The sequence below is a fragment of the Thalassophryne amazonica genome, chromosome 23 (genome assembly GCF_902500255.1).
Source record: "Thalassophryne amazonica chromosome 23, fThaAma1.1, whole genome shotgun sequence".
Lineage (NCBI taxonomy): Eukaryota > Metazoa > Chordata > Actinopteri > Batrachoidiformes > Batrachoididae > Thalassophryne > Thalassophryne amazonica.
In genome coordinates, this window is record NC_047125.1 from 1,152,183 (window position 1) to 1,224,271 (window position 72,089).

At 38.9% G+C, this 72,089-nt stretch overlaps 2 long non-coding RNA genes across 2 annotated transcripts; one reads left to right on the forward strand and one right to left on the reverse strand.

The window, feature by feature from the left end:
* Nucleotides 1-35,462: 35,462 nt before the first annotated feature.
* Nucleotides 35,463-48,123, reverse strand: LOC117504913. The gene is made up of 4 exons (XR_004558972.1): nt 48,047-48,123; nt 47,018-47,107; nt 38,374-38,512; nt 35,463-35,514 (listed from the first exon to the last, which is right to left on the reverse strand). It is a non-coding gene; the product is annotated as an uncharacterized LOC117504913 (long non-coding RNA).
* A 6,626-nt stretch (nt 48,124-54,749) lies between these two features.
* On the forward strand, nt 54,750-55,178 carry LOC117504864. The gene is made up of 2 exons (XR_004558916.1): nt 54,750-54,828; nt 54,997-55,178. It is a non-coding gene; the product is annotated as an uncharacterized LOC117504864 (long non-coding RNA).
* The last annotated feature ends 16,911 nt before the right edge of the window (nt 55,179-72,089 follow it).

A 72,089-nucleotide genomic window follows, 5' to 3' on the forward strand; every position in this document is an offset into this window, starting at 1 on the left:
TGTGACTGTTTTTACGATTTCTTCTTCAGAGCTCTTTAAGTACTGTCCAATACTTATTATCAATGCTCTGTAGGCCTGGTTGATTTCAGTGAGACCCATACCGCCTTCTCTGCGAGGGAGATATATTCTGTCCATGCACTGATTTCTGTATGTGATTTTGTGGAGGGTGAGCATTTTCCTGGTTTTTGTGTCCAATTTATTAAGCTCACATTGTGGCCAGTTCACTATTCCAAACCCATAGGTCACCACTGGTATTGCAAACTGGTTTATGGCTGTGATCTTATTTTTTGGTGTCAGCTGTGTTTTGCAGATCTTTTTTAAGTGGTTTAGGTATTCTTTTGTTGTTCTTGTTCTCATTTTCTTGTGCTCAATTGAATTACTTTGTTCAATTCCCAAGTATTTGTATGTGGAGTCCTGTATGAATTACCATGTGTGTTTTCAGGTTGCCCTTTTGTCCAAATGTTTTACTGCACTCAGAACAGACAAATGCTTTTTGCCCTGTATGAATTATCATGTGTCTGTTCAGGGAGCTTTTTAGTCCAAATCTTTTACCACACTCAGAACAGACAAATGGTTTTTGCCTTGTATGAATTCTCATGTGTGTGTTCAGGATGCCCTTGTGTCCAAATCTTTTACCACACTCAGAACAGACAAATAGTTTTTGCCCTGTATGAATTATCAAGTGTTCGTTCAGGTGGCTCTTTAGTCCAAATCTTTTACCACACTCAGAACAAACAAATGGTTTTTGACCTGTATGAATTATCATGTGTTCATTCAGGCGGTTCTTTAGTCCAAATCTTTTACCACACTCAGAACAGACAAATGGTTTTTGCCCGGTATGAAATCTCATGTGTCTGTTCAGGTTGCTCTTTAGTCCAAATCTTTGACCACACTCACAACAGACAAATGCTTTTTGTCCTGTATGAATTATCATGTGTGTTTTCAGGTGGCCCTTTTCTCTAAATCTTTGACCACACTCAGAACAGACAAATGCTTTTTGTCCTGTATGAATTATCATGTGTCTGTTCAGGTGGCTCTTTAATCCAAATCTTCGACCACACTCAGAACAGTCAAATGGTTTTTGTCCTGTATGAATTATCATGTGTCTGTTCAGAATGTACTTTGTTCTAAATCTTTGACCACACTCAGAACAGTCAAATGTTTTTTGTCCTGTCTGAATTCTAATTTGTTTGTTCAGAGTGCCCTTCTGTTTCTGTCTTTCACTCTGATCAGAACAGCTAAATGGTTTTCTGCTTGCTTGTCTCTCCTTTTGTTGCTCTGAGTTGTTCATGTGACCAGATGCTTTTTTATATTTAGAGTCTTTAAATTGTTTTTCATCAGTGTTCCCCGAAGGAACAATACTGGTATTTTCTCGACAGTTAAAACTTAACTGAAGTTCTCTGGTCTGTTTCCAGTCATCACTGTCATCAGTCTCAGTTCCAGAACTGTCTGAACTCCTGCCACTGGTATCTGGTTGTAAATGACTGTTTGGATCTGAGTTGCTGGCTGGTTGTGGTCCTCCATCGTCCTCTCCATCAGCTCCTGCTGTCAGTGTTCTGTGTACAGATGAGCTGCTGGCTACAGGCTCAGCCTCTGTGCTCTCATCACTTCGGCTTTGATGAAGCTGTGATGACTCTGGTTTTTCATCATCATTTTCACTCTTCACAGGGACGGCAGTGAAACCAAACTTGGTGAGATCTGCCTCCTCCAGCTGCTGAAGCTGCTCTCCCTGCTGACTTATCCACAGCTTCTCTTCTTCTTCTTTAATGTCCTCCTGGTCAACACTCAGATTCCATTCCTGGTGTTCAGGGAGAGTTTCTTCTTTAATCACCAACAACGGCTGCATGTCTGCAAAGAAACAAATTAACAATAAATGTTAGAACAAACACTCACTAAAATAAAGTATCAGTGGTGAGTTTGACCTGATGACAGTAAGTTATTGCACTGATGTAACTGATTAAGTGGAAATGTACATCAGCATTTGTTTTACATTTCTGAAATTGTAATTCACGTCCTTGTCTTCCACAACTGACTACTGCAGTGTTCAAGGTTCAAAGTAAAGCTGCACTACAGAAACGGTTGATTACAGACCCACTGCAGGGTCTGTAATCAACGTAGAGAACTGATCAAACACCCTCAAAAACAACGGCCGCTCTGAAGGACTGATAAGGGAATCGTTAAGCAAAAAGGCTATCGATGTTGGTGGATCGAATCATTTCTTAATGATGCCCAAAAAGAACCGGTTCCCGATACCCAACCCTAATCAGTTCTAAGTAGAGATGGGTATCGGGAATTAGTTGACTCAGAGCTCAGCTGAAATGATCATTTTCCCAACAAACACCCTCAAAAACAACAGCCGCTAAATGGGTAGATAGGTATTGGTTCCCGATACCTATCCCTCAGTTGACTCAGTAGAGGTCAGCTCCAGGATGTCTCCATATCTGAAGATCAACATAAGTTAATTTAGAATATGTGTGCCAAATTTTATGCTTTTATCACAAACTGAACAATTGTTGTGGAAATTTTAGCTAAGCTAAATGTTCTTCATGTTCTTCATGCATGTTCTTCAATTTGAAAATATTTTGATTTGTATGGTGCCAAATCACAACCAAGTTGCCTCAAGGTACGTCACACAAGTAAGGTCTAACTTCATTAACCCCCAGAGCAAGAACACAGTCGTATTCTTAAAGTACAGTCTTTCAAGAGCTAGCTCCATATTCTAATACGAGCGAAGTGCCGTGCAGCAGCACAAAGCTCACTCTTATGGTAGACAGAGGCACAAATCAGAAATGGCACAAAAAATCTGCTCCTTTAACTAACTATTGACCCCTGTACAAACTGAAATTGACCTTGGTCACCATTTTTGCAGTTTTTACCCCATAACTCCAGAACATTCTGTCAAAGATCTTTCAAGCTATACCTTTTTGGAATCATTATGATCAGACAAATAATGTAATGTAGTTTTTAACATGATTGGAGCATTTTTAAATTTTGACCTCTGTGTAATTCTTCACTGACCCCTTAGGTGGCTACAGCTACCACCCTGTGATGGTTATCATACATTTTTGTGTAGGCCATGGTACAATGAGGCTGGATTCTAAGTGTCGTTGTGGTACCAATGTGTATCAGTGGTACCAATCAGGTCAAAATTGATGACTGGGTCCTTGACTACTTCTGGATGGAGCTGCACCTCAAACGGTAACCAGATAATTCATAGACACGGACCATTCATAGACACCCCCACCCCAAAAAAGGCCATTGATAGACACAAAGTGCAAAATTCAAAGACAAAAAAAAAAAGGACCATTCATAGACAGATTTACTGAAAGAAGTCAAGTCATATAATGTATTCATTTGTTAGTATTTTGATTGTGTATAGACATATTTATAACCTAATCATATATTGTCTCTTCAAATTACAAAAATAGTTGACTTTACTGCCACTATCTCCCCTCTGTATCATATATTAGTGTGTGTATATATGTATAATGTGTGTACAGTTCCAGTGTTTGCAAAATACTTGTCTACAGTTATATCAGAATATTCTACAACCCCTGGCAAAAATTATGGAATCACCGGCCTCGGAGGATGTTTAATTTTGTAGGAAAAAAAGCAGATCACAGACATGACACAAAACTAAAGTCATTTCAAATGGCAACTTTCTGGCTTTAAGAAACACTATAAGAAATCAGGAAAAAAAAATTGTGGCAGTCAGTAACGGTTACTTTTTTAGACCAAGCAGAGGGAAAAAAAATATGGACTCACTCAATTCTGAGGCTGAACGAGACTGTTCATCCCACTGTACTTATCACTTGCCTTTGAAAGTTTCTCCATCTCAAAGTCACCTTATAATGATGACACTATTGAATATTTAAAAAATAAAAAATTCTTCCAAAATATGCAAAAAGACATTTTTCCAAACTGAGTGCAGTCATACAACCAGAGGGAGCTCAATGTGTGATGTGAGTTTGGTTGCACTACAAGCTTCAAATAAAATGTTAGAGATTTTATTCAAATTTATATCATTGTACATCTTTCCAGTGTAAGTGTTGTAGTACAACAAGAGGTAGTTCAATGATGTGTGATGTGAGTTTGGTGACACTACAAGTGATAAATTAAAAAGTTAGAGTTTTTATCCAAATTTATTGGAATTTAATAAATTCAAAATTATATTATATATTTATTTATATTTATATATTATATTGTGTGGGGTGAACAGGTGTCTTTATGCAGCTAACAACCTCAAATAGGTGCTTCTAATTTGGAATAATAAGTGGAGTGGAGGTGGACTTTTTAGAGGTGGACAAACAGGTCTTTGAGGGCCAGAATTTTTGCTGATTGGCAGGTGTTGAAATACTTATTTGCAGCAGTAACATGCAAATAAATTATTTTAAAAATTATTAAAATTATACATTGTGAATTCCAGATTTTTTTTTTTTTTTTTAGATTATGTCTCAGTGGACATGCACCTAAGATGAAAATTTCAGACCCCTCCATGATTTCTAAGTGGGAGAACTTGCAAAATCGCAGGGCGTTCAAATACTTATTTTCCTCACTGTATATACACATACATATATATATATATATATATATATACATATATATATACATATATATATATATATATATACACATATATATATATATATACACATATATATATATATATACACATATATATATATATATACATATATATATATATATACACATATATATATATATATACATATATATATATATATACATATATATATATACACATATATATATATATACACATATATATATATATATATATATAAAATATGACAATATGACAACTGTGATCGATAACTTATTAGAATGTATAACTATTGAAATATGTGAAGAAAAAAGCAAAAATGTATTAGTCAGCTGTATATATAGAGCACCAGGATCTAGTATTGAAACATTCACTGACTGTATGGGAAAAATGTTCTCAAAAACTAATCAAAAAACTGTGTTCATTTGTGGTGACTTAAATATTGATCTGCTCAATCCAAATAAGCATAAAATAACAGATGAATATATCAATATAATGTACAGTATGAGTTTATATCCAAAAATCACCAGGCCAAGCAGAATTACATCCCATAGTGCTACCTTAATTGATAATATATTCAGCAATGATATTGAGAATAACACTGTGAGTGGATTATTAATCAATGACATTAGTGTATTGTATTTATTTATTGTATGGCCTTGCCTTACAATATAAAGCGCCTTGGGGCAACTGTTTGTTGTGATTTGGCGCTATATAAAAAAAAAATTGATTGATTGATTGATTAGTGATCATCTACCAGTTTTCATCGTTTATAGTAGAAACGATCAGCGGAATCAGCCAGAGGAGAAAATAAAATACAGGCGAGTGCGGACAGAGGAAAACATGAACACACTAAAGAAGGATTTACAGGAGCAAAACTGGGAAAAGGTATACAGTGAAAGTGATGTTGATAGTGCATATGAAACTTTTTTTACAAATATTTACATCATTATATGATAAAAATTGTCCAATTAAACAAGACTACAGAAAACAAAAAAATCCAAGCTCGACCATGGATGACGAAAGGGTTACGAAATGCATGTAATAAGAAAAATACACTGTATAGAGAATTCATAAAACTAAAGAGGCAGAAAATAGATATAAGAAATACAAAAATAGATTAATATTATACGGGTATGTAGGAAGGAATATTATAGCAACATATTATATAATAACAAAAACAATATTAAAGGAATATGGGATATATTAAATAGCATTATCAAAAATGGTAATAAAAAACAGAGTTACCCTCAGTATTTCATTGATAATAATGTCAAGAAGGAAAATAAGGATGAGGTAGTCAACGGTTTTAATAATTTTTTTGTAAATATTGGACCAAGCTTGGCAGAAAAAATTCCCGATTCCCAACCTGAGGATTGGGATAATAATCTCATAGAAAGAAATCCCTGTTCAATGTTCCTCACAGCAGTGGATGGAAAAGAAATTATAGACATTGTGAATAATTGTAAATATAAAACATCTACCGATTTAAATGAAATTGATATGGTGGTGGTAAAACAGGTCATTGAATGGTTTGTAGAACCATTAACATACATCTGTAACTTATCATTTCAAACCGGTAAATTTCCCAATCAAATGAAAATAGTTAAGGTTGTGCCGCTGTATAAGACTGGGGATAGACACCACTTCACAAATTATAGACCTGTTTCTTTGCTTCCGCAATTTTCCAAATTATTAGAAAGTTATTCAATAATAGATTAGACAAATTCATAAATAAACATAAATTACTTACTGATAGTCAATATGGATTCAGAGCACATAGTTCAACATCACTTGCATTAATAGAATCAGTTGAGGAGATTACAAACGCCATAGACCACAAATTACATTCAGTTGGAATATTTATAGACCTTAAAAAGGCTTTTGATACAATCAATCATGACATATTAATCAATAAACTTGAACAGTATGGGATTAGGGGGTTGGTGTTGCACTGGGTGAGAAGCTACTTAAGTAACAGAAAACAGTTTGTGAAGTTGGGGGAATATACATCATCATGCTTGGACAATGCTTGTGGCGTCCCACAGGGGTCAGTATTGAGTCCAAAACTGTTTCTAATTTATATAAATGACATTGTCAATGTTTCCAAAATATTAAAATTAGTATTATTTGCAGATGACACAAGCATTTTTTGTTCAGGGGGGGATTTGCAGGAGTTAAGGAGGAGCATCAGTATAGAAATGGGAAAACTGAAAATATGGTTTGACAGAAACAAATTATCATTAAACTTAAGTAAAACAAAATACATGTTATTTGGCTATTGTAATACAGACATACAGGTTCAGTTACAAGTCGAGGGGGTAGATATTGAAAGGGTACATGAAAATAAGTTTCTGGGGGTGATGAACGTAAAAAAAATAAAAATAAAATCAAAGTTTGTGCTGAATGAAGTCATTTTGTGGACAGTCTAAGGCACACCTGTGCACACAGAGATACGTGTTGGTTTACGTGTTGGCATCAGAATTTTGGCTCTCTGTTGGGACTGTTTACACAGAGACTGCTACCTGCTGCTTTGGACTTAACAGTCTTTTTCAAGACTTTTTTACTTTTTACTTTTTTTTTTTTTTTACTTTTTTACTGTGCTCCAACGCCTAAGGAAGACCTCTAACGGTCAAAACATCGCGACGGAGCACTTTTATCAGCTAACTTTCATCAGCGTTGGCAAGCTAACTAGCTTGCTAACGCTTTCGTTTTTATTTATTTATTTATTTATTTTTTCTGTTTTAGCACTGTTGTCGTGCGTTATCTGTGCTGCTCCACAGCGTGTTTAGTTGATTTTTATTTTATTTTAGCACCGTTGTCGTGCGTTCGCTGCTGAATCACCTTTAAATTATTTACACATTATTCACTTCGTGTGTTTTTAGGAATCCGCTAGGTTGCGTAGCTACTAGCTCTTAGCCGATTTAGCATGGCGGCTTCTCCTGTCTCTCCCGCACTTTTCTGCTCTGGGTGTGAAATGTTTAGTTATTCCTCGGCCTCCTTTAGCAGTAACGGTACTTGTAATAAGTGCAGCTTATTCGTAGCTTTGGAGGCCAGGCTGGGCGAATTGGAGACTCGGCTCCGCACCGTGGAAAATTCTACAGCTAGCCAGGCCCCTGTAGTCGGTGCGGACCAAGGTAGCTTAGCTGCCGCTAGTTCCCCCCTGGCAGATCCCGAGCAGCCGGGAAAGCAGGCCGACTGGGTGACTGTGAGGAGGAAGCGTAGCCCTAAACAGAAGCCCCGTGTACACCGCCAACCCGTTCACATCTCTAACCGTTTTTCCCCACTCGACGATACACTCGCCGAGGATCAAACTCTGGTTATTGGCGACTCTGTTTTGAGAAATGTGAAGTTAGCGACACCAGCAACCATTGTCAATTGTCTTCCGGGGGCCAGAGCAGGCGACATCGAAGGACATTTGAAATTGCTGGCTAAGGCTAAGCGTAAATTTGGTAAGATTGTAATTCACGTCGGCAGTAATGACACTCGGTTACGCCAATCGGAGGTCACTAAAATTAACATTAAATCGGTGTGTAACTTTGCAAAAACAATGTCGGACTCTGTTGTTTTCTCTGGGCCCCTCCCCAATCGGACCGGGAGTGACATGTTTAGCCGCATGTTCTCCTTGAATTGCTGGCTGTCTGAGTGGTGTCCAAAAAATGAGGTGGGCTTCATTGATAATTGGCAAAGCTTCTGGGGAAAACCTGGTCTTGTTAGGAGAGACGGCATCCATCCCACTTTAGATGGAGCAGCTCTCATTTCTAGAAATCTGGCCAATTTTCTTGGATCCTCCAAACTGTGACTGTCCAGCGTTGGGACCAGGAGGAAGAGCTGTGGTCTTATACACCTCTCTGCAGCTTCTCTCCCCCTGCCATCCCCTCATTACCCCATCCCCGTAGAGACGGTGCCTGCTCCCAGACCACCAATAACCAGCAAAAATCTATTTAAGCATAAAAATTCAAAAAGAAAAAATAATATAGCACCTTCAATTGCACCACAGACTAAAACAGTTAAATGTGGTCTATTAAACATTAGGTCTCTCTCTTCTAAGTCCTGTGGTAAATGATATAATAATTGATCAACGTATTGATTTATTCTGCCTAACAGAAACCTGGTTACAGCAGGATGAATATGTTAGTTTAAATGAGTCAACACCCCCGAGTCACACTAACTGTCAGAATGCTCGTAGCACGGGCCGTGGCGGAGGATTAGCAGCAATCTTCCATTCCAGCTTATTAATTAATCAAAAACCTAGACAGAGCTTTAATTCATTTGAAAGCTTGACTCTTAGTCTTGTCCATCCAAATTGGAAGTCCCAAAAACCAGTTTTATTTGTTATTATCTATCGTCCACCTGGTCGTTACTGTGAGTTTCTCTGTGAATTTTCAGACCTTTTGTCTGACTTAGTGCTTAGCTCAGATAAGATAATTATAGTGGGCGATTTTAATATCCACACAGATGCTGAGAATGACAGCCTCAACACTGCATTTAATCTATTATTAGACTCTATCGGCTTTGCTCAAAAAGTAAATGAGTCCACCCACCACTTTAATCATATCTTAGATCTTGTTCTGACTTATGGTATGGAAATAGAAGACTTAACAGTATTCCCTGAAAACTCCCTGCTGTCTGATCATTTTTTAATAACATTTACATTTACCCTGATGGACTACCCTGCAGTGGGGAATAAGTTTCATTACACTAGAAGTCTTTCAGAAAGCGCTGTAACTAGGTTTAAGGATATGATTCCTTCGTTATGTTCTCTAATGTCATATACCAACACAGAGCAGAGTAGCTACCTAAACTCTGTAAGGGAGTTAGAGTATCTCGTCAATAGTTTTACATCCTCTTTGAAGACAACTTTGGATGCTGTAGCTCCTCTGAAAAAGAGAGCTTTAAATCAGAAGTGTCTGACTCCGTGGTATAACTCACAAACTCGTAGCTTAAAGCAGATAACCCGTAAGTTGGAGAGGAAATGGCGTCTCACTAATTTAGAAGATCTTCACTTAGCCCGGAAAAAGAGTCTGTTGCTCTATAAAAAAAGCCCTCCGTAAAGCTAGGACATCTTTCTACTCATCACTAATTGAAGAAAATAAGTATAACCTCAGGTTTCTTTTCAGCACTGTAGCTAGGCTGACAAAGAGTCAGAGCTCTATTGAGCTGAGTATTCCATTAACTTTAACTAGTAATGACTTCATGACTTTCTTTGCTAACAAAATTTTGACTATTAGAGAAAAAATTACTCATAACCATCCCAAAGATGTATCGTTATCTTTGGCTGCTTTCAGTGATGCCGGTATTTGGTTAGACTCTTTCTCTCCGGTTGTTCTGTCTGAGTTATTTTCATTGGTTGCTTCGTCCAAACCATCGGCATGTTTATTGGACCCCATTCCTGCCAGGCTGCTCAAGGAAGTCCTACCATTATTTAATGCTTCAATCTTAAATATGATCAATCTATCTTTGTTAGTTGGTTATGTACCACAGGCCTTTAAGGTGGCAGTAATTAAACCATTACTTAAAAAGCCATCACTTGACCCAGCTATCTTAGCTAATTATAGGCCAATTTCCAACCTTCCTTTTCTCTCAAAGATTCTTGAGAGGGTAGTTGTAAAACAGCTAACTGATCACCTGCAGAGGAATGGTCTATTTGAAGAGTTTCAGTCAGGTTTTAGAATTCATCATAGTACAGAAACAGCATTAGTGAAGGTTACAAATGATCTTCTTATGGCTTCGGACAGTGGACTTATCTCTGTGCTTGTTCTGTTGGACCTCAGTGCTGCTTTTGATACTGTTGACCATAAAATTTTATTACAGAGATTAGAGCATGTCATAGGTATTAAAGGCACTGCGCTGCGGTGGTTTGAATCATATTTGTCTAATAGATTACAGTTTGTTCATGTAAATGGGGAATCTTCTTCACAGACTAAAGTTAATTATGGAGTTCCACAAGGTTCTGTGCTAGGACCAATTTTATTCACTTTATACATGCTTCCCTTAGGCAGTATTATTAGACGGTATTGCTTAAATTTTCATTGTTACGCAGATGATACCCAGCTTTATCTATCCATGAAGCCAGAGGATACACACCAATTAGCTAAACTGCAGGATTGTCTTACAGACATAAAGACATGGATGACCTCTAATTTCCTGCTTTTAAACTCAGATAAAACTGAAGTTATTGTACTTGGCCCCACAAATCTTAGAAGCATGGTGTCTAACCAGATCGTTACTCTGGATGGCATTTCCCTGATCTCTAGTAATACTGTGAGAAATCTTGGAGTCATTTTTGATCAGGATATGTCATTCAAAGCGCATATTAAACAAATATGTAGGACTGCCTTTTTGCATTTACGCAATATCTCTAAAATCAGAAAGGTCTTGTCTCAGAGTGATGCTGAAAAACTAATTCATGCATTTATTTCCTCTAGGCTGGACTATTGTAATTCATTATTATCACGTTGTCCTAAAAGTTCCCTAAAAAGCCTTCAGTTGGTTCAGAATGCTGCAGCTAGAGTACTGACGGGGACTAGCAGGAGAGAGCATATCTCACCCGTGTTGGCCTCTCTTCATTGGCTTCCTGTTAATTCTAGAATAGAATTTAAAATTCTTCTTCTTACTTATAAGGTTTTGAATAATCAGGTCCCATCTTATCTTAGGGACCTCGTAGTACCATATTACCCCATTAGAGCGCTTCGTTCTCAGACTGCGGGCTTACTTGTAGTTCCTAGGGTTTGTAAGAGTAGAATGGGAGGCAGAGCCTTCAGCTTTCAGGCTCCTCTCCTGTGGAACCAGCTCCCAATTCAGATCAGGGAGACAGATACCCTCTCTACTTTTAAGATTAGGCTTAAAACTTTCCTTTTCGCTAAGGCTTATAGTTAGGGCTGGATCGGGTGACCCTGGACCATCCCTTGGTTATGCTGCTTTAGACGTAGATTGTGGGGGGGTTCCCATGATGCACTGTTTCTTTCTCTTTTTGCTCCGTATGCATCACTCTGCATTTAATCATTAGTGATCGATCTCTGCCCCCCTTCACGGCATGTCTTTTTCCTGTTTTTTTCCCTCAGCCCCAACCAGTCTCAGCAGAAGACTGCCCCTCCCTGAGCCTGGTTCTGCTGGAGGTTTCTTCCTGTTAAAAGGGAGTTTTTCCTTCCCACTGTTGCCAAGTGCTTGCTCATAGGGGGTCGTTTTGACCGTTGGGGTTTTTCATAATTATTGTATGGCCTTGCCTTGCAATATGGAGCGCCTTGGGGCAACTGTTTGTTGTGATTTGGCGCTATATAAGAAAAAAGTTGATTGATTGATTGATTGATTGATAATAGATGATAAGATAAACTGGAAGACTCATATAAAACATATACAAAATAAACTGTCAAGAAGCATTTCAGTTCTAAACAAAGTGAAACATATTCTGGACCACAACTCACTCCGCATTCTTTATTGCTCACTGGTTTTACCATATTTACAGTACTGTGCAGAGGTATGGGGTAATACTTATAAAGGTACAACACAATCACTATCAGTAATGCAGAAAAGAGCTATAAGAATTATTCATAATACTGCCTATAGAGATCATACAAATCCACTATTTTTACAATCCAAATTCTTAAAATTCACAGACTTGGTTCATTTTCAAACAGTACAAATCGTGTATAAAGCAATAAACAATTTACTTCCAGCAAATATTAAAAATATGTTTTTTAACAGATCAGGGGATTGCAGTCTGAGGCGGAAATTTAATTTAAAGCATCAGTGGGCACGAACAACATTAAAAGGTTTCTGTATTTCTGTCTGTGGGGTGAGGATGTGGAACAGATTGGGAGTGGGGCTCAAGCAATGTCCAAGCATGAACCAGTTCAAACAGCGGTACAAAAATATGTTTTTTTCTAGGTATAGGGAGGAGGAAGGGTAATGAGGGTTAGGGTGTTTTTGTTTTTTGCTTCGGCTTGTAAATATATAGTATTTTGTATGTAAGTAGGTATGTGTAGGTGTATATTTATGTTTGTATATATATATATATATATATATATATATATATATTTATTGATATCGGTTTAGGTGTGTAGGAATCTATGTGTATATGTGGCAAAGGGTATCACTGGTTGTGGGGAAGAAGGGGTAGGGATAAATAAGCTGATGCTTCACCCTACCCCTTTTCGGACATGTTGGGTACACAGTAGGAACTTTTTTGTTGTTGTCTTCACTGATCTATCTTGTAATTGTTGTTGTATCAAATGTTCGAACTAAACAGTTTTCATTCATTCATTCATTCATATATAAAAACAAAGATGCAAACTTATAGTGTTGCCCGAATATGAAAGCTGCTGACAATTTGGGCTCGCTCGTAGTCAGACCTGTTCACTTTCTTCAACTCTCTGGAGCACTTTCTAACAGATGGTCTGGTTTAGAAATGCGGAGATTAATCGATACGAATCGGTATCTAGACACAAACATGCGCGATGTGAATGTATCAATTCATTCAGTGTGCATCAATTCAATTGTTGCCTGAAATCATGATGCATCACTCGCTGCGTGCTTGCATCGATTTTTTTTTCCCGAGGAACATTGTGTCACTGACGAAAGCCTGAAAGCACATTTCTACTGCAACAAATCCATTTCAAAATGGAGACCCGCGAGAACAGGAGCAAGCAACATTTTTTCACGCACCTAAAACAGAGAAATCAAATGGTGCATCAAAAGAAAACCACACTGGCCTTTGCAGACATACAGCGGGACACACTGCTGCCTCGTAGCATCAGATCTTAAAGTTCAGAGTCCGTTGTATGCTCCCCGCTCCCCAAAAAATTGCCAGTACTCACAAACGTACTTAAACATTCCTCGTTTATTGTTTCAGCATATTAAACAGACAGCGAGACAGAGACAGGCAGGGAGGGAGAGCACTTCATGTATCGTTTTGAGAATGGAGCGTATTTCTGAAAATGAATAAAAGTACTTCAGTTAGTCATATTTGGAGTCAATCGCATCGTATCACAACAAATCGCATTGTATCGCATTATGAGGAATGGAATCTCCGTCAAATACATATTAAATCACTTTGAATCGTATCGGATCATATCATCTGTATCGTCATGTATTGCAAGATGTATTGCTGATGTGCCGCTGGTAGTGTATCGAGATGCGTATTGAATAGTTGTCAGTGATGAGATTCACATCCCGAGTCTGGTTGTTAGCTGGTTAAATTTTCAATTTGTGTGTTTTTGTCCGATGCTGGTGAGATATTTACGTTCATGAGTATGCTCATGTCTGACTTGCTTTTAGCTTTCTGGTTTGTAACGAATCCTATACACAATCCGGACCGATTGTCATGCTAACAGTCTGATATGTAAAAATATCAGACAATCACCGTAAGCGTAGCCAGATAATAATGGATTTTATTCAATGTTGATTTGAATTAATATTAGAGTGATAAACTGTGGGAGCAAAGACATTTATTCTTCATCTGCCAAAGTGTTGGATCAAAATAAACCAAAACTCTTCATTCCAGAATACACAAATCACTGCTACCAGAATCCTTTCAGTTACCTTTGTTCATTTCTCAATTCAAAGTCCCTGCTGATCTTGGACAAAGGGAGTCAAAACATCAAGGGTGGTGACGTCACTTTCCTTCAGTAAGAAATTATCCAGAGATTTTACAGAATATGGAGGAATTTTACATGTATCTTTCATCAAAATCCTCCTCATCCTCATCCATCAAGTATTCACAGAATCACTGGAGGAATACTCAATGAGGAAAATATTTGACCATTACAACAAGATGTTATAAAGTATCAGTAACACAAACAAAGCTGAGTGAACAAACTTGTTCTGTAGAAGAGATTTGGAGGATTAAAACCAGCATCCAGCCCTTTACCTCTTTTGTTCTCTTCTTTTAAATGACTCATTTCTTCTTCCTGGTCTGTGATCATTCCTTCATCAGCAGGTGTTCGCTGTAGTTTCAACATGTCCCTCAGTTGCTGGACTTCAGACATGTTTTCAGAAAGACTTTAAAACACACAAAAGCAAGAGAGTCAACGACCAAGTGGAGGAAAGACTAAAAACAGTCCAGCTGCTGCTCTGCTGCCCAGGCTGACCGATCACAAGTGTGAGACAACACCGAAATGTCCCTGTGCTGGGACAGATGTCCTAAAGCAGAAGACACCAACCATGATCCCAGAGATCACCTGACATGCACGTTTTCCTTACATATGTGTTGCAACCAGCTAATTAGAGTGAGTGAGAGAGATGATATTAATGTTCATAAGATGTGTGTGTGAATAAAACTAATACAATGTTAAGATAAAATGAAGTGTTCTGAACTAACACGGTCAGTGATCAGGAAGAGAAAAGCAGACAATGAGACACTGAACCCATTTTGTGACAAAGTAATGAGACAATTGCTAAATTTTGCGGCAAGAAATTTATAACATTCATTTTTACTGAAAACTTTGTAATTAGTTTTCATTTGGACATATTTTTATATGCTCTAGGTTTGTTAAAAATAACTGAAAGGCTTGGTTTGGACTGGGCCATATGGCAAAAAATGTATCACTTTTTGTTTTTACCCCATATTGATGAATTTTGATCTTAACTGTGATGCATATTTGGTCCAAAGTCTGAAGAAACCATGTCAGATTGAAAAAAATCAATGCTAGATGAAAAGAATGTTAAGTTGTAGTAAATACACTCTCAAAGCATTTCGTAATTTAACAATGATTTTGGTCCCAGTGTCAGAGATGATGAAAAACACTCTGAAGCTCTGATCTTGTGCCAAACATCAGGGAGAGTCCCCCTGATATAGAGTTGACAGAGATAGATGTTCATACAGTACAGTAACATTAAACAGCGCAGTAACATTCAGAAGCAGAGAAAAATCCTACAGCAATAAAATGCAGCAACCAATCACATCTAGTGCTCACACTGAGCAATGACAAAGACAACTAATGATGTCATGTAGCCTAGCAGTGGGTGACATAGCCTCAAACTTAGCCATTAGACTCTATAACTCCTCCCCCTGACACTCATTAACATAACAGTTGTCCCCTCCCTGTCTCACTGTGTCTCATCAGTCCTTCTTTTTATGATCCTCAAATGTCCAATAATGTGTGCAGCTGCTCACATGTCCAAGAACTCTTCTACTCTCAGAATGTGCAATAAATCATTTGTATGTGTGATATTATCAACACTATCAGGAGCCATAATTCACCCTCAGTGTTAAAGAGGTTTTTAAAGTTGTCTTGTCCGGAAAGATCTTCAATTTTATTTTCTTCTAATATGGTTATTGTGGGCAACGTGGGGGTCAGTGTGCTCAAAGTTCAGCAGTTTGGAGTCATGATGTTGATTCATGACCTTCAGATTTTATGAATTGTGTACATAGTTCCACTTTTGTGTGTATAAAATGAGGAAAAACTGTAATAAATAGTATCGATTGATTGGCTTCATCAGTCCTTCACCAAGCTGAACTGTCCTTCATTTATCATCAGTTTGTCTTATTTATTTTTGCTGATATTTGGTGTTCAGTCTATAATCAGAACTCCAACACAAACTAACAGTTATCATTTGGATGTGGTGGAGTTGCTCTGAAATAAAGTTTAGTGGACAAACCTGCTCTGGATCAGAGAACTTCAGGCTTGAAAACAGCTTCCAGCACGTTGATTAGTTTCTTCTCTTCTTTAAATCCACTCGTTTCTTCTTGCTGCTCTGCGATCTGTTTGTTTCTACCAACTCAAATATCTCAGCATTAGCAGCAGTTAGCCGCTGTTTAAACAACCTTCTCAGCTCTTCCACCTTTTCACACTAACTTCACCTTTTCTTCTTCTTCCGGTTTACTGTCAACTTTGTGCTTCTGGAGCTCTTCAAAAAACATATTCGAGGATCACAGAGTGAAGTTTGATCTGTTCAGAGAAGTTTCCAGCGTCTCCAGCTAACTAGCTTTAGCCTCGGACGACAACAGGAAACAGTTCTTCTTCGTTGGAGTCTAATGACGGTGACGAACTTATCGTTGCAGTACCGCAACCTACTGGACTGGAGTATGGACAGTGACTGGCAGAGACGAAAGAAAAAGAATGAAACAAGCTATATTCGCTCCATAATTCCTGCAGTTCAAAGATGTTGAACTGTTGTGTTCTTCAGTGTGTTCTTCACTCTGCTGTCATTGTCAGAGTGCAGCAGATAATCAATAAATGACTGTGACTTTGCTCCTGTGAGCAGTTTTCCTGCCAGTCAAACAAACTGAAGGCTGTGTGTGAGTTTGTTCCTCCATTATGTTAAGACACAGTATTCCAGTGCTTTTATGATGCAACATCAACAGGTTATGGACCCAGGAAGGAGTTTGGAAGCTGATGGAACAGGTTATGTTTCCATGGAGATGAGATAAACTATGAGTTATGGGAAACTAAGTTTCTCGCACACAGCTTCATTTCAAAAATTAATGTTGATAAAAAAAAAAATGATGACATTTCCAGATATGTAAAATCAATTTTTAAAAGTCAAAATAAATAAATAAATAAAATAAAATAATTATAGTAGAACCACCATTAAATTGTCCAATCGTGGCACAGGTTAGTCCAGATATTTTATGAGACGCCAAAATTTCTGTCTACAAAACAGGTACCACAGAACAAGAATAAAAGTCTTCAGTGTCAGTGGATGGATCCATATAATGAAATATATCCTCTGCATTTAACCATCTTAATTCCAGTGAGACACAATCCAACCAGGAGGAGCCGTGTGCAGCCACAGTCCAGAGCACAGGGACCAACTCCAGATGTGGAGATGTTGGAGTGCCCAGAGGAAAGTCAGACACCAGGAGAACAGTGGGAATTCTGGAGTCTGTAGGGGCCCTTAACAAAAGTTCACAGTGGGGCCTCCAACAAGGGTTCATCACCATGATGTTGTAGGTGTGGCCCTGGACTTGTTCTCACCGTCACTGTGAGGCCTTTACCCGAGTTCTGTATGACTTTACCACCTGAATCATTTTAATAATCTTTAATAATCTTCTCCTATTTATTTAAAGTGACTGGAGACCAAAAACATTCCAAATTATGATTTTATTTAAAGTAAAAATATTCACAATACAATGATCAGTGTTGTTGTGTTTAAATATCTATAGGTATACAGTTACCATTTACATTAACTGTTAAGATCTTATAGTTTTCTTTACTATTTGGACTTGTTTAATTGGTATTCCAGTGCAAACTATATATATTTATTTAAATTAATTATTAAAGACAGGAGGCAGAGCTGGAGGTGGCAGAGCTGAAGATGTTGAGATTCTCTTTGGGAGTGACAAGAATGGACAAGATTAGGAATGAACATATCAGAGGGACAGCTCAGGTGGGACGGTTTGGAGACAAAGTCAGAGAGGCGAGATTGAGATGGTTTGGACATGTGCAGAGGAGGGACCCAGGGTATATAGGGAGAAGGATGCTGAGGATGGAGCCACCAGGCAGGAGGAGAAGAGGGAGACCAAAGAGGAGGTTCATGGATGTGCTGAGAGAGGACATGCAGGTGGTTGGTGTGACAGAGGAAGATACAGAGGACAGGGTGAGATGGCAACGATTGATCTGCTGTGGTGACCCCTAACGGGAACAGCCGAAAGACAAAGAAGATTAAGGTCCTACTGTCTTATTTACAAGTTGTACATGTTCATTCAAGCCCCTCTATTTTGTCACGTGATAGTTTCACAAAGACCACAAAGGAAATAATCGTTTGTTTATTGTTATCCGTATATCATTGATATATTCACCTCTGTATGTTTATATTCATTTTACAAAATAAACTCAATCAATCAATCAATAAGTCCACAAACACACTGAAAGCAACACATTACTTGTGCTGCAACAATGAAAAGCATGTCCACGCTTTTCAATTTGACAATTCTCAGGAATATGTACCGTTTAACTCCGCGCGCGCGCGCGCTGCTGTCAACACGAGGAAAGTCCGTGATCGGTGAAACTACAGCATTTAATCGGCGCAGCTGCAGAATCACTTCCTGAATTTGTGTCAAAATAAAAGCTCTGTAGATTTTCATACACGGTGTAGTCTTATACTAGGTTTCCGTTTTGTTTCCGTTTGATCACACAACGGTGGCTTACGTCCAGCACAATGATTTGACATAAGCAACAGAGGCAATGACAATTAGAGAAGCACACAGGCTGGCCAATCAGATTGCAGGAAGAGCAGGCGGGCCGCTCCCGCCCCTGTGAATGGACTGACTCCTCGGTGCCTGGACTTCTCTCCGTTCTTCTACTGACTACAAGGTTGGAATCGTTTCTTTTACCTTAATTAACTGTGCATTACTTTTGTTAGTCTTTAAATGCAACAGCTACGGACTTTAGCTCATTCATTTTCTGCTGTGTGAGTCCTAGCAGTGGTTAGCTTCTCGTTAGCACTTAGCATGTGCTAGCTGTCGCTCATCGCTTGTTCTTTTCTTGGTGCTCAACACTTTAAAATAACTTGTGTGATGTTGTCAGACAGGGTGGCCCTCTGAGAGAGCCGTGTCCGTAAGGTAGAGCAGCTTCTGAGTTCAGAGGCGTTAGATATCACGGACACTCCAGACCAGCTTAGTGTCTGGTCGGCTAGCGGGCCTGTTAGCATTAGTTTAGCTCCGCCGTCTAAAGACGAAGCTTTCATCCCTGAGCTTCGTCCTTCGAGGCCGCGGGGAACTTCTACCCCGATCTCCAGGCCAGAACGCCGTGCGATAGTGAGAGGGGATTCCATTTGAGTTATATAATAATGTAAAAACAATACACTAAAATACAGGGTAACGCATATAAAGCTTGTAGGGATGGGTATTGATAAGATTTTATTGATATCTTTATCGATTCCGCTTATCGATCCGATTCTTTATCGACACCTCCTGTTAATAACCATGACCAACCATGACGCCGCCTGCTGTGTTGGTGGATTTTGGGAACTCTGAAGTGGAATGCGAGGAAGAGGAGCGACTGACCACACATTTTGGCTCTCTGTTGGGACTGTTTACACAGAGACTGCTACCTGCTGCTTTGGACTTGAATTAAGTCTTTTTCAAGACTTTTTTACCTTTTTTTTTTTACTTTTTTACTGTGCTCCAACGCCTAAGGAAGACCTCTAACGGTCGAAACATCGCGACGGAGCACTTTTATCAGCTAACTTTCATCAGCGTTGGCAAGCTAACTAGCTTGCTAACGCTTTCGTTTTTATTTTTTTTTATTTTATTTTATTTTTTTCTCTTTTAGCACTGTTGTCATGCGTTGTCTGTGCTGCTCCACAGCGTGTTTGGTTGATTTTTGTTTTGTTTTAGCACCGTTGTGGTGCGTTCGCTGTTGTCGTGCGTTGCCTGTGCTGCTTCATGGCCTGTTTGGTGGCTTGATTGGGGCACTCCTTCTGCTGAATCACCTATAAATTATTTACACATTATTCACTTCGTGTGTTTTTAGGAATCCGCTAGGTTGCGTAGCTACTAGCTCTTAGCCGATTTAGCATGGCGGCTTCTCCTGTCTCACCCGCACTTTTCTGCTCTGGTTGTGAAATGTTTAGTTATTCCTCGGCCTCCTTTAGCAGTAACGGTACTTGTAATAAGTGCAGCTTATTCGTAGCTTTGGAGGCCAGGCTGGGCGAATTGGAGACTCGGCTCCGCACCGTGGAAAATTCTACAGCTAGCCAGGCCCCTGTAGTCGGTGCGGACCAAGGTAGCTTAGCCGCCGCTAGTTCCCCCCTGGCAGATCCCGGGCAGTTGGGAAAGCAGGCTGACTGGGTGACTGTGAGGAGGAAGCGTAGCCCTAAACAGAAGCCCCGTGTACACCGTCAACCCGTTCACATCTCTAACCGTTTTTCCCCACTCGACGATACACTCGCCGAGGATCAAACTCTGGTTATTGGCGACTCTGTTTTGAGAAATGTGAAGTTAGCGACACCAGCAACCATTGTCAATTGTCTTCCGGGGGCCAGAGCAGGCGACATCGAAGGACATTTGAAATTGCTGGCTAAGGCTAAGCGTAAAATTGGTAAGATTGTAATTCACGTCGGCAGTAATGACACTCGGTTACGCCAATCGGAGGTCACTAAAATTAATATTAAATCGGTGTGTAACTTTGCAAAAACAATGTCGGACTCTGTTGTTTTCTCTGGGCCCCTCCCCAATCGGACCGGGAGTGACATGTTTAGCCGCATGTTCTCCTTGAATTGCTGGCTGTCTGAGTGGTGTCCAAAAAATGAGGTGGGCTTCATTGATAATTGGCAAAGCTTCTGGGGAAAACCTGGTCTTGTTAGGAGAGACGGCATCCATCCCACTTTAGATGGAGCAGCTCTCATTTCTAGAAATCTGGCCAATTTTCTTGGATCCTCCAAACTGTGACTGTCCAGCGTTGGGACCAGGAGGCAGAGCTGTGGTCTTATACACCTCTCTGCAGCTTCTCTCCCCCTGCCATCCCCTCGTTGCCCCATCCCTGTAGAGACGGTGCCTGCTCCCAGACCACCAATAACCAGCAAAAATCTATTTAAGCATAAAAATTCAAAAAGAAAAAATAATATAGCACCTTCAATTGCACCACAGACTAAAACAGTTAAATGTGGTCTATTAAACATTAGGTCTCTCTCTTCTAAGTCCCTGTTGGTAAATGATATAATAATTGATCAACGTATTGATTTATTCTGCCTAACAGAAACCTGGTTACAGCAGGATGAATATGTTAGTTTAAATGAGTCAACACCCCCGAGTCACACTAACTGTCAGAATGCTCGTAGCACGGGCCAGTGGCGGAGGATTAGCAGCAATCTTCCATTCCAGCTTATTAATTAATCAAAAACCTAGACAGAGCTTTAATTCATTTGAAAGCTTGTCTCTTAGTCTTGTCCATCCAAATTGGAAGTCCCAAAAACCAGTTTTATTTGTTATTATCTATCGTCCACCTGGTCGTTACTGTGAGTTTCTCTGTGAATTTTCAGACCTTTTGTCTTAGTGCTTAGCTCAGATAAGATAATTATAGTGGGCGATTTTAATATCCACACAGATGCTGAGAATGACAGCCTCAACACTGCATTTAATCTATTATTAGACTCTATCGGCTTTGCTCAAAAAGTAAATGAGTCCACCCACCACTTTAATCATATCTTAGATCTTGTTCTGACTTATGGTATGGAAATAGAAGACTTAACAGTATTCCCTGAAAACTCCCTTCTGTCTGATCATTTTTTAATAACATTTACATTTACTCTGATGGACTACCCTGCAGTGGGGAATAAGTTTCATTACACTAGAAGTCTTTCAGAAAGCGCTGTAACTAGGTTTAAGGATATGATTCCTTCATTATGTTCTCTAATGTCATATACCAACACAGAGCAGAGTAGCTACCTAAACTCTGTAAGGGAGATAGAGTATCTCGTCAATAGTTTTACATCCTCTTTGAAGACAACTTTGGATGCTGTAGCTCCTCTGAAAAAGAGAGCTTTAAATCAGAAGTGTCTGACTCTGTGGTATAACTCACAAACTCGTAGCTTAAAGCAGATAACCCGTAAGTTGGAGAGGAAATGGCGTCTCACTAATTTAGAAGATCTTCACTTAGCCTGGAAAAAGAGTTTGTTGCTCTATAAAAAAGCCCTCCGTAAAGCTAGGACATCTTTCTACTCATCACTAATTGAAGAAAATAAGAATAACCTCAGGTTTCTTTTCAGCACTGTAGCTAAGCTGACAAAGAGTCAGAGCTCTATTGAGCTGAGTATTCCATTAACTTTAACTAGTAATGACTTCATGACTTTCTTTGCTAACAAAATTTTGACTATTAGAGAAAAAATTACTCATAACCATCCCAAAGATGTATCGTTATCTTTGGCTGCTTTCAGTGATGCCGGTATTTGGTTAGACTCTTTCTCTCCGGTTGTTCTGTCTGAGTTATTTTCATTGGTTGCTTCGTCCAAACCATCGGCATGTTTATTGGACCCCATTCCTGCCAGGCTGCTCAAGGAAGTCCTACCATTATTTAATGCTTCAATCTTAAATATGATCAATCTATCTTTGTTAGTTGGTTATGTACCACAGGCCTTTAAGGTGGCAGTAATTAAACCATTACTTAAAAAGCCATCACTTGACCCAGCTATCTTAGCTAATTATAGGCCAATTTCCAACCTTCCTTTTCTCTCAAAGATTCTTGAGAGGGTAGTTGTAAAACAGCTAACTGATCACCTGCAGAGGAATGGTCTATTTGAAGAGTTTCAGTCAGTTTTTAGAATTCATCATAGTACAGAAACAGCATTAGTGAAGGTTACAAATGATCTTCTTATGGCTTCGGACAGTGGACTTATCTCTGTGCTTGTTCTGTTGGACCTCAGTGCTGCTTTTGAGACTGTTGACAATAAAATTTTATTACAGAGATTAGAGCATGTCATAGGTATTAAAGGCACTGCGCTGCGGTGGTTTGAATCATATTTGTCTAATAGATTACAGTTTGTTCATGTAAATGGGGAATCTTCTTCACGGACTAAAGTTAATTATGGAGTTCCACAAGGTTCTGTGCTAGGACCAATTTTATTCACTTTATACATGCTTCCCTTAGGCAGTATTATTAGACGGTATTGCTTAAATTTTCATTGTTACGCAGATGATACCCAGCTTTATCTATCCATGAAGCCAGAGGATACACACCAATTAGCTAAACTGCAGGATTGTCTTACAGACATAAAGACATGGATGACCTCTAATTTCCTGCTTTTAAACTCAGATAAAACTGAAGTTATTGTACTTGGCCCCACAAATCTTAGAAGCATGGTGTCTAACCAGATCGTTACTCTGGATGGCATTTCCCTGATCTCTAGTAATACTGTGAGAAATCTTGGAGTCATTTTTGATCAGGATATGTCATTCAAAGCGCATATTAAACAAATATGTAGGACTGCCTTTTTGCATTTACGCAATATCTCTAAAATCAGAAAGGTCTTGTCTCAGAGTGATGCTGAAAAACTAATTCATGCATTTATTTCCTCTAGGCTGGACTATTGTAATTCATTATTATCAGGTTGTCCTAAAAGTTCCCTAAAAAGCCTTCAGTTGGTTCAAAATGCTGCAGCTAGAGTACTGACGGGGACTAGCAGGAGAGAGCATATCTCACCCGTGTTGGCCTCTCTTCATTGGCTTCCTGTTAATTCTAGAATAGAATTTAAAATTCTTCTTCTTACTTATAAGGTTTTGAATAATCAGGTCCCATATTATCTTAGGGACCTCATAGTACCATATTACCCCATTAGAGCGCTTCGCTCTCAGACTGCGGGCTTACTTGTAGTTCCTAGGGTTTGTAAGAGAATGGGAGGCAGAGCCTTCAGCTTTCAGGCTCCTCTCCTGTGGAACCAGCTCCCAATTCAGATCAGGGAGACAGACACCCTCTCTACTTTTAAGATTAGGCTTAAAACTTGAAATTGGTCACTGGATCCATGATCTCTGGACTTAAAGTCTACATGGTGGATCCTTGATCTCTGGACATCTATAGAAATAAACAAATTCTGTAGTTTTTGTCAAAAGCATTTCAGACATTGTTGGCATGAAAGTCTCTCCATACATCAGCTCAGGTGTATGGAGAGACTTTCACGTTTTGGCAGCAAAAAGCACCCACATATACTTGTGTGACTGAAGTCATCTGCCGTTTTTTTTCATCCAAATCAAAGCTTGAGGCACAAAACACCTTAGCTGACTTAGGACGCAAGCCACGACCCCAGGGAAAGTGTTAATTTTTACGAAATTTAGTGATTTGCATCGCCACCTTTGGCCTGCGTCCGAAGTCAGCCATCAATATTCTCACATTTTTTGAAAGCTCATACCTTATAGACTTAACACAAATGAAAATCCATTTGGCTGATTTAGGGCGCACAGAAATACAAGCATGGGAAAACCTCATTTTGGGAAAAATTTTGCGATGATTCTGAAGGGGTCATGAATCATCCCCTACCTGAATCTGTCTGATTCTTATAAAAACTGGCTCTTAACCACAAGACCATCACCTTCCCGTAACATGATAACTAAGTATGACAGATGGTGCAAACTATTTCTTATTAGAACTCTATCAACCCAAAAATAGTTTCCGTCATTTTTTACCAAAATTGGAGCAACTTTAACTTTTGACCCCATACAAACTGAAACTGACCTTTGTCACCATTTTTGCAGTTTTTACCCCTTAACTCCAGTACATTCAGTCATAGACAGTCCAAACTATACTTTTTCAGAATCTTTATGATCAGACAAATAATGTGGTATATTTTTCAACATGATTAGAGCATTTTATATTTTGACCCCGTGTAATTATTTACTGACCCCTGCAGCTCATTAGAGGTCAGCTCCAGGATGTCTCCATATCTGAAAATAAAAATAAGTTAATTTAGAATATGTGTGCTAAATTTTATGCTTTTATCACAAACTGAATGATTGTAATGGAAATTTTAACTAAGCTGCGCCACAATGGCACACTGGAGCATGTTCTTCAGTTTCAATATATTTTCATTTATATGGCGCCAAATCACAACAAAGTTGCCTCAAGGTGCTTCACACAAGTCAGGTCTAAACTTAACCCCCAGAGCAAGAACACAGTCATGTTCTTAAAGTACAGCTTTTAGGTATTTTTTTATGTGCCATTCCCCAGATGTGAATGAATTAAACTAGAACATTTTCCTGTTTAAAATGGAAAGAGAATTCTTACTCATGTTAAGCACATATATGCCACTTCTAATCTTATGACACTGATCAATATGTTCACACCATCCACGTTTATTATCTATAACGATGCCAAGAAATCAAGTTGACTTAACGCCCCACACAGGCTGTGGTCCTCATCAAGATGAAACAAAAAATGCAGCAATCATCTTCTGATCATCGAGCTTTGTGTATCATTTGCGTTTTGTCATGACTTGTGTCACAAGACATCACAAACATCACAAGATGACGCCACTCAGTATAGTGGCATTAGATGGCAGTATAATGATGTGAGGCCGTTGTTCCATTGTCTGGGGAGAACCCTGTGTTAGATAATATCTGTGTTAATTCCTTATTCTGTGATTTCATGTTGGATATCAAGTATCTGCTCTGCTTAAATGGTTATGTTTTTGGTCATCTGCTTGAGTATGTATGTCAACTCATCTGAACTGGTTTTATCTGATCAGAAACAAAGGAATTAGGCTCCATCATGTATCAAACAACTTGGTTGAAGACAAGGGTGGAGGTTCCCCTCAGTCTGTGGGGAACCAGTAAGATTAGGTTTGTGAGACTAAAACCCACCCACTGTAATGCCCACATTGTCTTGTATAAAGATATTGTCATCCATGTTCGTGATCTTTTCACAAAAAGGAGTCCGTCTGTGGGCTCTGTTTTTGGGGACCCTGGTCTGGTTTCAACGTGACTTTCAATAAATTCAAACTGAGGAATATATTGATTTGTTTTTGTAAGGGGCAGTATATTACATAAAGAACTGGGAGGAATTACAGTTGTCACTCAATCTCTTCACTTGTTCTGCCCCTGATAATTCACTGATTCATCAATTCACTTGGTCAATAACTGTTTTTGTGTCCTTTTTAAAGGTTTTCTACAAATATGCCTAAAGCCCAACAGCTGAGGGACAGGCTGAAACAACTGCCAACAGCTGCTGATGAAGTATTTGAGTTGTTAGCAGGATTAATCGCAAATTATGAAGAAGAAATTCATCATTTAAAAGAAGAGAACAAAGGACGGAAAGTTCTGGGTGCTGCTTTTAATCCTGGAGTTTGTTTGTACAAAGCAGGTTTGTTCACTAAACATTTTTTTAGTTTTAGCCCATAACAGGCTGTTATGACTGTCAAATATTTTCCTAGTCAGGTATTCAACCAGTAATTTTGCGAATACTTGTGCAGTAGGATGAGAATGATTTTATGAAAAAATTAAAACAATGGTAAAAATTTCATTATGTAAAAGCTCTGATTTGCTGTTAAAACAGACTGAAGGACAAGAATCTCCTTTATAAAACAGAGCCAAGGACTTATGCACATAAAAGCTGAAAGTGTGCAAAAAAGTTTTATAAAAAACATGCAGACACACACACCTGCAAACAATGTTCTTTATAAATCACACTCTAGAATTGTGCACACCTGGATCAGCCACATATTCCACCCTCTAAACGACCAAATTCAGCCATAAAAAGTCAATGCAAAACACCTCAAATGTTTCGAACAGATAAATGTTTACTGACCTTGACAACTGAGATGAAGTGCAAGTAAAACTTTTCTGAAACAGAAATTGAGGTGCTTGTAGAGAAGAGATGAGAAAAAAAAATTGTTTGGTGATTACAGCAGTGGGTTAACAAACAAACAAAAAAATGTGTCCAGATGTTGCAGGTGCTGTGAACGCAATCAGACGGATTTGTTTTTTACTTCGTCCAGATGACTGCAGTAATCCAGACCTGTCTACCACAAATATACAGTGAGGAAAATAAGTATTTGAACAGCCTGTAGTTTTGCAAGTTCTCCCACTTAGAAATCATGGAGGGGTCTGAAATTTTCATCTTTGGTGCATGTCCACTGTGAGAGACATAATCTAAAAAAAAAAAAAATCCCGAAATCACAATGTATGTTTTTTTTTTTTTTTTTTTTTTTTACACACACACACATATATATATATATATATATATATATATATAAATTTATTTGTATGTTACTGCTGCAAATAAGTATTTGAACACCTGTGAAAATCAATGTTAATATTTGGTACAATAGCCTTTGTTTGCAGTTACAGAGGTCAGACGTTTCCTGTAGTTTTTCTCCAGGTTTTCACACACTGCAGCAGGGATTTTGGTCCACTCCTCCATACAGATCTTTTCTAGATCTTTCATGTTTGGAATTTCAGCTCCCTCCAAAGATTTTCTATTGAGTTCAGGACTGCAGACTGGCCAGGCCACTCCAGGACCTTGAAATGCTTCTTACGGAGCCCCTCCTTAGTTGCCCTGGCTGTGTGTTTGGGGGTCATTGTCATGCTGGAAGACCCAGCCATGACCCATCTTCAGCCCTCTTACTGAGGGAAGGAGGTTGTATGCCAAAATCTCGCAATACATGACCCCATCCATCCTCCTTTCAATAGGGTGCAGTCGTCCTGCCCCCTTTGCAGAAGAGCACCCCCAGAGTATGATGTTTCCACCCCCATGCTTCACGGTTGGGATGGTTTTCTTGGGGTTCTTCTCATCCTCTAAACATGGTAAGTGGAGTTGATTCCAAAAAGCTCTATTCTGGTCTCATCTGACCACATGGCCTTCTCCCATGCCTCCTCTGGATCATCCAGATGTCACTGGTGAACTTCAAACGGGCCTGGACATGTGCTGGCTTGAGCAGGGGGACCTTGCTGCCCTGCAGGATTTTAAACCATGACAGCATCATGTGTTACTAATGTAATCTTTGTGACTGTGGTCCCAGCTCTCTTCAGGTCATTGACCAGGTCCTCCTGTGTAGTTCTGAGCTTTCTCAGAATCATCCTTACCCCACAAAGTGAGATCTTGTATGGAATCCCAGACTGAGGGAGATTGACAGTCATCTTGTTTCTTCCACTAAATAATCATAACAGTTGTCGTCTTCTACCAAGCTGCTTGCCTGTTGTCCTGTAGTCCATCCCAGCCTTGTGCAGGTCTATTGTTTTGTCCCTGGTGTCCTTAGACAGCTCTTTGGTCTTGGCTATGGTGGACAGGTTGGAGTGTGATTGTGTGTGTGAACAGGTGTCTTTTATACAGGTAACAAGTTCAAACAGGTGCAATTAATACAGGTAAAGAGTGCAGAATAAGAGGGCTTCTTAAAGAAAAATTAACAGGTCTGTGAGAGACAGAATTCTTGCTGGTTGGTAGGTGATCAAATACTTATTTGCAGCAGTAACATACAAACAAATTATTTACAAAAAAAATATCATACGTTGTAATTTCTGGATTTTTTTTTTTTTTTTTTTAGATTGTCTCTCACAGTGGACATGCACCTCAGATGAAAATTTCAGACCCCTCCATGATTTCTAAGTGGGAGAACTTGCAAAACTACAGGGTGTTCAAATACTTATTTTCCTCAGTGTGTGTGTATATACACACACACAGTGGGGAAAATAGTGTCATTTTCCCCCCAATACAAAGAGTAAATTGTAGCAAATGATAATGTTGGAGCCAAAGAGGTTATATATGAGAACTAGAGTCTCCATTCACACTGAGCCGTGTCCCGGCAAGGAGGTGTGGTCGCCATTTTATTTCCGGGTGATTGACTGAGCACCGCTCATAGAATTTCAGTTAGTCTCATCAAGAAACAGGTGGAATATGCCGGAAAGCTGCGCATTGTTGCAAAGACACAAAGGAAGAAGAGACAATATTTCCTTCCGTAAGTAAGTGGTTCTGGTTCTTGTCACTTTGTCCGTGACATTTGGTTGATAAACAGGTGTATGTTTCCTGCCTGTGTCGTCCCTGGACACGAACCATTAACTCTTCACTTATATCTAGTTGATATTTTCTCCTGCTAGATCGATGTCTAGTTAAAATACTTGTCGTTAGTGATTAAAACTGTTCAACAAGACTGATGATTTGTTTTTACTTGCACCTTAAAATTACGAGCCGCTGCTTGGAGATTGACTGTATCACTTATAGTCACTCTCTCACACACACACACCAATCAATCAATCAATCAATTTTTTTATATAGCGCCAAATCACAACAAACAGTTGCCCCAAGGCGCTTTATATTGTAAGGCAAGGCCATACAATAATTATGTAAAACCCCAACGGTCAAAACGACCCCCTGTGAGCAAGCACTTGGCTACAGTGGGAAGGAAAAACTCCCTTTTAACAGGAAGAAACCTTCAGCAGAACCAGGCTCAGGGAGGGGCAGTCTTCTGCTGGGACTGGTTGGGGCTGAGGGAGAGAACCAGGAAAAACACATGCTGTGGAGGGGAGCAGAGATCGATCACTGATTAAATGCAGAGTGGTGCATACAGAGCAAAAAGAGAAAGAAACAGTGCTTCATGGGAACCCCCCAGCAGTCTACGTCTATAGCAGCATAACTAAGGGATGGTTCAGGGTCACCTGATCCAGCCCTAACTATAAGCTTTAGCAAAAAGGAAAGTTTTAAGCCTAATCTTAAAAGTAGAGAGGGTGTCTGTCTCCCTGATCTGAATTGGGAGCTGGTTCCACAGGAGAGGAGCCTGAAAGCTGAAGGCTCTGCCTCCCATTCTACTCTTACAAACCCTAGGAACTACAAGTAAGCCTGCAGTCTGAGAGCGAAGCGCTCTATTGGGGTGATATGGTACTACGAGGTCCCTAAGATAAGATGGGACCTGATTATTCAAAACCTTATAAGTAAGAAGAAGAATTTCAAATTCTATTCTAGAATTAACAGGAAGCCAATGAAGAGAGGCCAATATGGGTGAGATATGCTCTCTCCTTCTAGTCCCCGTCAGTACTCTAGCTACAGCATTTTGAATTAACTGAAGGCTTTTTAGGGAACTTTTAGGACAACCTGATAATAATGAATTACAATAGTCCAGCCTAGAGGAAATAAATGCATGAATTAGTTTTTCAGCATCACTCTGAGACAAGACCTTTCTGATTTTAGAGATATTGCGTAAATGCAAAAAAGCAGTCCTACATATTTGTTTAATATGCGCTTTGAATGACGTATCCTGATCAAAAATGACTCCAAGATTTCTCACAGTATTACTAGAGGTCAGGGTAATGCCATCCACAGTAAGGATCTGGTTAGACACCATGTTTCTAAGATTTGTGGGGCCAAGTACAATAACTTCAGTTTTATCTGAGTTTCAAAGCAGGAAATTAGAGGTCATCCATGTCTTTGTCTGTAAGACAATCCTGCAGTTTAGCTAATTGGTGTGTGTCCTCTGGCTTCATGGATAGATAAAGCTGGGTATCATCTGCGTAACAATGAAAATTTAAGCAATACCGTCTAATAATACTGCCTAAGGGAAGCATGTATAAAGTGAATAAAATTGGTCCTAGCACAGAACCTTGTGGAACTCCATAATTAACTTTAGTCTGTGAAGAAGATTCCCCATTTACATGAACAAATTGTAATCTATTAGACAAATATGATTCAAACCACCGCAGCGCAGTGCCTTTAATACCTATGGCATGCTCTAATCTCTGTAATAAAACATCTGGACAGTGGAAGGAAGACAAGGAGACTTGGTGGTGGAATGAAGAGGTCCAGGAAAGCATAAGGAGAAAGAGGTTGGCGAAAAAGTTTTGGGATAGTCGGAGAGATGAAGAAAGTAGACAGGAGTACAAGGAGATGCGGCGTAAGGCAAGAAGAGACGTGGCAAAAGCAAAGGAAAAGGCATATTGCGAGCTGTACAAGAAGTTGAATAGTAAGGAAGGAGAAAAGGACTCGGCAGATTTTCATTGCAAGGATAAAGACGGAACGACTGGAGCAGCGCCGCATCAAATTTTGCCAGTCTTATCCTTGCAATGAAAATCCGCCGAGTACACTACACGTCCTCATACAAAGGCTGCTTACCAGCAAATTAAGCAATTGATAGGCGTGAAAAAGTTCACGCATGCGCACGAAGGTTCAAGGTTGGCTGATGCAAGCACACGTGATTCAAATCCATCAGGTTTTTGCAAAAAATAAAAAGGTCCGATACTTCTCTAACAGACCTTGTAAAACCATTTTGCTGTTCTCTTTAGAAATTAAGCTAAAACAGGAATTTGAGCATTCACACACACACACTGTGGAGAAACCATTTCACTGGTTGCTTAATAACCAAGTTGGGCGAAAGCACTTTGTATCATCAAAACAGAAATGAAACCATTTTGCTGTTTTCTTTGGAAATTGTATTTTCTCTCTCTCTCTCTCACTCACACAGACACACACACTGTAGAAAAACCATTTCATTGTTTGCTTCATGAAAAGTTGGATCAAAGGATGCAGTGTTGTTAAACAGAAATAAAACTATTTTGCTGTTCTCTTTGGAAATTATTAAGATAAAACAGCAATTTAAGCATTCACGCACAGCAATTTGAGCATACACACGTACACACAATGTGGAGAAACCATTTCATTGGTTGCTTCATAACAAAGTTGGATCATAATTTTGTGAAGATGAACTTAGAACAGTGTTTAAATAAATAAATAAACCTAATATGAATGAAAATGCATGAATTTCACCTTATTGAAATCCATTTTTTATTAAAATTCATTTTCATATATCCACAAGGATAAATTATGAACAGTGTTGAGAAGAATCAAACAAAACCAACAGAATTAAAATATATCAGAAACAAAAGAGAAAAAAAAAAGTGTTTTGGTGAATTTCACTATTTTCACCATAAAAAAAATTCTACAATTTCCAAAACAATTCAAAAGTTCAATGTTGTGAGAGGAAGGATTGTAAATCAGTGTTTAGATGAAACAAACAATCAATCATCAAAATCCATCAAGAACTGAAGGAAAAATTTTTGGGTGAATTTCAATTTTCACCCTAAAAAGTCCATATTTTCCAAAAAAAAAAAAACTTAGTCCAACATCAAGACATTGCACTCAGAGAAACAGATATGGCATCAGATCAGTGCCAAAACCACTCAGGTAAAAAAAAAAATAAATGCATTCAGGCGTATTTTATTATTTCACACGCGTAATTGCGCGGGCAAAGATGTCATGCAAAAAACAAAGTATCCCAATGAGTCTTCAATGTAGCTCCCTTCATCCAACTGTATGTTTTCTGTTTTTGTCTTTTTTACCTTTTTGTCATTGTGCATTTTTAGCATTTATCCAGTCCAAATTCCATACCAATGTCTTTGGAGAACTTGTGGACAGTTTCCACCAGATGACTGAGTCCCTTTTTTTGTGTTGGCATAGAGTGGTCTTTAGCTCCTAATCTTTTTTTCCTTCCTGTTCATTTTCCAGGTAGCCACCAGTGTCCAGATGTTCATAAATGGCATCAGCTATGATTCCTGTCAGTCATTTGTACGTTGTTGTTAGGCAGCAGATGGGTCTGTACTTGTTGGGAAGCTGTGTTTTCTTGGTCTTTGGTAGTAGGCTTGTGTTCCCTGTCGTTATCCAGTCTGGTGTGTCCTCTTCTCCGTTCAATATTTTTGTGAAAGCCACAGCATAATGGTGGTGTAATGCTGTCAGTCTGTTCAGCCAAAAATTTGGGATTTTGTCTGCCAGGTGCCTTGAAGTTACTGTATTCACTCATTTTCTTTCTGATCTCTTCTTCATTGATTACAATTGCTGGCATTTGCTGTTTGTCTTTGTTTTTCTGTTTTATTTTTTCAATCCACTCAGTCTCTTGATGTTGTTTTGGGTCTTCAAAGAGTGGTCTCCAGAATTTTTCAATTTCTTCTCTCTCAGGTGGTTGTGGTACTTCTATTGTGTCATTTACCAACTTCCTGTACACTAGTCTGGGTTTTTTTTTTTTTTTTTTGCAAATTATCTGTTTTACTTGTATTTTCTTGTCTTTGTTCCTAATCTGTGCCACAAAAGCTTTCGCTTAGGCTGTATTTTCTTTTAATGCAATTTACTTTTTTAAGGAGATTCCTTTTATGGTTTTGGCTTCCCAAAAATGTTGTTGCAATTTTGGAGATCTCTTAGGCGGCTGATTTTTTTGTTGTAATTTCTTTTTCCATTTTTCCATAACAGTACCAGGTTAACTTTTTGCAGGATAGTTAGATAGTTAGTTAGATAGATAGTTAGATAGTTCTGGAAGCTCTTTCATGCCCATTTTTCTTGTTTCTTCAATATTATTTGCCATTTCCTCTTCTAGTTCCTGCTGTTCTGGGTCTGTGTGCACCTGTATATTGTTTTGTAGATGAGCTGGTGAATGGTTAATTTTTTGGGGGGCAATGAATGACTATTAATTATGTGTTTGTTCAGAGGGCCCTTCTGTTTCTGTCTTTTACTCTGATCAGAACAGCTAAGTGGTGTATCTGGTATGAATCATGTGTCTGTTCAGGGTGCCCTTTAGTCCAAATCTTTGACCACACTCAGAACAGACAAATGCTTTTTGCCTTTTTTTTTTCTTTTTTTTTTTATTTGCCTTGAATTTCCTTCTACAAGAGTGCAGTGGGCCCCAGACCCGGGGTCTAAAGCTGCACCCTTAACATTATCGACTTTGTATCCGAGGGCTCTCTTCAAGATGGTGACCTTTCCTCTCCTCAAATACTGCCTTTGATCTCCTGCCCGACTTCTCAAGTTTGAGTAAGCGAAGCAGTGAGAGATCTTTTTCTTCTCCCCAATGGACCAATTTACAATGATGCAGTTTCACTGGATTCTTTTAGCCCATTGATGGTGTTGTTGCTGGGGTCCAGGATCAGAACTATCTGGTGGATGACCCAGCTGAGTGTTGCTACAGAAGAGATGTCTCCCCACAGCACTGGGAGAAGTTGCACCATTTTCTTCATACGCCCTGGTGCCTAGGCGCTTTGTGGAGGTTTTAGCTGGGGTTTGTTTCTTTTGAAACTGGGGTTTGTTTCTTTTGAAACATCCTCATACCAAGATGAATTATCATGTGTGTTTTCAGGGTGCCCTTTCGTCCAAATCTTTTACCACAGTCAGAACAGACAAATGCTTTTTGTCCTGTATGAATTATCATGTGTGTTTTCAGGGTGCTCTTATGTCCAAACCTTTGACCACACTCAGAACAGACAAATGCTTTTTGTCCTGTATGAATTATCATGTGTGTTTTCAGGTGGCCCTTTTGTCCAAACGTTTGACCACACTCAGAACAAACAAACACTTTTTGCCCTCTATGAATCCTTATGTGTCTGTTCAGGTTGCCCTTTTCTCCAAATCTTTTACCACACTCAGAACAGACAAATGCTTTTTGTCCTGTATGAATTATCATGTGTGTTTTCAGGGTGCCTTTTAGTCCAAACCTTTGACCACACTCAGAACAGACAAATGCTTTTTGCCCTGTATGAATTATCATGTGAGTTTTCAGGGTGCCCTTTCGTCCAAATCTTTGACCACACTCAGAACAGACAAATGGTTTTTGTCCTGTATGAATTATCATGTGTCTGTTCAGGGTGCCCTTTTCTCCAAATCTTTGACCACACTCAGAACAGACAAATGCTTTTTGTCCTGAATGAATTATCATGTGTGTTTTCAGAGTGCCCTTTCTTCCAAATCTTTGACCACACTCAGAACAGACAAATGCTTTTTGTCCTGTATGAATTATCATGTGAGTTTTCAGAGTGGCCTTTCGTCCAAATCTTTGACCACACCCAGAACAGACAAATGCTTTTTCTCCTGTATGAATTATCATGTGTGTTTTCAGAGTGGCCTTTTGTCCAAATCTTTGACCACACCCAGAACAGACAAATACTTTTTGTCCTGTATGAATTATCATGTGTTTGTTCAGAGTGCCCTTCTGTTTCTGTCTTTTACTCTGATCAGAACAGCTAAATGGTTTTCTGCTTGATTGCCTCTCCTTTTCTTTCTCTGAGTTGTTCATGTAACCAGATGCTTTTCCATATTTCGAGCCTTTAAATTGTTTTTCATCAGTGTTGCCTGAACGAACAGTATTGGCATTTTTTCGACAGTTAACACTTAACTGAAGTTCTCTGGTCTGTTTCCAGTCATCACTGTCATCAGTCTCAGTTCCAGAACTGTCTGAACTCCTGCCACTGGTATCTGGTTGTAAATGACTGTTTGGACCTGAGTTGCTGGCTGGTTGTGGTCCTCCATCGTCCTCTCCATCAGCTTCTGCTGTCAGTGTTCTGTATACAGATGAGCTGCTGGCTACAGGCTCAGCCTCTGTGCTCTCATCACTTCGGCTTTGATGAAGCTGTGATGACTCTGGTTTTTCATCATTTTCACTCTTCACAGGGACGGCAGTGAAACCAAACTTGGTGAGATCTGCCTCCTCCAGCTGCTGAAGCTGCTCTCCCTGCTGACTTATCCACAGCTTCTCTTCTTCTTTAATGTCCTCCTGGTCAACACTCAGATTCCATTCCTGGTGTTCAGGGAGAGTTTCTTCTTTAATCACCAACAACGGCTGCATGTCTGTGAAGAAACAAATTAACAATAAATGTTAGAACAACACTCACTAAAATAAAGTATCAGTGGTGAGTTTGACCTGATACAGTAAGTTTTTGCACTGATGGAACTGATAAAGTGGAAATGTACATCAGCATTTGTTTTAAATTTCACAAATTGTAATTCACGTCCTTGTTTTCCACAACTGACTATTGCAGTGTTTTTTGTGCAGGGGTGGCCAAGTTCGGTCCTCGAGAGCCACCTTCCTGACACTTAGTTGTCTCCCTGCTCCAACACACCTGAATCCAATGAAAGGCTTACTAAAAGTCTGCTAACATCACAGACATTCTGGCTTCCCTTCAGTGACTCGAGAACTAGATTTCAAGATTGTTAGACATTTCAGGCTCTAAATGGTCATGAAATCAACTGTCTTGCTGAACCTGTTCAGCCTTATGTGCCTTCTCGTGCCCTGTGGTTCTTGGCTGCAGACTTGCTCTGTGTCTCAAGGGTTAAAAAGAAGTCAGCAGGCTTCAGAGCCTTTTTTTGCTGTGGTTGTATCTTGTGGAACAGGCTGCCTGTTGGCATTTGAAATGTGACTTTAAGACTATTTTTGTAACATTTTCTGTCGACTGTAATTAGTTTGAAGATTTTTTTCATCTTTTCATTATTTTTTTCTTGCTGTATTTAATTCTTTTCTGTTTCTGTTTTTATTTTGGGATATGGGGATCTTTGTTTCATGTTCATCTGCAGCTATGTTCAGCACTGTTGAGTTTTTTTTCCTTTATTTAAAATGCTATACAAATGTATTATTATTTAGGGCAGCACGGTGGATTAGTGGTTAACACTGTTGCCTCACTGCAAGAAGGTCATGGGATCGATTCCCACCTGTGGCCTTTCTGTGTGGAGTTTGCATGTTCTCCCCGTGTTTCTGTGGGTTCTCTCCGGGTGCTGCAGCTTCCTCCCACATCTAAATATGTGGGAGGAAAATTGAAGGTGAATTTTTTAATAATCTCAGTTTCTTTGGTTGACCTTCAGCTGCCTGGTGTTTAAATCAAAAGAATTTACCTCATCCTTTTGTTGCTGTTTTAACAACCATTAGGAATTTTTTGAGGACTGGCAGTGGCGATACAGAGATGTGGGCTGCCACAACACTGAGTTACAGGAAGCAGAAGGATGGACACAGCTGTGGAATTTTAGTGTTAATGGTAAACATCTTCAGGAGGTTTCTTTTGACCATTTTTGTACTAAGCTGTACTATCATCTAAATATGCGGAATGCCTTTTGTTTTTGCAGTTTGCCGAAGCCTACCTCAGCAAAATAGATTTGGTGAATATTCAAACCCACCAGCAAGCCATAGCAGAGGCACATTTAAAAGTGGCTTGTTCTCTACTGGAGAGAGGAGGTGTACCAGAACAAAATTAAAACTAAATCAGGGCCACACTCCATCAAAGACCCCCAGCTCTGCACTTGCCTCCAGTGACACGCCATCTTAGGCCCCCAGCTTTGCTATTGCAGGATGGCGTCTGCTGTAGGAACAGATTCAACAAGTTGCTCAATGATCCCACCCCTGACGGTGTACTGGACACCTGCATGGACTCTTGTTGATTGTGTTCTGTTCTGTATTGTAAATCTTTTTGTTAGAATGGCCTAAGCAGTGGGTCATCCCTTTGAGCCTGGTCTGCTTGAGGTTTCTTCCTCAATATCATCAGAGGGAGTTTTTCACTTACCACTATCGCCTGTGTTCTTGCTCTAGGGGTTGGTAAGCTTAGACCTTGTGTGATGCGCCTTGAGGCAGCTTTGTTGTGATTTGGCGCTATATAAATGAAATAAATTGAATTGAATAGTTTGTTTTTGATTTGTTTCAGTTGAATTTGTTATTTTTGTAGCTTATCAGTGTACTGTTATTCATTGTTTATTTTCTGTAAAGCACTTTAGGTATCTTGAGTTGTAAATGTGCTGTATAAATAAATTTGACCTTGTACAAAATGTCTTGTTTTAACAAGATACAGTTTTGAAAAGTGTACGCTGTAATTTATCTCTCTATACTAGACGTGAGATGATACAGATTTTTTTCAGTCACGATTGTCTTGGCCATAACAATTGTGATTAATCATAATCTCACAATGATTAATAAACGTGCACAAGTTTAAAACGACCTTAAAATGCTGGAACCACTGTTTTTACTGTATAGTTTTTCCTATGAACCAATATCAACTGAACTTGTAATAAATATAGTAAATTATCTGTCCACAATAAATTCCAAAGGGCATTAAGGTGCAAATAAATGATTGTTGTGCCAAACAATTATCACGATAATAAAAAATAGCCACAATTTTTATTGCAATAAACAATATTGTATATTGTCCCATTCCTAGTATATACCAAGTTGAATATAACTCCTATCTAGTACTTTAAATGAAGAGACAAAATCAATTCTGTATATTTACGTGTATGTGACAATACACCCTCAGAAGAATCAGAATACAATACACCCTACTCAGTAAATACATAGCACAGCCTACATTAACTATATCAATGATCATTCATTGATAAATTCTTAGTCTTTTTATTCTGGGCACTTTACCTATAATATATAGACCAACTATGTCAGGAGTTGTTACATTTGTAAAGTAATTTGCCTGTCAAAATAAACCACCCAAAGTTAAGAGTAGTCAAAGTTGGTTTTTTTTTTATTAATTGTATTCAGTGTATTTATAGCCTAGTAAGTAAAACATTTTCTGTATTATGTCAGGAGCATAAATGTATGTATATGTATATTTTGCCTGTCGAAATAAGCTAACTCCAGGTTAAAAATACTTAATGTTTTATAGTGAGTAGATTTTCTATATTACTACGTTCGGACGAGCAATTTATACATTTACTTACCCATCAAAATAAGCAAACTTCGTCAAGTAATTTTTTTCAGTGCATGCATGTGCAGTTATAAGAGGAACCTCATCTCGACGATGCACCTCATCGACAACACCGTAACTTCCATCCACAAAGTGAAGCGTTGCTCTCTGCTCTGAGTTGAAAGGGAAAAAAAAAACACTATCAGATTCTTTCATTAAATAATCCAGTTACTTTTGTGTCGCGTAGATGCCGATTCATTCAGTTTATTTATGGTTTATGTATGGTAAAGGCTCAGCGAGAGCGCGGGGTGTAGCTTCACTCATTTTCACAATGAAAAGTTAATAGTTTTCATTGGAACTATTTAGAAACTACAAACTGTTTGCAAACCTCAATGTAACAGGAAAGTGGAGGAAAAGTTTTTGTAATTGCGATTTAATATGTTGTCAGTAGTGCTTTGTTGAAAAGACCGATATATATATATATTCTCCACTCAGATTGCAATAGCCAATCACAGATTAGCCTTTCTGTCCATCATTTACCTGTATTTTGCCATGCTTGGCGCCAGAAAGTTGTGTTGGATCCAAAGGGATCTAAAAAGGCTTGGACCAAAAGTTATATTGGATCGGTTCCCACTGACCAATAGCATTCAAGCTTACTGCCAACAGCTAGCCAATCAGAGCGTGGCATACAATTATTCAAGATGACATCACTAATTACATAGCAGAGGTCAGGAACTTGCTGACAGATGCTGGTTGAAAAAAATGGGACCAAACATGTCAACAACAGCAGAAAATCATCTGCCAGCGAGGTTTGCTGAGTTCACAGAGGAGGAACTGGTGGAAATATTGAACTCCAAGGATGCCAAAAACACTAAGAAGGTAGACAAGCATGCTACTGATGTTTTAGAAGCATTCATATGCTGTTCACAACAAAATAAATTGATCTAATTTACTTGACTCTTTGTTGTTTGCTTAATTTGGGAGGGGGGTGGAGAACATAATTGATGGATGGCAAGTCATCCAATATAACTTTTCTTTTCAATATAACTTTCATCTAGTGATGTTAAGCTCGAGTCAGGCTGCTCGACACTGCATAGAGCTTTTTGAACCAGAAGTGTCAGTGAGCAGCGTTTCGAGCACGCCCCCATCACGTGACCACTGTGAGCGAGGCCTCGTTACGTCACACCACGTGTCGAGTTTCGCGGGAAATTTGAATAATTTGGGGGGTGTCAATACAACCTGCCAAGTATTTAAATGAGATCTGAATCGCAGCTCAAACCGTGGGTTTTTGAGAGGAGGAAATTGCTAGCGACACTGTTATTGCCAATTAGCACGTGAATCTGAGCCAAGGAAAGCATTAGTTTATAGTTCATTTAGTCTAGTTAGCTACATACACATAGGATCTAACAGACAGACACACACAACATATACAACATTTATTCACACAGTACATCAACACAGTTATAGGTCAGACTATATATTATAGGTAGATCAGAAACTGAGCTGACTGAGTGAAGAGCTGTGATTTTGCTGAAGTGAAAGGTGTGAGAAAGGTGAGTGTGTGTGTGAGAGAGTGAGTAGTGGTGAGGAAGGGACATGGAGGAGCCAGTTCCAAAAAGAACACGATCAACTGCTTGGGAGCACTTTGATCTAATAAGCCCCAAAAAGGTCAAGTGCTTGATTTGTGCTCAAGAGTTGAGGTACAGTAACAAAACGTCTTCAATGACACCTGAGGTCCAAACATCCCGAGACATCAGAGGCTGCTGCTCCTGGAGCAGGAATCAGGTAATGTAAGCTGTATTTTACTCATCTAAGATTAAAACATACTCAAAAACAAAAATAGCTCAGCATGTCAGACTGTGTTTCTATTAAAGGCAGACAAGCTGAGCTGGATGAGGCACTGGTGGACTATGTTGTGGAAGATGCACAACCGTTCAAAATAATGGAGAGCAAAGCCTTCAGGGCTTTACTACAAAGGTTTGACCCAACATATGCCCACCTCCAGAGGAGAAGACCGGCTCAAATACTGGGCGACACGAGTCGCAGTCTATCCCAATTTACAGAGAATGGCAAAAAAATATGCAAGCAGGTCTTCTCCAAAGCTGGAGAGGAGGTGAGGCAGAAGAGTAGCCGATTAAAGTCCAGCACCGTTGAAATTATTCTTTTTTTGAATAAAAATTGATGAAAGTTGCACAATCACCATCTCCTGTCCCCTCTATTCTACTACTACAGTAATATAAGCACCAGTTGCAGAAGCATGTCTTTCTCACTTTTCCCATCACATTTTATCCAAATATAGTTTGCGGAATGACAACACAAATCTACATATAGTCTACAATAAAGGCTTTCAGAACCATCATGTGCGCATCTGTAGGGACTATTTATTACATTAACAAAGACACAATAATACATATGACTTTTTTATTATTATTATTTTTCAAGAACAAACCACATCAGTCATGAATTAATGCAAACATTTGTCAAGGCACTCACTCAAGGTAATTCTCAAAACAATCCAGCAGATGTCACCCTTCAAACTGTATCAAACGCGTCGAAGCAGTGTGTTGATTTTCAGCCAGTTGTGTTGCAGTGGCTCATTGGTTCATGAGGCTTCGAAATTGCCATCACTACTTTCATCCAATATTTCTCTATGTTGGACGACTTACCATCCATTATTTGTATAATATATATACACTCAAAAATATAAACGCAACACTTTTGGTTTTGCTCCCATTTTGTATGAGATGAACTCAAAGATCTAAAACTTTTTCCACATACACAATATCACCATTTCCCTCAAATATTGTTCACAAACCAGTCTAAATCTGTGATAGTGAGCACTTCTCCTTTGCTGAGATAATCCATCCCACCTCACAGGTGTGCCATATCAAGATGCTGATTAGACACCATGATTAGTGCACAGGTGTGCCTTAGACTGCCCACAATAAAAGGCCACTCTGAAAGGTGCAGTTTTGTTTTATTGGGGGGGATACCAGTCAGAATCTGGTGTGACCACCATTTGCCTCATGCAGTGCAACACATCTCCTTCGCATAGAGTTGATCAGGTTGTCAATTGTGGCCTGTGGAATGTTGGTCCACTCCTCTTCAATGGCTGTGCGAAGTTGCTGGATATTGGCAGGAACTGGTACACGCTGTCGTATACGCCGGTTCAGAGCATCCCAAACATGCTCAATGGGTGACATGTCCGGTGAGTATGCTGGCCATGCAAGAACTGGGACATTTTCAGCTTCCAAGAATTGTGTACAGATCCTTGCAACATGGGGCCGTGCATTATCCTGCTGCAACATGAGGTGATGTTCTTGGATGTTGGCACAACAATGGGCCTCAGGATCTCATCACGGTATCTCTGTGCATTCAAAATGCCATCAATAAAATACACCTGTATTCTTCATCCATAACAGACGCCTGCCCATACCATAACCCCACCGCCATCATGGGCCACTCGATCCACAACATTGACATCAGAAAACCTCTCACCCACACAATGCCACACACGCTGTCTGCCATCTGCCCTGGACAGTGTGAACCGGGATTCATCCGTGAAGAGAACACCTCTCCAACGTGCCAAACGCCAGCGAATGTGAGCATTTTCCCACTCAAGTCGGTTACGACGACGAACTGGAGTCAGGTCGAGACCCCGATGAGGACGACGAGCATGCAGATGAGCTTCCCTGAGACGGTTTCTGACAGTTTGTGCAGAAATTCTTTGGTTATGCAAACCGATTGTTTCAGCAGCTGTCCGAGTGGCTGGTCTCAGACGATCTTGGAGGTGAACATGCTGGATGTGGAGGTCCTGGGCTGGTGTGGTTACACGTGGTCTGCGGTTGTGAGGCTGGTTGGATGTACTGCCAAATTCTCTGAAACGCCTTTGGAGACGGCTTATGGTAGAGAAATGAACATTCATTACACGAGCAACAGCTCTGGTTGACATTCCTGCTGTCAGCATGCCAATTGCACGCTCCCTCAAATCTTGCGACATCTGTGGCATTGTGCTGTGTGATAAAACTGCACCTTTCAGAGTGGCCTTTTATTGTGGGCGGTCTAAGGCACACCTGTGCACTAATCATGGTGTCTAATCAGCATCTTGATATGGCACACCTGTGAGGTGGGATGGATTATCTCAGCAAAGGAAAAGTGCTCACTATCACAGATTTAGACTGGTTTGTGAACAATATTCAGAAGCCCCGTGTACACCGCCAACCCGTTCACATTTCTAACCGTTTTTCCCCACTCGACGACACACCCGCCGAGGATCAAACTCTGGTTATTGGCGACTCTGTTTTGAGAAATGTGAAGTTAGCGACACCAGCAACCATAGTCAATTGTCTTCCGGGGGCCAGAGCAGGCGACATTGAAGGAAATTTGAAACTGCTGGCTAAGGCTAAGCGTAAATTTGGTAAGATTGTAATTCACGTCGGCAGTAATGACACCCGGTTACGCCAATCGGAGGTCACTAAAATTAACATTAAATCGGTGTGTAACTTTGCAAAAACACTGTCGGACTCTGTAGTTTTCTCTGGGCCCCTCCCCAATCAGACCGGGAGTGACATGTTTAGCCGCATGTTCTCCTTGAATTGCTGGCTGTCTGAGTGGTGTCCAAAAAATGAGGTGGGCTTCATAGATAATTGGCAAAGCTTCTGGGGAAAACCTGGTCTTGTTAGGAGAGACGGCATCCATCCCACTTTGGATGGAGCAGCTCTCATTTCTAGAAATCTGGCTAATTTTCTTAAATCCTCCAAACCGTGACTATCCAGGGTTGGGACCAGGAAGCAGAGTTGTAGTCTTACACACCTCTCTGCAGCTTCTCTCCCCCTGCCATCCCCTCATTACCCCATCCCCGTAGAGACGGTGCCTGCTCCCAGACTACCAATAACCAGCAAAAATCTATTTAAGCATAAAAATTCAAAAAGAAAAAATAATATAGCACCTTCAACTGCACCACAGACTAAAACAGTTAAAGGTGGTCTATTAAATATTAGGTCTCTCTCTTCTAAGTCCCTGTTGGTAAATGATATAATAATTGATCAACATATTGATTTATTCTGCCTAACAGAAACCTGGTTACAGCAGGATGAATATGTTAGTTTAAATGAGTCAACACCCCCGAGTCACACTAACTGTCAGAACGCTCGTAGCACGGGCCGGGGCGGTGGATTAGCAGCAATCTTCCATTCCAGCTTATTAATTAATCAAAAACCCAGACAGAGCTTTAATTCATTTGAAAGCTTGTCTCTTAGTCTTGTCCATCCAAACTGGAAGTCCCGAAAACCAGTTTTATTTGTTATTATCTATCGTCCACCTGGTCGTTACTGTGAGTTTCTCTGTGAATTTTCAGACCTTTTGTCTGACTTAGTGCTTAGCTCAGATAAGATAATTATAGTGGGCGATTTTAACATCCACACAGATGCTGAGAATGACAGCCTCAACACTGCATTTAATCTATTATTAGACTCTATTGGCTTTGCTCAAAAAGTAAATGAGTCCACCCACCACTTTAATCATATCTTAGATCTTGTTCTGACTTATGGTATGGAAATAGAAGACTTAACAGTATTCCCTGAAAACTCCCTTCTGTCTGATCATTTTTTAATAACATTTACATTTACTCTGATGGACTACCCAGCAGTAGGGAATAAGTTTCATTACACTAGAAGTCTTTCAGAAAGCGCTGTAACTAGGTTTAAGGATATGATTCCTTCTTTATGTTCTCTAATGGCATATAACAACAGTGCAGAGTAGCTACCTAAACTCTGTAAGGGAGATAGAGTATCTCGTCAATAGTTTTACATCCTCATTGAAGACAACTTTGGATGCTGTAGCTCCTCTGAAAAAGAGAGCTTTAAATCAGAAGTGTCTGACTCCATGGTATAACTCTCAAACTCGTAGCTTAAAGCAGATAACCCGTAAGTTGGAGAGGAAATGGCGTCTCACTAATTTAGAAGATCTTCACTTATCCTGGAAAAAGAGTCTGTTGCTCTATAAAAAAGCCCTCCGTAAAGCTAGGACATCTTTCTACTCATCACTAATTGAAGAAAATAAGAACAACCCCAGGTTTCTTTTCAGCACTGTAGCCAGGCTGACAAAGAGTCAGAGCTCTATTGAGCTGAGTATTCCATTAACTTTAACTAGTAATGACTTCATGACTTTCTTTGCTAACAAAATTTTAACTATTAGAGAAAAAAATTACTCATAACCATCCCAAAGACGTATCGTTATCTTTGGCTGCTTTCAGTGATGCCGGTATTTGGTTAGACTCTTTCTCTCCGATTGTTCTGTCTGAGTTATTTTCATTAGTTACTTCATCCAAACCATCAACATGTTTATTAGACCCCATTCCTACCAGGCTGCTCAAGGAAGCCCTACCATTATTTAATGCTTCGATCTTAAATATGATCAATCTATCTTTGTTAGTTGGCTATGTACCACAGGCTTTTAAGGTGGCAGTAATTAAACCATTACTTAAAAAGCCATCACTTGACCCAGCTACCTTAGCTAATTATAGGCCAATCTCCAACCTTCCTTTTCTCTCAAAAATTCTTGAAAGGGTAGTTGTAAAACAGCTAACTGATCATCTGCAGAGGAATGGTCTATTTGAAGAGTTTCAGTCAGGTTTTAGAATTCATCATAGTACAGAAACAGCATTAGTGAAGGTTACAAATGATCTTCTTATGGCCTCGGACAGTGGACTCATCTCTGTGCTTGTTCTGTTAGACCTCAGTGCTGCTTTTGATACTGTTGACCATAAAATTTTATTACAGAGATTAGAGCATGCCATAGGTATTAAAGGCACTGTGCTGCGGTGGTTTGAATCATATTTGTCTAATAGATTACAATTTGTTCATGTAAATGGGGAATCTTCTTCACAGACTAAAGTTAATTATGGAGTTCCACAAGGTTCTGTGCTAGGACCAATTTTATTCACTTTATATATGCTTCCCTTAGGCAGTATTATTAGACGGTATTGCTTAAATTTTCATTGTTACGCAGATGATACCCAGCTTTATCTATCCATGAAGCCAGAGGACACACACCAATTAGCTAAACTGCAGGATTGTCTTACAGACATAAAGACATGGATGACCTCTAATTTCCTGCTTTTAAACTCATAAAACTGAAGTTATTGTACTTGGCCCCACAAATCTTAGAAACATGGTGTCTAACCAGATCCTTACTCTGGATGGCATTACCCTGACCTCTAGTAATACTGTGAGAAATCTTGGAGTCATTTTTGATCAGGATATGTCATTCAAAGTGCATATTAAACAAATATGTAGGACTGCTTTTTTGCATTTACGCAATATCTCTAAAATCAGAAAGGTCTTGTCTCAGAGTGATGCTGAAAAACTAATTCATGCATTTATTTCCTCTAGGCTGGACTATTGTAATTCATTATTATCAGGTTGTCCTAAAAGTTCCCTAAAAAGCCTTCAGTTAATTCAAAATGCTGCAGCTAGAGTGCTGACGGGGACTAGAAGGAGAGAGCATATCTCACCCATATTGGCCTCTCTTCATTGGCTTCCTGTTAATTCTAGAATAGAATTTAAAATTCTTCTTCTTACTTATAAGGTTTTGAATAATCAGGTCCCATCTTATCTTAGGGACCTCATAGTACCATATCACCCCAATAGAGCGCTTCGCTCTCAGACTGCAGGCTTACTTGTAGTTCCTAGGGTTTGTAAGAGTAGAATGGGAGGCAGAGCCTTCAGCTTTCAGGCTCCTCTCCTGTGGAACCAGCTCCCAATTCAGATCAGGGAGACAGACACCCTCTCTACTTTTAAGATTAGGCTTAAAACTTTCCTTTTTGCTAAAGCTTATAGTTAGGGCTGGATCAGGTGACCCTGAACCATCCCTTAGTTATGCTGCTATAGACGTAGACTGCTGGGGGGTTCCCATGATGCACTGTTTCTTTCTCTTTTTGCTCTGTAAGCACCACTCTGCATTTAATCATTAGTGATCGATCTCTGCTCCCCTCCACAGCATGTCTTTTTCCTGGTTCTCTCCCTCAGCCCCAACCAGTCCCAGCAGAAGACTGCCCCTCCCTGAGCCTGGTTCTGCTGGAGGTTTCTTCCTGTTAAAAGGGAGTTTTTCCTTCCCACTGTAGCCAAGTGCTTGCTCACAGGGGGTCGTTTTGACCGTTGGGGTTTTACATCATTATTGTATGGCCTTGCCTTACAATATAAAGCGCCTTGGTGCAACTGTTTGTTGTGATTTGGCGCTATATAAAAAAAAATTGATTGATTGATTGATTATTTGAGGGAAATGGTGATATTGTGTATGTGGAAAATTTTTAGATCTTTGAGTTCATCTCATACAAAATGGGAGCAAAACCAAAAGTGTTGCATTTATATGTTTGTTGAGTGTATATATGCACTTCACGCTGGCGTTGGAGCAGCATCGCTGAAAAAAATGAAGCTGCAGTTGGTCCGTTGCGCTGTTTCTGAGGGTGTGAAAAAATGGTCATTTCTCTACACTGATTGTGGCCCAGGTGGTTCTGATTTCGAAGCAGGTCCACAATTTATTCATCAACCTCTGTCAAAGCTATTTAAAGATGTCAATCATGATGACCTGGACTCTTGTCTGTTGCGAGCAAGAAAAAAGAAAAGTCTGCCATTTAATCACACAGTGTGTTTTTTTTGTGTTCGTTCCTCATAACGTACCTTTTCCATGGGAGAGAGCGGGAAGGTTCTGTGGCGTGGACCGACTTTTCAGCCACGCTGGTGGAGTGCTGGTGGAAAAGACTGACTGAACTGCAGTGAAATGATAAATTATAAGTTATATTATATAAGTTAGAAATTAAATTTATAACTCCCTGAAGCACTATTGCCTGCATTTTGAGGGCCACATTTTGTGAAGTAACGCCATAGTTTTTTTTGGGTTTTTTTTAATCTTTGTTACAGCCTTACTTTAAACCCAAAACAAACAAGGCATCAGGCCAAAACATGGAAGCCTGTAGAAATGTACCTGTGTCAGGCCCAATGAACCAGGTACCTCTGGCACCCTCTTTTAGCTGCCATTCAGCCTGTTTGTAAAATAAAATACTACCCTAATATTCTGGGAGGGTGTGGTCTGTGCCATCAGTCTTATAGCCATCATTATTTACTACCAATACTTCATTAATTTACCGTCAAATTTCAGTATAATACTAGTATTAATATGTTCCATAACTAGACAATTAGGTAACAGCCCAAAAACGATTTTATTAACACTAACCCAAATCGATATCGAATCAAAATAATCAATTCTGAATCTCAGAATTGAATCAATTTTTTAAAATTTGTATCGACACTCAGCTGTAGTTGTCAGTGCCACATAAGTCAGGAGAATAAATATCTTATGTTGTGTAAACATCAATTTTTAAATTAAATCATCAACCCCTGAAGAAAATTATTAAAATATTGTCCAGTTGAATCTTCAATTTTCTACAGTATTTCAATGAAACAACTTCAATATTTTTCCATAGAGAAAAACACTACTTGGTCAAAGGCTTTGCCTCCATTATATTAACTGTTGCTGAACTTATTTAACATAATATCGTCTAAACAAACCACATAGCGGCTAGTTAGCTTAGCCCTTAGCCAATAATGTCAAATAACTTAAAACATCCCCACTCGGCAGGAATCACTATCAACACCACGCAACATCCATCCCCGATAAAACAGAAAACCCTCTGCAAATAAGTAACTCACCCTCTTCACGAAGGAATTCTACTTTAAAAGCAGCGTTGTTGGAGTCCAAAAGAACTGGTCCTAACGCGACCGAAGCTAACAGCGCATTGGGGCTGTCCAAATCGATGCCTGACCTAAATAATAACAAATACAACGACAGGGAATTTACAACACAACGGATTTGCACTGATCTAAAAAATGACCCAGGTGACTGGCATAAAAAAGCTGAAATCCACCAAAAAGCAGAGATTTTTCATCCCTGCATCTCTGTACATCATTTGTAAATAAAGTCAGTGCTACTCAACTGAATGAACTTGTTATGCAATTTTTTTAAATACAATAATTAGTATTTGTATGTATTTATGACTCAAACATCATCATTTTGCAAAATATCAATGGCTCAAAAGAAGAATATTGTTGCCTCCGTTACAATTCCACCATGACTTCACCAACTGGACTAAATTTCCAACTTTGCCATCACAAACTGACTTAGTAAGAGTTACCGAGAGGTATTCAGATACCAGAAACTAACATTTTATAAACCATATACAGTGAGGAAAATATGTATTTGAGAGACTGTCGATTGTGCAAGTTTTCCCTTTTACAAAGAATGGAGAGGTCTGTCATTTTTATCATAGGTTCACTTCAACTGTGACAGACAGAATCTAAAAAAAAAAAATACAATCACATTTCATAATTTCTGAATAATTAATTTGCAATGTTATTTATTATTATTATTATTTTGTACATGATATGCTCTTTTTGGGGGGGCAGCACGGTTGCTTAGTGGTTAGCACTGTTGCCTCACAGTGAGGAGGTCATGGGTTCGAGTCCCACCTGTGGCCTTTCTGTGTGGAGTTTGCTTGTTCTCACCATGTTTGTGTGGGTTCTCTCTGGGTGTTCCGGCTTCCTCCCACAAAGACACGCAGGTTAGGTGGATTGGAAACTTTAAATTGTCTGTAGGTGTGAATTAGTGCAGCAGCTCAGAGAATATTTAGAGCTGAATCCTGCAAATAGTGATATAAGAAGTAAATTCGGCAAAAATGTACAGAGATGTAGGGATGAAAAATCTCCTCTTTTTGGTTGATTTCAGCTTTTTTTTTTTTTTTTTTTTTTGCCAGTCACCTGGGTCATTTTTTAGATCAGTGCAAATCCGTTGTCTTGTAAATTCCCTTTAGTTGTATTTGTTGTTATTTAGGTCAGGCATCGATTTGGACAGCCCCAATGCGCTGTTAGCTTCGGTCGCGTTAGGACCAGTTCTTTTTGACTCCAACAACGCTGCTTTTAAAGTAGAATTCCTTCGTGAAGAGGGTGAGTTACTTATTTGCAGAGGGTTTTCTGTTTTATCGGGGATGGATGTTGCGTGGTGTTGATAGTGATTCCTGCCGAGTGGGGATGTTTTAAGTTATTTGGCATTATTGGCTAAGGGCTAAGCTAACTAGCCGCTATGTGGTCTGTTTAGACGATATTATGTTAAATAAGTTCAGCCAACAGTTAATATAATGGAGGCAAAGCGTTTGACCAAGCAGCGTTTTTCCTCTATGGAAAAATATTGAAGTTATTTGATTGAAATGCTGTAAAAAAAAGAAAAAAAAAAGTGAATATTCAAATTGGACAATATTATTTTAATAATTTTCTTAAGGGGTTGATGATTTCATTAAAAAAAAGTGATGTTTACACAATAAACGATAGGCAGGTTATATTTTGATGATGATCTGTCACAGGTTGTATGACCAACAAAAAATCAGATCAAACATGGAAACAGAGGATACAATATGACATAGACACCAATATTGATTAAAGTATATTTGACTTGACTACAATTGGTTGTGAGTATTATACGGAAAAACAGTTACATAGTGAAAAAATGACTGAAGATACCCTGTCACTCATACATATAAACATTCGAAGCTTGTACTACAAAATGTCAAAAATAAAAGATTATTTAAACCAGTTTAAAAATAGATTTAGTATTGTTGCAATCACAGAATCTTGGCTTAAAAATGACCTCCTGGCTGATGTTCAAATGGAGGGATATGAGCTGTATTTTGTAAATAGAAGAGAAAAAAAAGGTGGAGGTATTGCTTTGTACATAAAAACAGATCTGACATGTAAAATTGTAGAAGAAATGACAATTATAGATGATGTCATAGAAATTGTGACAGTGGAAATTGTACATGAAACATCTAAAAATATTCTAATCAGTTGTGTATACGGAGCACCAGACTCTTGTGTTGTGAAATTTACAGATAAAATAATAGAATTATTCTATCAAATCAAAAACAAAACGCTCTTTGTGTGTGGAGACTTTAATGTTAATGTGGAAAGCTCCAGTTACCAAAGAGTAAGTGATTTTGTGAATTCAATGAATAGTTTGGGTTTATTCCCCTTGATAACAAAACCAACCAGAATTACATCGCAAAGTGCAACTGTAGTTGACAATATATTTACAAATAGAACAGATGAAATTATTAAGAATGGGATATTGATGACAGATCTCAGTGATCATTTACCAGTTTTTTCAATATTTAAATATAAAAATAGGTACAAAAAAACTGTTATAAACTTTAAAAGAGATAAGTCATTAAAAGCCTTAGAGGCATTAAATTCTGATCTTAAAAATCAAAATTGGGAAGAAGTTTGTCAGTGATGTTAATGTAGCATATAGTTCATTCATGAAAATACTGATGAAATCATATAATAAAAATTGTAAATTAATAAAAACTAGTAAGAAAAGAGGAAATAAACCATGGCTGTAAAGAAAAACTATATAAGTGCTTTTTAAAAATGCAAACAAAGGAAACAGAACACAGATACAAAAAATATAAAAATAAACTATTGACAATAATTAGGAAACAAAAAAAGATTATTATAGTGAACAATTGAATAAGAGTAAAGATAATGAGGGCAACATGGGGAATTGTAAAAAGTGTGATGGAAAGTGACGGAGTGAAATCAACTTTTCCAAATGACCTTGTCAAGGAAAATAAAGAGATAAATGATATAAAAGAAGTTGTAAATGAGTTTAATGATTATTTCTCAAAGGTTGGATCAAATCTGGTGGGAAATAAACCAATAGTAGAAGATAATTTAAATACAATTGTAAATACGGTCAATAGTATTTTCCTTGACAGTGTGGAAAAAGATGAAATAAGGAATATTGTAAAAAAAACTGTGTAAGCAAAAGATCAACTGACTATGAAGATTTAGACATGATGACTGTAAAAAGTATAATAGAAACTGTTATTGAACCATTCACTTACATTTGTAATCTTTTTTTCCCCAGACGAAATGAAAATTGCCAAGGTAGTCCCGTTATATAAAAATGGAGACAAACAACGTTTCAAATTACAGGCCAGTGTCATTGCTTCCACAGTTTTCTAAAATTATGGAAAAGGTTTTTGTGACAAGGTTGGATAAATTCATTGAGAAACATCATATTTTAAATAATGCTCAGTATGGATTCAGAACAAAACATTCGACAGCTATGGCAATTATGGAATTAACAGAGAAAATATCAACAGCAATAGATAATAAGAATGATATGGTAAGTGTTTTTATTGACTTGAAAAAGCTTTTGATTTTATCGACCATTCAAGATTGCTTCACAAGTTACAACAATATGGAATAAAAGGGATTGCACATCAGAGGGTAAAAAGCTACTTAGAAAATAGAAAACAGTTTGTTCAGATAAATAATACTAAATCAGAATTGTGTAATATTATGTGTGGAGTACCACAAGGGTCGGTACTTGGAACCAAACTGTTTATTTTGTATATCAATGATTTTGTGAATATATCTAATGTACTTGGCAGCATTTTATTTGCTGACGACAACATTATTTTACTCTGGATCAGATATACAGGAAGTAGCACAAGTGATAAATACAGAGTTGGAAAAAGTGAAATATTGGTTTGATATAAACAGATTGTCACTTAATCTTAGTAAAACAAATTTCATCTTGTTTAATGACAGAGTTAAAAAAAAATGTTGTCATTAAAAATAGATGGAATGGACATTCAAAAGGTAAAAGAAATGAAATTTTTAGGAGTTATGATTGATGAAGATTTTACATGGAAGTCACACATAAATTACATAAAAGGAAAGATAGTGAAAGCCTTTGCTGTTTTGCATAAAGTTAAATATTCATTAAATAGTTACGGATTATTAACATTGTACAATTCATTGATTGTTCCATATTTGACTTATTGTGTCGAAATCTGGGGATCAACATGTACAACGTATACACAACCTTTATTTATTTTGCAGAAAAGAGCTTTAAAAGTGATTGGCAACAGTCGATTTAGAGATCCATCTAATCCATTGTTCATTAAGTATAGGGTACTTAAATTTCATGATTTAGTTGATTTGAAATTACTACAAATAATGTACCAAGCGAATAACAATACCTTACCAATAAACATTCAAAATATGTTTGAAAAAAGAGTAAGTAGTTATAATTTGAAGGGCACAGAAGTCTTAAAAAAAAACAAGATTCAGAACCAAGATAAAGGAACGGAGTATTGCAGTGAATGGTGTAAAATTATGGAACAACCTCAACAAAGAAATCAAAGAATCAAGGTCACTTAAATTATATAAAAAACGTATTAAACTTGATGTATTTCGTAAGTATGAAACTATGAAATAAGTCAGTGGGCTGTGATAAAGCCAAAAATGTAATCTGTTAATAATGTTTAGAATGTTTGAAGTTTAAAATGTAATCTATTAGGGATGTAGTCTTTTAAATAATGGTTAAAATTAGGAAAGAAGTCGGTGGCATGTGACAAAGTCATAGAAATGCAATGATGTTGATTAATGATGCTTTGCAAGATTATGTTGTAAAAAAGGGGCAGAATATATAAGACTTGTTCTTCCAAACTGCTCCTTTTTGTTCAGTGGTTTGTAATGTTTTGTTAATTTTGCTTTTCTGTTTTTCTTTTAAATGAATGAAATAAATCCTCAATAAATAAATAAACAGGGCAACATATAGACACACACCAAGGGTCAATTTAACATTTTCAGTTCACCTAACATGCAGGTCTTTGGATGTGGGAGGAAGCTGCAGCACCCAGAGAGAGCCCACACAAACACGGGGAGAACGTGTAAACTACACACAAAGGCCACAGGTGGGAATCGATCTCATGACCTTCTTACTGTGAGGCACCAGTGCGAACCACTAATCCACCGTGCTGCCCTAAGTAATAATACATTTGTAAAGCATTTTAAATAAAGGAAAAACTCAAAGTGCTGAACATAGCTGCAGACGAACATGAAACAAAGATCCCCATATCCCAAAATAAAAACAAAAACAGAAAATAATTAAATACAACAAGAAAAATAATGAAAAAAGATGAAAAACCTTCAAACTAATTACATTCGGCAGAAAATATGTTACAAAAATAGTCTTAAAGTCACATTTCAAATGCCAACAGGCAGCCTGTTCCACAAGATACGACCACGACAAAAAATGGCTCTGAAGCCTGCTGACTTCTTTTTAACCCTTGAGACACAGAGCAAGTCTGCATTCAAGGACCACAGGGCACGAGGAGGCTCATAAGGCTGAACAAGTTCAGCAAGTTGATTTCATGACCGTTTAGAGCCTGAAATGTCTAACAAAATCTTGAAATCTAGTCCTCGAGTCAGTGAAGGGAAGCCAGAATGTCTCTGATCAAACCTCCTGGTTTTCATCAAAACTCAACCAACAGTAATTCTGTACCATCTGTAGACATCCTACACTATTTTATAGCAATCCAGAAAATAAAACACTGCAATAATCAGTTGTGGAAGACAAGGACGTGAATTACAATTTGTGAAATTTAAAACAAATGCTGATGTACATTTCCACTTTATCAGTTCCATCAGTGCAATAACTTACTGTCATCAGGTCAAACTCAACACTGATACTTTATTTTAGTGAGTGTTGTTCTGACATTTATTGTTAAATTAATTGTATTGTTTCTTTGCAGACATGCAGCCGTTGTTGGTGATTAAAGAGGAAACTCTCCCTGAACAAAAGGAATGGAATCTGAGTGTTGACCAGGAGGACATTAAAGAAGAAGAGAAGCTGTGGATAAGTCAGCAGGGAGAGCAGCTTCAGCAGCTGGAGGAGGCAGATCTCACCAAGTTTGGTTTCACTGCCGTCCCTGTGAAGAGTGAAAATGATGAAAAACCAGAGTCATCACAGCTTCATCAAAGGCGAAGTGATGAGAGCACAGAGGCTGAGCCTGTAGCCAGCAGCTCATCTGTACACAGAACACTGACAGCAGAAACTGATGGAGAGGACGATGGAGGACCACAACCAGCCAGCAACTCAGGTCCAAACAGTCATTTACAACCAGATACCAGTGGCAGGAGTTCAGACAGTTCTGGAACTGAGACTGATGACAGTGATGACTGGAAACAGACCAGAGAACTTCAGTCAAGTTTTAACTGTCGAAAAAATACCAATATTCATTCAGGCAACACTGATGAGAAACAATTTAAAGGCTCTAAATATGGAAAAGCATCTAGTCACATGAACAACTCAGAGCAACAAAAGGAGAGGCAAGCAAGCAGAAGACCATTTAGCTGTTCTGAGGGGAGTAAAGGACAGAAACAGAAGGGCACTCTGAACAAAGACGTTAGAATTCAGACAGGACAAAAAACATTTGTCTGTTCTGATTGTGGTAAAAGATTTGGACAAAAGGGCAACCTGAAAACACACATGATAATTCATACAGGACAAAAAGTCTTTGTCTGTTCTGAGTGTGGTCGAAGATTTGGACAAAAGGGCCACCTGAAAACACACATGATAATTCATACAGGTGAAAAAGCATTTGTCTGTTCTGAGTGTGGTCAAAGATTTGGAGAAAAGGGCAGCCTGAACAAACACATGATAATTCATACAGGCCAAAAAGCGTTTGTCTGTTCTGAGTGTGGTCAAAGATTTGGACACAAGAGCACTCTGAACACACACATGATAATTCATACAGGACAAAAAGCATTTGTCTGTTCTGAGTGTGGTCAAAGGTTTAGACAGAAGAGCCACCTGAAAACACATATGATAATTCATACAGGACAAAAACAATTTGTCTGTTCTGAGTGTGGTCAAAGATTTGGACATAAGATCACCCTGAAAACACACATGACAATTCATACAGGGCAAAAAGCATTTGTCTGTTCTGAGTGTGGTCAAAAATTTGGACAAAAGGGCAACCTGAAAACACACATGATAATTCATACAGGACAAAAAGCATTTGTCTGTTCCGAGTGTGGCCGAAGATTTGGAGAAAAGAGCACTCTGAACAAACACATGATAATTCATACAGGGCAAAAAGCATTTGTCTGTTCTGAGTGTGGTCAAAGATTTGGACGCAAGGGCACCCTGAACAGGCACATGATAATTCATACAGGACAAAAAACATTTGTCTGTTCTGAGTGTGGTAAAAGATTTGGACAAAAGGGCAATTTGAAAACACACATGATAATTCATACAGGGCTTTTCGAAAAACATTCGAGGATCACAGAGTGAAGTTTGATCCGTTCAGAGAACAATTTCCAGTGTCTCCAGCTAACTAGCTTCTGGCATCGACAAAATCCCAAATCTAGCATCAATCTCAATCTCTCTGTTTATAAAGCACTTTAAAATGAATACTAACAACCAAAGCGCTGTACACAACAAGAACAGGCAAGTTAAAATAAATAAAAATAAATAAACCACAGTTAAAACCAGAAACACTAAAAAACCAATGTGTCAAACTGCGTTAAAAGCTAAAGAGAAGAAATGTGTTTTAAGAGAAGATTTAAAAGCAGAGAGAGAATCAGCCTGCCTAATGTGCAAAGGAAGATCATTCCACAGTTTTGGGGCAACAACTGAAAAAGCTCGGTCACCTCTATGCTTCCTCTTTGACCTTGGGATGACTAACAGTGACAAATCAGCTGACCTGAGTGAGCGTGAAGGGACATATAAATGGAGCAGGTCAGACAGATATAACAGGGCAAACCCATGAAGACATTTAAAAACAAATAAAATAATTTTAAAATCAATTCTAAAATGAACTGGGTGCAAATGAAGTGAGGCAAAAACTGGTATAATGTCCTCGCACCTTCTAACACCAGCCAAAAGTCGAGCAGCAGCATTTTGCACCATCTGTAGGCGGGTAAGCAGAGTCTGATTCAGCCCAATATAAAGTGCATTGCAATAGTCCAGATGATTAGTGATAAAAGCATGGATTAAAATCTCAAAATGATGCTGTGAAAGAAATCACTTCACCTTGGCTAGTTGTCTAAGTTAATAGAAACTAGACTTGACAACTGACCTAATCTGAGCATCAAATTTAAGATTACTGTCCAGTTTTACACCCAGGTTTATTGCTGTCTGTGTCAGATACTGACTCATCGACAAAATCTCAAATTTTTGGCTGAAAAGACTGACAGCATTACACCACCACTGTGTTGTGGCTTTCACAAAAATATTGAACTGAGAAGAGGACACACCAGACTGGCTAATGACTGGGAACACAAGCCTACTACCATCAATCAATCAATCAATCAACTTTTTTCTTGTATAGCGCCAAATCACAACAAACAGTTGCCCCAAGGCGCTCAAGGAAACACAGCTTCCCAACAAGTACAGACCCATCTGCTGCCTAACAACGTACAAATGACTGACAGGAATCATAACTGATGCCATTTATGAACATCTGGACACTGGTGGCTACCTGGAAAATGAACAGAAAGGTTGTTCCAGAAGAAGATTAGGAGCTAAAGACCAGTTACTGACAGACAACGTTATCCTGGAGGACTGTAAAACAAGGAGGAGAAACCTCAGCATGGCTTGGATTGATTACAAAAAGGCATTTGACAGCGTACCACACTCCTGGATCATGAGGTGCTTAGAACTCTACAACATCAATGAGGAAATAAGATCTTTCCTGAGAGCACAAATGAACAAGTGGAACACCACCATCACCCTCAATCACACAGAGGGACAAATAACAATCCCAGACATACGAGTTCAGAGAGGAATATTTCAGGGAGACAGACTCTCACCACTTTTATTCTGATTAATCATAAACCCGCTCAGCAAGATCCTGAAGGAGCATGACATCGGGTATGACTTAAGTAGAGACAGAGGAAGGAAAAATAAAAAACCTGTGAACCATCTGTTGTTCATGGACGATTTGAAAATCTATGCCGACACAAAAAAGGGACTCAGTCAACTCATGAAAACTGTCCATAAGTTCTCCAAAGACATTGGTATGAAATTTGGACTGGATAAATGCACAATGACAAAAGGTAAAAAGACAAAAACAGAAAATATACAATTGGATGAAGGGAGCTACATTGAATATCTGCCTGTAGACTCCACGTACAAATACTTTGGAATTTAACAAAATACTATAATTGAAAACAAGAAAATGAGAAAGAAAACACAAGAATACCTAAACCGTTTAAAAAAGATCTGCAAAACAAAGTTCACACCTGGCTCTCTGAAATCAACCAGGCCTACAGAGCATCGATAATAAGTATTGGACAGTACTTAAAGAGCTCTGAAGAAGTCATGAAAAAAGTCACACAATACCATGAGAAGACCTTATCTGAACAGACCTCAATCACCAAACTGGCGAAAAACTGTGGCAGAGAACTTCAAGAGAGAGAAAGCAAAAATCTGACGCCTGCAACAAAACTCGCAAGACAGACCAGAGAACAATACAGCAAAAGAGAAGGAAAACATCGAGTGGAAAGATGGAAACAACACAAAAGGGCCGGACGATTCCAAGAAGAACTGGAAAAGGAATACATCGACAAAGTTGGATCAATGCAGTGGCTGAAAAATGGAAAACTTGGTTTTGATGGAGAAAGAATTCTGATTGGAGCACAAGATCAGGGACTTCTAACTAATGGCTTCAAAAAAATGGAGTTCTCTGTATTGAGATGATTTGAAATCTTTGAGTCAGATTTCCAGTGTATATGTATCTTGAATTTATAGTCATTTTAGTATAATACACCACATACTTACATTATTTAGTGTTTTTTTTTACAGAATCTTATCGACTCTGCTCTCAAACAGTGACACAGATGATCTTAAATAGACTTGTGTGTTTAAAGTGAAGCAGTGTGTTTGTGTGTTTTTGTTAAAACAGCGCTGTGTGTCGACCTCCTGAAGTGAAAGGACGCACACTTTCTTTTTTTTTGTAAATCAACTGACTATTGAAAAACACTTTTATCAGACGGATTCTTATTGGATTTGATCAGAACTTTCATTTGTTCATCAACAGGGTGAATTTATCAGTGCAGCTTTTGTGTAAAAGCTTCACACACACGAGGCTGTTTATCACAGACTGCAGTCACAACATGCACGTGCACTGTGAGGAAAGCTCCGAAACTCACCACAACACAAAGAAATGTCAATTTTGGGATATGGACTTTTGGGGGGCTGAAATTCACCCAAAATGTTGTTTTTTTTTTCCTTCACTTATTCATGGATTTTTTTTTTTTTTTTTTGTTCTGTTCACAATTCTTTCTCAGATGCTGAAAATAGTGAAATTCACATTTTCTCCTTCAGTTTCTGATTTTAATTCTGGTGGGTTTTTTAAATTTATTTAAACATTGTTCACAGTTCTTCCTCACAAAATTCATGATTTTGTTGTAAACAGACTAGTTTGGAAAATAATTAAATTCACCCAAAATGTTTATTTTCCTCCAGTTTATAATCAATTTTAATTCTGATGGTTTTGTTTGATTCATCAAATCTGTGTTCTTGATTGCAGAATTTTGAAATTCCAATTTGGGGGAAAATATCAACTCTGTCATGAAAACTATGAAATTCACCCAAAATGGAGAATGTTCCTGAATTTCATGTTTTTTGTTTTGTTTTTGAAAGGTTAAAAAAAGAAAATTTACAGATTGTCATTAACTTTTTGGAAACGAACCTCAACTTCCAGCAAAAATATTTCCAACAAATTACAGGTTTTACTTTGTTTTTACTCCTGCCTTTATAATTGTACATACCTTTATCGGACACACGAGGGCAGCATTTCACCAAAACTAAAAGGCGTTCAGGGGCTTTTCAAGAAGAAACCATCAGTTTGTCTGAAAGCACAAATCTGGTGTTTATGTTGATGAAACAGTCCACGAACTGAGGAGGTTTTCTGTCCTGTTTAAGGAGAATAAATTCTCTGATCATAAAGATTCTATAAGTGTATAATTTAGATTATTTATGACAATGTTAAGGGTTAAAAAAAACAACAGAAAAGGTGACAAAGATCAACTTCAGTACACACAGGGGCCAAAGGTTAAAGTTACTCCAAATTTGTTTAAATGTGATTCAAATTGCTGTGATCAGTTAAATTATGTGGTATATGCTTCAATCTGATTGGAGTTGTTTAAATGTTGACCTCTACCTGGCTCCAGCTGCCACCCTGGGACGGCTCCATGTGTTACTGAACCACAAGGCAAAATGTCACATCAGACATAAATGAAATTAATGGTGATGATTTTGTCTGCTGTTGTCTCCAAACAACAAAGTCACTCAGTTATGACAAATTTGCTGCTTTCTGTGTTTTGACAAACTCCAGATAAACTCAAGAAACCCTTTAAAAAGGACAGAATCAGCTGTTTTTTTCCACCTGTGTGGAAGCTGTAACATTATTATTTTAACTCACCAATTTTCAGCTGTAGAGCAAAATGTCAGACCATCTTCACTGGTGTTTGCCCGTCTTGTTTTTCTTGATGTCACATTGTGCCAACATGAAAACAAACTTGATATCTTGTTGGCCGTAATATTGACTGAATTCCTTTATTAATGTGACAATATAAAATTTAACATGTCAGTGCTGAATGTCTATCTCGGCTTTCAGTGCTTACCAGTCCAGTAAGTATCAGTGAAATTGTGGAGAGCTGGGCATGTCCAAACTTGTCCTCTGACACGCCGAAACGGAGGTGTTCCTTTGTCTCACTTCCAAAGCGAATCGGTCGTGACGCGCGAAGCCTCCGCGCGGCTTTCCATGACAAAACCTCTTGTTAAAAGTGAAATCTGCCAGAAAATGGCTGATATCCAGCTCTTGTGATAACCAGAGAAAGAGCACATGACGGTCTCGTATCCACAGAGCCATCAGCTCAGAAATGGTCCAGTGGCTTGTGCCGTGTCGTCGCAGCTCGGAGCGCGGTGTGCTGAGCGTCCTTAAAGGGGTCCTTAAAGCTGTACTAACAGACCTTATTCTCTGTGAAGCCCGTAAAATTTTCACCGAAAGCCAGATACAGTTTCCAGGTGCCAGTCTCTAACAGCTGAAAAAATTCTGATGGAAAAAACCCCCAAATCATTCCACCATTTCCAGACAATGAAAATCTGACGATGGGGCGGGACCACTCCTTCCACAAGGCGTGCTCACAGGCGAATGACGTCACCGACAGGCATGGAAAAACTCACGCATGCGCACGAGGGTTCAAGCTTGTCTGACGTGAAAACATATGAATCAAATCCATATAGTTTAAAAAAAATAAAAAGGTACGATACTTTATGGACAGACCTCGTATAAGCTGTTAATTGCCTGTTTTGAAGATTAAAAACTCTGCAATTATTGCTGCCAGTTCAACACCATTCTGCCAAGCACACTCCTGTAAATGAAACTGAGAAACATTAGATTAAACAACACACTATGCAGTTGGATACTGGACTTTCGAACCGACTGCTCTCAGTATGTCAATCAATCAATCAATCAATTTTATTTATATAGTGCCAAATCACAACAAACAGTTGCCCCAACGCTCTTTATATTGTAAGGCAAGGCCATACAATAATTACGTAAAAACCCCAACGGTCAAAACGACCCCCTGTGAGTAAGCACTTGGCGACAGTGGGAAGGAAAAACTCCCTTTTAACAGGAAGAAACCTCCAGCAGAAGCAGGCTCAGGGAGGGGCAGTTTTCTGCTGGGACTGGTTGGGGCTGAGGGAGAGAACCAGGAAAAAGACATGCTGTGGAGGGGAGCAGAGATCAATCACTAATGATTAAATGCAGAGTGGTGCAAAAAGAGAAAGAAACAGTGCATCATGGGAACCCCCCAGCAGTCTAAGTCTATAGCAGCATAACTAAGGGATGGTTCAGGGTCACCCGATCCAGCCCTAACTATAAGCTTTAGCAAAAAGGAAAGTTTTAAGCCTAATCTTAAAAGTAGAGAGGGTGTCTGTCTCCCTGATCTGAATTGGGAGCTGGTTCCACAGGAGAGGAGCCTGAAAGCTGAAGGCTCTGCCTCCCATTCTACTCTTACAAACCCTAGGAACTACAAGTAAGCCTGCAGTCTGAGAGCGAAGCGCTCTATTGGGGTGATATGGTACTATGAGGTCCCTAAGATAAGATGGGACCTGATTATTCAAAACCTTATAAGTAAGAAGAAGAATTTTAAATTCTGTTCTAGAATTAACAGGAAGCCAATGAAGAGAGGCCAATATGGGTGAGATATGCTCTCTCCTTCTAGTCCCCGTCAGTACTCTAGCTGCAGCATTTTGAATTAACTGAAGGCTTTTTAGGGAACTTTTAGGACAACCTGATAATAATGAATTACAATAGTCCAGCCTAGAGGAAATAAATGCATGAATTAGTTTTTCAGCATCACTCTGAGACAAGACCTTTCTGATTTTAGAGATATTGCGTAAATGCAAAAAAGCAGTCCTACATATTTGTTTAATATGCGCTTTGAATGACATATCCTGATCAAAAATGACTCCAAGATTTCTCACAGTATTACTAGAGGTCAGGGTAATGCCATCCAGAGTAAGGATCTGGTTAGACACCATGTTTCTAAGATTTGTGGGGCCAAGTACAATAACTTCAGTTTTATCTGAGTTTAAAAGCAGGAAATTAGAGGTCATCCATGTCTTTATGTCTGTAAAACAATCCTGCAGTTTAGCTAATTGGTGTGTGTCCTCTGGCTTCATGGATAGATAAAGCTGGGTATCATCTGCGTAACAATGAAAATTTAAGCAATACCGTCTAATAATACTGCCTAAGGGAAGCATGTATAAAGTGAATAAAATTGGTCCTAGCACAGAACCTTGTGGAACTCCATAATTAACTTTAGTCTGTGAAGAAGATTCCCCATTTACATGAACAAATTGTAATCTATTAGACAAATATGATTCAAACCACCGCAGCGCAGTGCCTTTAATACCTATGGCATGCTCTAATCTCTGTAATAAAATTTTATGGTCAACAGTATCAAAAGCAGCACTGAGGTCTAACAGAACAAGCACAGAGACGAGTCCACTGTCCGAAGCCATAAGAAGATCATTTGTAACCTTCACTAATGCTGTTTCTGTACTATGATGAATTCTAAAACCTGACTGAAACTCTTCAAATAGACCATTCCTCTGCAGATGATCAGTTACAGCTAACTGATGTTGGAGGTGTGTTGTTGGAGTCTAAAAGAACTGGTCCTAACGCGACCGAAGCTAACAGCGCATTGGGGCTGTCCAAATCGATGCCTGACCTAAATAACAACTAATACAACTAAAGGGAATTTACAACACAACGGATTTGCACTGATCTAAAAAAAAAAAAAAGACGCAGGCGACTGAAAAAAAAGCTAAAATCCACCAAAAAGCAGAGATTTTTCATCCCTGCATCTCTGTACATAAATTTGTAAATAAACGCAGTGCTACTTAACTGAACAAAAGTTGTTATGCAATTGTTTTAAATACAATAATTAGTATTTGTATGTATTTATGACTCAAACATCATCATCTTGCAAAATATCAATGAAGAATATTGTTGCCTCTGTTACAATTCCACCATGACTGCACCAACTGGACTAAATTTCTAACTTTGCCATCACAAACTGACTTAGTAAGAGTTACCGAGAGGTATTCAGATACAAGAAACTAACATTTTATAAACCATATACAGTGAGGAAAATATGTATTTGAGAGACTGTCGATTGTGCAAGTTTTCCCTTTTACAAAGAATGGAGAGGTCTGTCATTTTTATCATAGGTTCACTTCAACTGTGACAGACAGAATCTAAAAAAAAAAAAATACAATCACATTTCATAATTTCTGAATAATTAATTTCCAATGTTATTCATTATTATTATTTACTTATGAATGATATGCAATAGGCCCTTTCTGTTCTTTCATTTTGGGCAGCACGGTTGCTTAGTGGTTAGCACTGTTGCCTCACAGTGAGGAGGTCATGGGTTCGATTCCCACCTGTGGCTTTTCTGTGTGGAGTTTGCTTGTTGTCCTCATGTTTGTGTGGGTTCTCTCTGGGTGTTCCGGCTTCCTCTCACAGCCAAAGGCATCCAAAGACACGCAGGTTAGGTGGATTGAAAACTTTAAATTGTCCGTAGGTGTGCGTGTGAATTAGTGCAGCAGCTCAGAGAATATTTAGAGCTGAATCCTGCAAATAGTGATACAAGCATCTAATTTGGCACAAATACTCCTTAGACATCACTTTTTTAAATAACTGATTAGCCAACTGAATTTTCAATAGTCAGCCAGGTTAAGGTCAATTGAAGAATTACACAGGGGTCAAACATTATTTGCATTATTTCACATTATTTGCATGATCATAATGATTCCAAAAAGGTATAGTTTGGACTATCTGGAACTGAATGTTATGGAGTTATGTGGTAAAAACAGCAAAAATGGTGACAAAGGTCAGTGTCAGTTTGTACAGGGGTCAAAACTTAAAGTTGCTCCAATTTTGGTAAAAAGTGATGCAAGTTATTGGTTGAAATGAAAGGATTAAAAAATGTAATAGTTTTGACTGTGTTGAATGTTTGGTCTCCAAGTCAAGGTCAAACTATCGGGCCATTATTTTAGCAAAAGTATTTGCAAAAGTGTATTTCAATACACAAATGTGTATGTCGATCCACAAATAATGGGCCCATAGTATGAGGCATGCACACTCATAACTGTGAGACGGCTTATTGTAATAGGCTCCTGAGGCTACATTATGCTTTTTTTGAGCCATTGATATTTTGCTATATGATGCTGTTTGAGTCATAAATATATACCAATATTAAATATTCTATTTTTTTTAATTGCATAATGTTTGTTCAGTTGAGAAGCATTTTGTTTATTTACAAATTTATGTACAGAGATGCAGGGATGAAAAATCTCCGCTTTCTGGTGGATTTTAGCTTCTTCTTTTTTTTTTTTTTTTTTTTGCCTGTCGCCTGGGTCATTTTTTAGATCAGTGCAAATCCGTTTGTTGTAAATTCCCTTTAGTTGTATTAGTTGTTATTTAGATCAGGCATCGATTTGGACAGCCCCAATGCGCTGTTAGCTTCGGTCGCGTTAGGACCAGTTCTTTTTGACTCCAACAACGCTGCTTTTAAAGTAGAATTCCTTCGTGAAGAGGGTGAGTTACTTATTTGCAGAGGGTTTTCTGTTTTATCGGGGATGGATGTTGCGTGGTGTTGATAGTGATTCCTGCCGAGTGGGGATGTTTTAAGTTATTTGGCATTATTGGATAAGGGCTAAGCTAACTAGCCGCTATGTGGTCTGTTTAGACGATATTATGTTAAATAAGTTCAGCCAACAGTTATTAGTGTTTCTCTGATGTTACTGTATTAATAAGCACCGTGTGTTTAGGATTTGGAACGAAAATCACATTGCTTTATGTGTGTTTTTGCAGAAACCACGAGTTCATCTATTCATCCAAATGAGACCATTCAGTGGTTGATGGATGTTTCATTCCAACCAGAGTGCCTTGATTGAGAGACTAACGTCAACTACTGAATGAACCTTGAATGTTTTAAACATATTTTTAAATCATTTAACAACACACAGCAACTATTGGGATGATGATGCCTGTGAAATACTTAATCGCCAGTCCTCTATTTAAAATATGATCTCATCTGGTCACCATTTTAATTCCGGGCAATTTACTGATCACCGCTCATAGAATTTCAGTTAGTCTTATCAAGAAACAGGACGGAAACCTGCACCTGCTGGCTCGATATCCAGGTCAGAATGTCATTTTAACACATATTTTGCGAGTGTTTTTCTGAGTGTGTTCAGTCATGAATCCCCATTGAAAATGCATTAACATCTGGGAACTTTGTCAATATTTTGTCTGGTTAGGAGGCGTCATGTCGCTGTTCATGAAGGGACGTTCACGTTTAGTGGACAGCGTTGGGAGTGTGGACTCTAGTTCTCATATATAACCTCTTTGATTGGAGCATAACTAGCAAGGCTACTTTGTGTTGCTAGTTTTAACAAAAAAAGTTATGACCATTAATTGAGCCTTAAAAAGGAGCATTTTAACATTGAATAAGTGTTTAATAAAATGGTTATAGTAAAAATATGTTGAATGTGTGATGACGTGGGCAATGTGCGTGTGCAATCGGAATTGGTTCTCCATCACATGGTTTTCCAAAATCCACGTAGATTTACCTCACGTGATATGGCAAAGATCGTTTTCACGAGTGATATCTTACCAGTTGGCCCATTTGAATAGCCCCCTAACTGCTCCAATTGCATTTTTACATTTTTTGAACTTGAAAATTCTTCTCTGTTAAAAAGTAAATCAATATGAGGACAAAGCTTCAGCTTTTAGCTCATACCTTTTTTGTTAAGGATCCAAAAAAGAACATTTCATTCATTAAAAAAAATCTATATATCGGTTGATTTATTGGCTATCGGCAAATCAGCCAATTTATGGATTATCAACATTTTTTCCATCCAAATATCGTTATTGGCATCAGCCTCAAAAAAATCCATATCGGTCGGGCTCCAGAATAAATGGCAAAAGCTCTTTGAACATGTGTATCAGATGGTAAAAAGTGCTGTAGAAATGCAGTCCATTAAAATTTTCTTTTTGCAAACAGCAACTTTAAAAACTATGAATTAAATTATTTGGCTTATATATTTTTTAATGAGTTGTAATGTCACTATAAATGTGTTCATATCATATTTGATGACTTCTGACATCTTGTTAGAGTGCCATGTAATAATAATCATAGTAATGATAAACCAAAATTAAAAACAAAAATACAACAAGAAAAATAATGAAAAGATGAAAAACCTTCAAACTAATTACAGTCGACATAAAATAAGTTTGAAAAATAGTCTTAAAGTCACATTTCAAATGCCAACAGGCAGCCTGTTCCACAAGATACGACCACGGCAAAAAAGGCTCTGAAGCCTGCTGACGTCTTTTTAACCCTTGAGACACAGAGCAAGTCTGCATCCAAGGACCACAGGGCACGAGGAGGCACATAAGGCTGAACAGGTTCAGCAAGATAGTTGAGTTCAGCCTGAAATGTCGAACAAAACCTTGAAATTTAGTCCTCGAGTCAGTGAAGGGAAGCCAGAATGTCTCTGATCAAACCTCCTGGTTTTCATCAAAACCCAAGCAACAGTAATTCTGTACCATCTGTAGACATCCTCCACTATTTTATAGAAATCCAGAAAACAAAACACTGCAATAGTCAATTGTGGAAGACAAGGACGTGAATTACAATTTGTGAAATTAAAACAAATGCTGATGTACATTTCCACTTTTTCAGTTCTATCAGTGCAGTAACTTACTGTCATCAGGTCAAACTCACCACTGATACTTTATTTTATTTTAGTGTTGTTCGAAAATATATTGTTAAATTAATTGTATTGTTTCTTTGCAGACATGCAGCCGTTGTTGGTGATTAAAGAAGAAACTCTCCCTGAACACCAGGAATGGAATCTGAGTGTTGATCAGGAGGACATTAAAGAAGAAGAGAAGCTGTGGATAAGTCAGCAGGGAGAGCAGCTTCAGCAGCTGGAGGAGGCAGATCTCACCAAGTTTGGTTTCACTGCCGTCCCTGTGAAGAATGAAAATGATGTTGGAAAACCAGAGTCATCACAGCTTCATCAAAGCCGAAGTGATGAGAGCACAGAAGCTGAGCCTGTAGCCAGCAGCTCATCTGTACACAGAACACTGACAGCAGAAGCTGATGGAGAGGACGATGGAGGACCACAACCAGCCAGCAACTCGGGTCCAAACAGTCATTTACAACCAGATACCAGTGGCAGGAGTTCAGACAGCTCTGGAACTGAGACTGATGACAGTGATGACTGGAAACAGACCAGAGAACTTCAGTCAAGTTTTAACTGTCGAAAAAATACCAATATTGTTCGTTCCGGCAACACTGATGAAAAACGATTTAAAGGCTCTAAATATGGAAAAGCATCTTGTCACATGAACAACTCAGAGCAACAAAAGGAGAGGAAAGCAAGCAGAAAACCTTTTAGCTGTTCTGATAAGAGGAAAAGACAGAAACAGAAGGGCACTCTGAACAAACACATTAGAATTCAGACAGGACAGAAAACATTTGTCTGTTCTGAGTGTGGTCAAAGATTTGGACAAAAGGGCAACCTGAAAACACACATGATAATTCATACAGGACAAAAAGCATTTGTCTGTTCTGAGTGTGGTCAAAGATTTGGACAAAAGAGCAACCTGAAAACACACATGATAATTCATACAGGGCAAAAAACATTTGTGTGTTCTGAGTGTGGTCAAAGGTTTGGACAAAAGAGCACCCTGAACACACACATGATAATTCATACAGGGGAAAAAGCATTTGTCTGTTCTGAGTGTGGTCAAAGATTTGGACGAAAGGGCACCCTGAACAAACACATGATAATTCATACAGGACAAAAATCATTTGTCTGTTCTGAGTGTGGTAAAAGATTTGGAGAAAAGGGCAACCTGAACAAACACATGATAATTCATACAGGACAAAAATCATTTGTCTGTTCTGAGTGTGGTCAAAGATTTGGACAAAAGGGCAACCTGAATAGACACATGATAATTCATTTAGACCCCAGGTTTGGGGCCCATTGCATTCTACTAAAAAGACATCAAAGATAAATGAAAAACCAAAAGACACCAGATAGTTCTGATCCTAGACTCCAGCAACAACACCATCAATGGGCTAAAAGAATCCAGTGAAACTGCATCATTGTAAATTGGTCCATTTGGGAGAAGAAAAAGATCTCTCACTGCCTCCCCTACTCAAACTTGAGAAGTGGGGCAGGAGATCAAAGGCAGTATTTGAGGAGAGGAAAGGTCACCATCTTGAAGAGAGCCCTCGGATACAAAGCCAGTAATGTTAAGGGTGCAGCTTTAGACCCCGGGTCTGGGGCCCACTGCACTCTTGTAGAAGGAAATTCAAGGCAAATTAAAAACCAAAGACCCTCCACAAAGTCACATACAGAAATCAGTGCATGGACAGAATATATCTCCCTTGCAGACAAGGCGGTCTGGGTCTCACTGAAATAAACCAGGCCTACAGTATTGGACAGTACTTAAAGAGCTCTGAAGAAGAAATTGTAAAAGGTCACACAACACCACGAGAAGACCTTAGCCGAACAGACCTCGATCACTAAACTGGCAAAAAACTTTGGCAGAGAACTTCTACAAGAGAGAGAAAGCAACAGTCTCATACCTGCAACAAAACTTGCAAGACAGACCAGAGACCAATACAGCAAAAGAGAAGGAAAACATTGAGTGGAAGGGTGGAAACAGCACAAAACAGCCGGACGATTCCAAGAAGAACTCGAAAAGGAATACATCGACAAAGTTGGATCAATGCAGTGGCTAAAAAATGGAGGACTTGGTTTTGATGGAGAAAGAATTCTGATTGGAGCACAAGTTCAGGGACTTCTAACAAATGGTTTCGAAAAAATGGCAGGGATCTCACAGAATGATAAATGCCGATTCTGTCATACAGCTGTTGAGCGTGTAAACCATCTAACTTCAGCATGCCAGATCCTCATGGCAGATGGGCATTATACATCCAGACACAACAAGATCTGTCACTGGAAGATCTGCAAGGAACATGTCTGGGAGCACGAGTCAGCACCAGTCTCATCCAATGGAAAAGTAACTGTCTTCAACGACAAAGAGATATCAGCAGGAAGACACATCGAAGGAGGTGCAATCAAACCTGATATTGTCATATGGAACAAGCAAGAGAAAACAGCCAAAATCATTGATGTGACAGTCCCCAATGATTACGGCCTGAATCGAGCTGAAAGGGGGAAGATCTCGAAATACCAAGACCTGAAAAATGACCTAAGAACAACATGGTCATTGAAAGACATCGATATCATTCCAGTTGTGTTGGGAGCAACAGGCTTGATGAAGAAGAACCTGAAGAAATACCTTGAGGCAATACCCGGTCACCCAAGTGCACATGAGGTGCAGTTGTCTGCGATTAAGGGAACGATCACCATCTTGAAGAGAGCCCTTGGATACAATGCCAGATCTGGTTAAGATAACTATAGAACCTAGGGTGCAACTTTAGACCCCAGGTTTGGGGCCCATTGCATTCTACTAAAAAGACATCAAAGATAAATGAAAAAATCAAAGACAAAAAGCATTTGTCTGTTCTGAGTGTGGTCAAAGATTTGGACAAAAGAGCACCCTGAAAACACACATCAATCAATCAATCAATCAATCAACTTTTTTCTTGTATAGCGCCAAATCACAACAAACAGTTGCCCCAAGGCGCTCAAAGTAACGGTCCTTTTTAGTTTTTTCAAGAACTATATGGATTTCATTCATATGTTTTTACGTCAGACATGCTTGAACCCTCGTGCGCATGCGTGAGTTTTTCCACGCCTGTCGGTGACGTCATTCGCCTGTGAGCACTCCTTGTGGGAGGAGTCGTCCAGCCCCTCGTCGGAATTCCTTTGTCTGAGAAGTTGCCGAGAGACTGGCGCTTTTTCCGACCAAAATCCTTTGTAAACCTGTGAGACACATCGAAGTGGACACGGCTCGAAAAACCAAACTGGCCCTCAGTGAAAACTTCAACGGCCGACGAGAGACCCCGAGGCGACCCCGCCGCTTCAAGGACCCCCCACGGCGCGAGACGTCGCCCCGCGCCCCCAGCCGCCGCCGCCAGCCTGCCCAAGCCGAAAACCCCCACACCCCAGGCTCCACCGATCCAGGACCCCGCGAGAGAACAGAGAAGCCCCAGAAGAAGCCGGCCTCAGCACCCCATCCGGACATTCCACTGCCAAAGGAGATTCCTCCAATGAAAGACGTGCGGACGGGTCCGCGCGCCGGGACGCAGCAGCCGCGACGCCCCGCCACAGGAAAAACACCTCCGTTGAAAGCCTTAAGGACAAGTTGCAACATGTCCTGCCTGTTAAACAATTTCTCATATACTCACTCCACTGACATGATGATTCATACCAGACACACCATTTAGCTGTTCTGATCTGAGTAAAAGACAGAAACAGAAGGGCACTCTGAGCAAACACATGATAATTCATAGTCATTCACTGCCCCCCAAAAAATGAGCCATTCACCAGCTCATCGACAAAACAAAATACATGTGCTCGCAGATGCAGAACAGCAGGAACTAGAAGAGGAATTGGCAAATAAGATTGAAGAAACAAGAAAAATGGACATGAAAGAGCATCAAACTTGTCTAAGTTAAAGGAGAATAAAAAAAATTCAAAACTATCCTGCAAAAAGTTAACCTGGGACTGACTAAACTGGTCCCAGAAGGAACCACATTGACAAAGTTAAACTCGGTAAATTATGGAGCAGCATGGTACATACAAAGTAAATTAGTCCCACAAGATTTGGAGAGAAAAGGAACCACAATTAAGAAAAAGAATACTGTGCCACAATAGAAAAAGAAATTACAACAAAAAAATCAGCCGCCTAAGAGCAGAGATCTCCCAAATGGCCACATTTTTGGGAGGTTAAAACCATAAAAGGAATCTCCTTAAAAAAGTAAATTGCATTAAAAGAAAATACAATGTTGAAGATAAACAGCTGGGTGGGAGGCTGAACATCAAGCCTTAGTGAAAGATTTTGCGTCACAGATTAGGAACAAAGACAAGAAAATACAAGCAAAACAGATAAACAGCAATCTGCAAAAAACCCCATACTAGTGTACAGAAAGCTGGCAAACGACACAATTAGAAGTACAACAGCCACCTGAGAGAAGAAATTGAAAAATTCTGGAGACCACTCTTTGAAGACCCAAAACAACACCAAGAGGCTGAATGGATTGAAAAAATAAAACAGAAAAAGACAACAAATGCCAGCAATTGTAATCACTGAAGAGGAGATCAGAAAGAAAATGAGTGAATACAGTAACTTCAAGGCACCTGGCATCGACAAAATCCCAAATTTTTGGCTGAAAAGACTGACAGCATTACACCAACATTATGCTGTGACCTTCACAAAAATATTGAACGGAGAAGAGGACACACCAGACTGGATAACGACAGGGAACACAAGCCTACTACCAAAGACCAAGGAAACACAGCTTCCCAACAAGTACAGACCCATCTGCTGCCTAACAACAACATACAAATGACTGACAGGAATCATAACTGATGCCATTTATGAACATCTGGACACTGGTGGCTACCTGAAAAATGAACAGAGAGGTTGTTCCAGAAGAAAATTAGGAGCTAAAGACCAGTTAGTGACAGACAAAGTTATCCTGGAGGACTGCAAAAAGAGGAGGAGGAACCTCAGCATGGCTTGGATTGATTACAAAAAGGCATTTGACAGTGTACCACACTCCTGGATCATGAGGTGCTTAGAACTATACAACATCAATGAGGAAATAAGATCTTTCCTGAGAGCACAAATGAACAAGTGGAACACGACCATCACCCTCAATCACACAGAGGGACAAATAACACTGATTTACAATCCTTCCTCACACAACATTGAACTTTTGAATTGTTTTGGAAATTGTTGAAATTTTTTTATGGTGAAAATAGTGAAATTCACCAAAACACTTTTTTCCTCTTTCAGTTTCTGATATTTTAATTCTGTTGGTTTTGTTTGTTTCTTCTAAACACTGTTCATAATTCATCCTTGTGGATATATGAAATAATAAATTTTAGTCAAAAATGGATTTCATTAAGGTGAAATTCATGCAAAAGTTTTCATTTTGATTCATATTAGGTTGAATTATTTAAACACTGTTTTCAGTTTTTCTTCACAAAATTATGATTTTTGTTGAAAACAAATAGTGTGTTTGGAAAACAATAAAATTCACCAAACTGGCGAATTTGGTTTTGTTTGAAGTTCTGTTCTTCCCTGTTGAATTTTGAATGACA